The 65,092-nt window shown below is 45.6% G+C and overlaps 5 protein-coding genes across 10 annotated transcripts in view; 3 read left to right on the top strand and 2 right to left on the bottom strand.

Annotated features, from left to right (window-relative positions):
- The window catches only part of Lyg1 (lysozyme g1), a 6,570-nt gene extending 794 nt beyond the window's left edge, over positions 1 to 5,776 (top strand). The window contains exons 2-5 of the mRNA XM_021636009.2: positions 1,342 to 1,446; positions 2,142 to 2,326; positions 5,269 to 5,401; positions 5,567 to 5,776. Of these exons, the coding sequence (XP_021491684.2) occupies positions 1,342 to 1,446; positions 2,142 to 2,326; positions 5,269 to 5,401; positions 5,567 to 5,685 (542 nt within the window). The 3' untranslated portion in view covers positions 5,686 to 5,776. The remainder of the gene's footprint in view (positions 1 to 1,341; positions 1,447 to 2,141; positions 2,327 to 5,268; positions 5,402 to 5,566) is intronic.
- A 15,266-nt stretch (positions 5,777 to 21,042) lies between these two features.
- On the top strand, positions 21,043 to 30,789 carry Lyg2 (lysozyme g2). Its single transcript, XM_021636025.2, has 7 exons — positions 21,043 to 21,102; positions 21,862 to 21,922; positions 22,228 to 22,305; positions 25,246 to 25,386; positions 26,392 to 26,588; positions 27,507 to 27,645; positions 28,756 to 30,789. Exons 1-7 carry the CDS (start codon positions 21,043 to 21,045, stop codon positions 28,872 to 28,874), a joined length of 795 nt encoding a protein of 264 aa, XP_021491700.2. The 3' UTR covers positions 28,875 to 30,789.
- A 2,649-nt stretch (positions 30,790 to 33,438) lies between these two features.
- Positions 33,439 to 45,103, bottom strand: Mrpl30 (mitochondrial ribosomal protein L30). The gene is made up of 5 exons (XM_021636023.2): positions 44,965 to 45,103; positions 38,167 to 38,243; positions 36,486 to 36,566; positions 34,304 to 34,450; positions 33,439 to 34,096 (listed from the first exon to the last, which is right to left on the bottom strand). The coding sequence occupies exons 2-5, from the start codon at positions 38,215 to 38,217 to the stop codon at positions 33,896 to 33,898; spliced, it is 480 nt and encodes a 159-aa protein (XP_021491698.1). The 5' UTR covers positions 38,218 to 38,243; positions 44,965 to 45,103; the 3' UTR covers positions 33,439 to 33,895.
- Positions 45,104 to 45,133: 30 nt separating this feature from the next.
- Positions 45,134 to 53,982, top strand: Mitd1 (microtubule interacting and trafficking domain containing 1). 3 transcript variants are annotated; one of them, XM_021636021.2, is made up of 7 exons: positions 45,137 to 45,391; positions 48,013 to 48,114; positions 50,059 to 50,195; positions 50,988 to 51,074; positions 51,688 to 51,803; positions 53,292 to 53,352; positions 53,513 to 53,982. In XM_021636021.2, the coding sequence occupies exons 1-7, from the start codon at positions 45,241 to 45,243 to the stop codon at positions 53,606 to 53,608; spliced, it is 750 nt and encodes a 249-aa protein (XP_021491696.1). In that variant the 5' UTR covers positions 45,137 to 45,240; the 3' UTR covers positions 53,609 to 53,982. The 3 variants fall into 3 exon arrangements, with proteins under 3 accessions (XP_021491697.1, XP_060225872.1, XP_021491696.1); XM_021636022.2 differs by lacking the exon at positions 48,013 to 48,114 and having other exon boundaries at positions 45,134 to 45,391; XM_060369889.1 differs by lacking the exon at positions 50,988 to 51,074 and having other exon boundaries at positions 45,134 to 45,391.
- Positions 53,981 to 61,787, bottom strand: Lipt1 (lipoyltransferase 1). Of its 4 annotated transcripts, none has more exons than XM_021636019.2 (2): positions 61,676 to 61,787; positions 53,981 to 57,516 (listed from the first exon to the last, which is right to left on the bottom strand). In XM_021636019.2, the coding sequence occupies exon 2, from the start codon at positions 57,513 to 57,515 to the stop codon at positions 56,394 to 56,396; it is 1,122 nt and encodes a 373-aa protein (XP_021491694.1). In that variant the 5' UTR covers position 57,516; positions 61,676 to 61,787; the 3' UTR covers positions 53,981 to 56,393. The 4 variants fall into 4 exon arrangements, with proteins under 4 accessions (XP_021491694.1, XP_021491695.1, XP_060225870.1 ...); XM_021636020.2 differs by having other exon boundaries at positions 61,625 to 61,682; XM_060369887.1 differs by lacking the exon at positions 61,676 to 61,787 and adding an exon at positions 61,535 to 61,639.
- Between the last annotated feature and the right edge of the window lie 3,305 nt (positions 61,788 to 65,092).

The raw sequence follows: 65,092 nt of genomic DNA, 5'->3' as shown, positions 1-65,092 counted from the left end.
CACACCACACACACATACACACACACACCACACACACACCACACACACATCACACACACCACACACACACACACACCATACACACACCACATACCACATACACACACACACACACACACACACACACACACACACGGATTTGCTTCTATGGTGACTGTAAATCTCCATCAACATGACAACAGAGATCAACCACCAAACGCCATAACACTGGATTTATTTAGAGATTCTATATTTCCATAGAGAGCTTGAGAAGGTTCCTACGTGACTGACGTAATTCTAGTGACAAAGTAGCACTAAGAGCCCAGATGTGGGCTGGTGGGCACTTAGTCCCAATCATCAGATGCCAGCTTTGGCTCTAATGTTGGCTGTAGCTAGGGCAATCAGTGGAAAGACTTGGTTTTTATTTGAAATATGTATTTATTTAGTATTTACTACATATGCCCTAATTCATTCAACTAGCATCTTAAAGCTCCTACAAGGTGCCAAGCATTGGGTATATGAGGAACTGTGACGGGTGTGGTGTGCTTAGGGAGCGGGCAAGGACACGATCAACTGCCACACCAAAGGCACTTGTCAGCAGTCACGAGGACAGAAGTGCACCGCGGAGGCGTTCAAGGACAGGAGGGCCCCCAGGCTTTGCCCCTCACTGCACACATCCCAGTACTTGGGGAGGTGGGCCAGGAAAACCAGGAGTTCAAGATAATCCTTGACTACATAGTTGCCAACCTGGGCTGCATGAAGACTGTCTCAAAAGCATTAATTAATTAGTCAAGTAATTAATGAACGCAATGCCTCCGCTTCAGGGATGACTAGAACCACAGCGCGGCTGTCTTGGGAGGTAAGTGTAAGGCAGAAGAGAAAGGCACAGGTAGAACTTCTACAGAGACCTGATCCGAAGGCTTGTCTGCGCACTCTCTTCAACCTCTGCCCCCGGCTCAGAATGCTCTGGGAGAAGCTAAATCCAACCCACGTCCCCGTTTACAGACCATGCCTGTACTTGGGGCCTGGGTGGAGATGCCAAGGAGACTCTGGCTTTAACATACATGGTTCTCCAGAGGAACCACGACTAGTGCATCAGACCAATGAACTATGAGACAGGCCTTGAGCTTTGCAGAGAAGGAAGTGCTCCAGCAGTCCCTCGGGCCTGCAGAAAAGGAGGCTTAACATCAAAGCAGAGCTGTGATACTTCGCTGGAGCACTGCTAGCTTAGTTTCAAAAGAGATTCAAGAGTAGAGAAGCGCAGAGCCATAGCTCTCGCTGATCTGAGCGCGTTGTTTGCTGATGTAATTCACGCACAGCACTCTAGCTCAGTACCTCAGGCTGTGCTTTTCTCTTCGGCAGGCTGCTCTGAAGGCGGCAGCTGGGGATGCTATGGAAACATTCGCACCCTGCAAACCCCAGGAGCGTCTTGTGGGTTTGGAAGACGTTACGGCCTGACTTACTGCGGTAGTAACAATCTCTGTGTCCACTCTTTTCTCTTGACTCTTACTGTTTCTCACGCTCCTCCGCTAAGGAGCAGAAGGAAAGAGGCACTAAGGTGGATTCCAGAGCCACTGTGCAAGCCATGGCTCTACTTAAACAATCATGTACTTTTCCAAGGCTCTCCTGAAGCTGGGTTAGCTGACAAACCCTGTGTCATGGGGACAGAGTGCTGCTTGGGCAACTAGAACTGAGGAAACCTGTGGAAATCAGGATCATTTTTCATTCTTATTAATAGTTTAAATTTATAATAGTTAAAGTACTATTTCTTGACATTATGTAGGGGTTGAAAATTGCAGTTGTGAGCACAAATGTCCACTCACTCACCAAGAACTTACTGAGGGTTCAGGGAGCTTTCTCCTTCACACGGTGAACGGTTGTGCTGGCACCATGCATCTTATTGGGAAACCGTCTCTGAGGGTCTCAGGATTGGACCAGTGGTGCTTGTGCCCACAGAATTGACATGGATAGGACAGGGCCTAGCTCATGACCACTGTGGCCCCAGAGACCTCCGACCTCAGGAGATGCATTTGGTGTTGACTCCGATTCACAGAAAAAGTCTTAATCTGGGATCGGGGGTTAAATTGGGGGTTTTCAGTCACAGATCTAAATGTAAGGCCAAATCCCCCTCAGCCACACACCTTCTTCTGTGTCTGCTCTAGGGGTCCGTGCTTCTGAAAGGCTGGCTGAAATAGACAGACCCTACCTTCTGAGATACAAACCCACGATGAGAGTGATCGCCAAAAAGTACTGCGTGGATCCTGCCGTGATCGCTGGTGTCCTGTCCAGGGAGTCTCAGGGTGGCAATTTTGTGGTGGATATGGGCGACGTGGGCAGCGCAGTCGGGGTGGTACAGGTAATGCTCTAGCTATCAGGGTGACTGGAGGCCAGGAGATGCCTACTGGAGGCCGGGGAGATGCCTGCTGGAGGCCGGGGAGATGCCTGCTGGAGGCCGGGGAGATGCCTACTGGAGGCCGGGGAGATGCCTAGCCGGCAAAGCTCCTCCTGGGAATGCAAGAGGACCTGAGTTCTGATCTCCAACACACATGTGAAAAAGCCAGCCATGGTGCTGTGTGCCTGTCATCTCAATGCTGAGAAAGTGGAATCAGGTGGATTCCTAGAGCCCCCTGGGCAGCCAGACAAGTCAGGGTGCTCCAGACTGAACAAAAGATTGAAGAATATACTACATGGTGGTCTAGGTACTCTGTGTGTGTGTGTGTGTGTGTGTGTGTGTGTGTGTGTGAGAGAGAGAGAGAGAGAGAGAGAGAGAGAGAGAGAGAAAACATGTGGCCTCTCTGACTTGTGATACAACTCCGAGGGAACACAATTCTGTTTTCATTGTAGATGTCAGGGTGACACAGAACACGGGGTGAATGTGTCACCTAGAGTTTGTGAGAGCTGCATCAATTCTGGCACCATTTCGATGCACTAAGAGCCACAGTTTCTTTGCAGACTGAATACTGCTGCATTGCCAAGGCACAGCACCCAGGATGCACTATTCTCAGTTCCCAGTGAGGCACTAGTTTAGGGGGGAGGTCACAGATTGCATCCTTGCTCTGTAGTTTCCGTGTGTGACCCTGAATGGGCCATTGTACTTCACTTTGTTTTTAGCAGTGTTGGGAGCCACACTTTGCTCATGCTAAGCCCGTGCCCTACCATTGGCCTCTACTCCAGCCCCTAACTGCCATTCCAACAGAATTATTAAAAAGAGTCAATGGGATAATGTTTAAAAAAAAAAAAAAGTAGTTGTGGGGCTGGAGAGATGCCTCAGTGATTAAGAGCACTGACTGCTCTTCCAGAGGTCCTGAGTTCAATTCCCAGCACCCACATGGTGGCTCACAAAAAGTAGCTATGTTTGGTAGGTTCTCAATGACATTAAATTCCTCTCTCCTTGTCTTTTCTCTGTTCGGCTCTTACTTCTGACGGTTGATTTTAATTGTGCACTGATTAGACCCAATATCACTCACCGGGGTCTTCTGGGGCTGAGCCAGTGTCAGGGCAAGGGTGAAGATGAGGATGGAGTTTCCTGTTGCCTCTCACACTGTCGATGAGAAAGCTGTGTGCACTATGTCATTTTCAAGCTTTTCAGGAAACTTATTACCTCATGATCTTGAGTTGCCTTCTCTTGGCTTCTCGTATGAACTTCAATTTCAAAGTAACTTCTGGCCCCTTGTCTCATTTTGATTTGGAGACACATTCAATAATTTGATAAGGGGGGGGCAGTGAGTCACCAGTGCTGAGATGGGGTTCACAAAGGCATCACTGTTGGCACGTTAACACTGGCAAAGCAAGAACTGGGACCAAGGACACCTGTGCTGTTAGGACTAGAGTCATCTACTTAACCCTTTTTCTTTTTCTCTTTCTTTCTTTCTTTCTTTCTTTCTTTCTTTCTTTCTTTCTTTCTTTCTTTCTTTCTTTCTTTCTTCCTTCCTTCCTTCCTTCCTTCCTTCCTTCCTTCCTTCCTTCCTTTCTTTCTTTCTTTCTTTCTTTCTTTCTTTCTTTCTGTCTTCCTTTCTTCCTTTCTTCCTTTCCTCTTGTGAAATCTATACCTTGTGGGAAGAATCAGTCTATCTCCCATGTGATGAAGTCAGAATCTCCTAAATTCAGCCCTTTCTCCTCAATCCCATGATCCCTCTGTGGAAGTGGTGACTGTGGCATTCAAGAAGGCTTAGACTCACCTTCAGACATTCTGACCACCTGCAAGGAGGCCGGAAGCACAGGCAGATCCCTTCCTGGCTCATTTCAGAATTAGGTCTGCAGCACTAAGGAAAGGGCTCACGACACCCTCTACCTGCATTAGCCATCTTGGCCTCTGGCTTGACCTCTCTGTGTTCCACTGAGGCAACAGAGAGACGACCTCTGTTAGCCTGGACCCTGTAGCCCACTTTCTGTGTAAAGTGAGATCTGGCCTCTTAACAGGTTTCAATTCCAATGCCATCCTGGGTCACACAGTACTGGTAATTACAGGAACAACATTGTACCTCAGATTTTCTAGAAAAGCTTTACTGTAAAACTGGAAGTCTGGACATATTAACCTGCAACTCCACACCTGCCGCCGCCCATCACCCCTATTCTGTTCTTCCCATCCGTAAATCTGATTTTTGTTGTCCGTGTGTGTGTGTGTGTGTGTGTGAGAGAGAGAGAGAGAGAGAGAGAGAGAGAGAGAGAGAGAGAGAGAGAGACTGGCTTATTTCACTCAGCATAATATCCTCTGCCCATCACAATATAACTGTCTACCTATTTGAGGCTGAATACTATTATATGGGTGTGTATAGCTCATTTTCTCTGTCCATTTGTCAAGGACATTTAAGTCATTTTTGCCTCTTGGATATTGTGAGCAGGACTGAAATAAGCAGGCAAGTGTGTGTATCTCTGTGAGATCCTCCCCGCTCCCTGTGTGTGTGTCTCCCTCTTGCTCTCTCACCCTCCCCTCTCAGGGTGAGTCAATTCGTTTGGAGGAACACCCAGAACTGGCAGTGCTAGGTTGTACAGCATCTGTAATGTTAACTTTTGCAAGAAGAGACCCCTGTATTGCTGTCCACGGTCCCGACACCATGTTGAGTTCCCATCAACACTGCACAGGATTCTGATTCTTCCATGTCCTCGACAACCCTCGTCTTAGAGTCTTAGATGTTTTGGACAGTAATTCTCCCCGTAGGTGCAAACAGCTTCACCACTTGGTCTCCATGGAGATGGAGAGTGGAAGGAGAACAGAAGGGAGGTGGAAGAGTAGCGCCGTCAGTGAGGATGCTGTGTCACCAGGCTCTTCCTCTGCCTTCTTCCCACCAGGACCCAAAATTCTACCCTCCTACATCCTGGAAGAGTGAGTCCTGGGTTTCCCAGAAAACCGAGACTCTGACTTCTAGAATCAAAGAGGTCAAGACTAGGTTTCCAAGCTGGACCCCCGACCAGTACCTGAGAGGTAGGTGTTCCACAGCCTGGCATTGAGAGACAAATGTGACAATAAACGTGGCACCAGGTGCTCCAGGCCACGGCTTCCCGCTGAGCGGCACCTGGGAAAGGGAATCTGAGCTTTTGCTGAGTGTCCTGGTGCCAGGTGAGGGTTAACCTGTTGCATGAATTTCAGGCGGACTCTGTGCCTACAGTAATGGCCCTAGCTTTGTCCGAAGCAACCAGGACCTGAACTGTGACTTCTGCAATGACGTCCTTGCTCGAGCCAAATACTTCAAGGACCACGGCTTCTAGGACCTCGGAGGAAGCTCAAGTTCATCATCATGCACAAGGGCTCACCTGTTCACCAAACCGCAAAATCTGATTTGGATTTGAAGGCTGTCAAAACATCATGAATTATATTAAAGGAAAAGTCATTGCCTGTGTTATAGACTGCGTGTTTTTAAACCATTTCTTCAGAGGTTAGCTCTAATGTGGATTTCTGTGAGGTGCCTCCTAAGCCTCCAAGAATCCAGCTGCCAAGTTAAGCAAATAAAAACTCAGGGAGCTCAGGTTACCTGCCAGTTCCACTTAAGCATTGAGTTTGGGCAGTGTTGGGACTTGAACCCAGAACCTTACGTGTATTGAGCAACGTGCTCTACCACTGAGCTATCTCTACTTGAGTCACAATGATAAATAACATATTTTTGTTAGGATCCAAAATTGACTGAAGGAAAGACCCAGACTCAAGTAGAATGTAAAAGCAAAGAGCATTTAATTCTGAAAAAGTCTAGCATGCTGGGGTCCACCTTTACAACATGGTGGAAACCCCAAGGGGAGCTTGAAGACCCCTTTCAAAGCCAGAAAGGGGGCCTCCTACTGTGGCTTCATGATTACAGTTAAAATTGCCCAGTGCCTATGGAAGCTATGTGGCTCTGGTCGGGACTCTGGTGCTTTTCAAACCTGTAGTTAGGCAACCTTATCTTCCCCAGGCCAGATGTCTTGGCTGTTTCTGATTGGTTGCTCCTTTTCTGTGGTTTTTCCTGTAACTCTTAGGAGGCCTGTTCTGTCTAGCAAGAAAACGAAGCATGTCATGGAGTTGGTCAGGCTTATTTAGTTGGTCAGGCTCCCTCATTTTTCATTTTTAAAGATTTTCATTTTTTTTTCTTTATATGTGTGGCTGTTTTGCCTACATGTATGTCTGTGAACAACATGCATGCAATGCCTGTGGAGGCCAGGAAAGGGCATTGAATCCTCTGGAACTGAAGTTATAGATGGTTGTGAACCACTTTGTCGGTGCTGGGGAATTGAACCTGGGTCCTCTGAAAGAGCACCCAGTGCTCTTAACCACTGAGCCATCATTCTAGCCCCAATAAATGATACTTCTAGTGTAAGTTTCATGCTATATTTGGAACAAAATTTACACTAAGAATATATTCAGTGTCTAAAGTTTCAGTTTAACTGTGCTTCTTACATTTTACTTGGCATCTCTGTCATTACTTCCTGAGTCTGAGAGGGCCTGGTTAAATATTCATTTTCTTGCTAGACAGGACAGGCCTAAGAGTTGCAAGAAAAAAAAAATCACAGAAAAAGGGAAACCAACCGAAAACTGCCAAGACATCTGACCTGGGTTAGATCAGGTTGCTTAACTACAGGTTTGAAAAGCACCTGAGTCCTGACCAGAGTCACGCAGCCTCCCTGGGCACCAGCCAATCCCAATCGAGGTCACGCAGCCACGGAAGGAATTCCCCTCTCTGACTTTAAAAGGGACCTTCAGCTCCCCTCTGTTGTGGTGGCATGTGGTAGCCCCAGCATGCCCGTCTTCTGCAGAGTAAACACCTTTTGATGTTTGCATACTAGTCCTGTCAGCATCTTCCGAACCCTGACAAGACAAAGTTTAACTGAGATGGCAGTGATTAAATGGAGTGCTGACAGTAGCAGTTGGTTTGAACGGGAAACTGATACAATTACTCTCAATGAGGTTTATTAGAGTCAGAGGACCTTGAGGCTGTGATTGGGCCTAGGGTGGAAGGGGCATATTAAACAAAAACAAAACCATATATGGAAGATCCTAACGCACTGCGGCCTTAAAGTGAAGGAGAGGCTTTCTGCACAGCCTGGAGAGGGGCTTCATGACAAGTGAGACTAAGCGAGATGGAGTGAGCAGCCCTACCGGAGGCCTCCCTAGAGTCCACTCCGAGGAAGCCCAGAAGACAACTCTCCGGACAAGACCCTCCGCAGGAAGCACTGGGCTGACGTCTATAGCCTCATAGGGGTGGCAGGAAGCTTCACTTCACTCAGTTTACTTCAGCACAGTCACGTGACAAAGAGGAGCCAGCAACCCTACCCTCCTAGTCTTCAGTGGCAGCACAGATGGCTTCTTACCTGTCTCAGAGGAAGTTCCAAGGAGGAAGCCTGATCTGGGCTGCAGGATCTAGCCTAAAGGTGCAGGCCCATGTTCTGACAGGGGCCAGTCATGGTCACTGGGTAAAAAAAAAATATTTGGGGACAGTCAGCAAGCATGCGCACCAGCTTCTTCATTCCAAAGCTATCTCGCCGTCCTCTAAGTGCTAGGGCTCAGACTCAGGGCAGGGCTAACTGAGGCGCCTATTTAACATGTCCAAGAGGGCAATGCCTCCAGGCTCTGAGCATCCCAAGGGCCGGTTAGGAGTCTTCCTGGCTGGCAGGCCCCGCCCCCACCCTCCACCTCTCCAGCTCTGAGCTTCACTTTCCTTCCCCAGCTTCTCTTCCCTATATAACTCAGACCCTTGACTGCAAGCGCTCTTTGGTGCTCTTGTCTCCTGGCTCACTCTTAGCTTCATAGCACGCTCTCACTCTCCCTGCCCTCCTTGTTCATAGCCTGGTGCAGTCTTCTGGCAATGTTCAGTCTGGACCTTTCCAGATGCCCCTGGCTGTTCTCTCCCTCCTATCTACAGTAAACCTTGCCCTCAACCGTCCTTGGAATATCATGTCCTCATATTTTCACTCACTAAGATTCCCTCTCCCTTTCTCTGCTTCCTTTATTCTAGCCAAATGTTTCTTAATTTTCCACACTTCCCTTGGGCTTAGTCCTCAGTAGCGCTACTGAGGTGGTATTGGATGATGAGAATATAGCATCATAAACTGGTTAATTTATTGATGAGTTCACACTGAATGGGCTCAGTAACTGGTGAAGGAAGTAGGTGACTGGAGAGGTGTCTCTGAGGAGTCTCATTCTCTCCCTCCCTCCCTCCTTCCATCTACCCTCCATCTACCCATCCATCCCTTTCCCTCCTACTCTCCCTTCCACTCTCCCTCCCTCTCCCTCTTTCTTTCCTTGTTTTTTCCAGAATTTCCGTTTTTTTCCACTATGATGTTTCAGCCTTGCCATAGGTGTAAAACAAGGAAACCAACCAACTTTAGCCCAAATGCTCTGAAACCATGAATCAGAGATAAAGCTTTCCTCCATTGTGTTATGTGCCCCAGGTGTTTTATCAGAGACAAAGACTAATTAACACAGAGTCAGGCTGTGGAAGAGTCCCTCAAGGGCACTGACTGTAGGGGAAAGTTCTGGCATCTTTAAAATTTCAGTTATGTTATGTGGGACTGATTCAGATGGTCCACAGCAGCAGACTATTTGCCTCATGCGGGCCCTGAGAGGGGCTCTTTCCCAGCTGCAGAGAGTTTAATTCTGAGGACTCTGAGAAGGAGTAAAGGCCAGAGCCCAGAGAGTGCTGGGGGGGGGGGGGGCGGGGGGGCTCCAAGTAAGAAAAGTGCTGCTGGTGCTTTCCCTGTTGCTCCTGGTTGCTGTTGATGCCGTTTGAGGAGAAGTTGGAGATCTCCTGAAGCAAAGATTGGACTTGCCCCAAGGAGCCCAACAACCCTACCCAGCAGGAAGTAGGTAAAGAGAACTATATCCCCTCTCCCTTCTTTCTCTCCCACCTAGGGTTGGGGGGTTGGAGAGGCATTAGAAACATAAATAAAATAGTTTTTAAAAGTAGGCTAACAACTGGCCATGTCCTTATTGTTAAAGTGGCAAGTGGGAGGACAGTAACAGTAACTCTCATGCCACCTGTCAACCGTATCAGCAGTCAGTGTCATTCTGTAACGGTCGCCATCACCTCAGGCACATCTGGCCTGCCCCTAAGCAACTTCTGAAGCAATCCCTGAGTGTTAGGTAAAGCACCAAGCACCACACTGGTGCCTCTTACCCTCTCTTTAGAGTCGGCAGCGCAGGCCAAAGAAAAGAAGGCCAGAACACCTGTGTGGAGGGCTTGCGCTTGGTGAGTGTGCAGAGCTGATGTGTGGTAGCAGCCCCGTTGTCCCCCTCATAATCTCTGGGACCCTTGACACCCTCCAACCCTGGCTTTCTTTTCTGTCGCCTCACTCCCTGTTAAAAGTCCTGCATTCAAAGTTTGAATCTAGCTAAGTGCTAAGAACACACTGGAGAAGCCCAAACGAATGCACCTTCCCTTTGGAGATGGACATTTCACAGGTGCAAGGAGAGGAGAACGTGAGGTTCTGGCTGTGAGTTTGCAGGGGAAACACTGGGGAGAAAAACACTCTCCGAGAGCCGCGCGATGGCTCCCTCCGAGGATGCGTGTGCCTGTGTACATGTAGGCAGCATTTCTCCTCCAAGGAAAGCGCACCCGAGGCGTCATGCCGCTGATGGGGAGCACTGGGGAGGGCGCGATGGAGTCCAGGCCATTTGAAAAGCGAGTATTGATCACACAGGGATCAGCAAATGCTGTTGAACGTGTGAAACGAGGACAAAAGGCCACTGTCCTTCCCTGCCATTTTCATTTTCTTGATGGCGAAAGATATTGAATAACTGTTCCAGTGTTTGCTGACCATTGTCTGTGTTTCTTTCTCTGATAACTGCCTCTTCAGTTCATCAACCCATTTATCAATTAGATGATTTGGGAGTTCTTCATGTCTAGTGTTCAGGTGTTTGTTTTTATAGATTCTAAATATTAATCCTCTGGTGTATAGTTGTCAAATGTTTTCTCTCATTCTGTATGCTGCCTCTTTATTGCTAACAGTTTGTTTTGCTCTGCAGAAGCTTTTATTGTTTCATGAAATACCATCTGGTAGGTATTGTTTTAAATAGATACATATTTCTTTTAATTATTTCTTTATATATGTTTTTTTGTGTGTGTGAGATAAGGCATGCACCGGCCACCCTGTGTGTGCATGTATGTATGTGTAGTGTGTGTGTGTGTATGTGTGTGTGTTGGTCACAGGACACCCTGCAGGAGTCAATTCTCTCCTTCTACCGTGTGGCCGGAGAATGTGATCCAGTTTAGAGAGTAGTTTTGGTTTATTGGTGTTGCCCATGGCACCTTCTCAGTTTTCTGCTTCACCCCGTGCTCTGTCTTCTGTTTGGTTCATCTATTGGTGATGGTCTCTATTGTGTTTTTATTTTATTCTTTGTTGGACTTCTCTTCCACATCACTGACTTTGTCATTTGTATGGATGACTTCCTGACCCACTTTTCTAATTTTCTCTTCTGTCTTGTCTTTCCTCCCCAACTCCTGGACCAGTTAATTTGCTTTATTCACATGCAACTTTGAGGTTGTTGATTACCTTTATAACTAAAATTTAAAATTCTTTGTCTGGCCTTTTCCCCATGTCAGTATCTTTGGACTCAGTAGTTGAGGAGTTACAATCCTTTGGAAAGATGATGGAGCCTTTGATTCTCGTGTTTATGTGTCATGATTTGCATACATCTTGGGTTGAATATCTCTTCTGGCTGTATTTGGGGAGTCTTTGTATGGAGCAGCCTACTCTTGAGAGCTCAGTCTCCAGGAGCATTCACAGAGTAGAAAATAAAATTACTGAAATCATAGCAACACCTAATCAAATAAGATTCAGAAATACACTTAGCACTGAGTATTGCTGAGTAATACATGACTAATGACCACAGGCAAAATAATGCAGAGTGTGCTATGAAGTTAAGGTTTACCTAAGAGTCAGATTCATGCCTGTCATCTCAGCATTCAGGAGAGTGAGGCATGAGAATTAGGAGTTCAAAGCCAGGCTTAGCTGTATGGCAGGTTCAAATCTAATCTGGGTTATACAAAACTCCATTTCAAAATAAAAATATTTATCTATAATAGATATAAAAATAGTGAGATAAAGGAAGAGAGCAGGGGCAGAGTGAATAGGAGAGAAGAAAGAGTAATTAAAGGAAATTGAAGAAGAGAAATAGAGAAGAATGTTATGATAGGAAAAGAAAAAAACAAGTATTATAAAAATTACAACAAAGCAAAAGATAAAAGCAAGAAAAGATTCGCCAATAATGAGAACATTTAGAGACAAAATTAGATAGATTTTAAAAAGAAATAAAAGCACTCACTGTAGACGTGGATTGGTTGTTCAGAGCACTTGATGCTGTTGCCAAGAACTGGAGTCTGTATCCCAACATCCACACTGAGAGGCTCACAATCTTCAAGAGATCTGATGCCCTCTTCCGGCTTCTGTGGGCACCTGCATATGTGCACACGTGTACACACACACACAAATATTTTACAGAGATAAAAATAAAGATTTTTTTTTAATCAGTAAGTTAAAATCAAAATATTCCTTAAAGTAGAAAGAAAAAAGGAGGGCAAGGAAACAAAACAAAACAAAAAGAAGAAAAAAGAAAGAAAAGAAAAAGAAAGCTTAAACAAACAAAAGAAAGAGTATTGCCCAATGAGAAAATAAATGTGTGGACAAATTAGTTAAATATAGAAAGGGGAATAAAGGCAGGAAAACATAAAACTTTTAAAAAATACAATAAAATATAAATGTTACTAAAAAAGAATTGTAAAAACAAACAAACAAACAAAAAAAAAACCCACACACACAAGAGGGCAGAGCAAAGGGAAAGATGGCAGCCAGTTGGACGGGCTTCTCTCCAGGTCCCTGTGAGCCGGAGCTGGCCAAGTGTAGGCAAGGGCTAAGCTGGAGCTCTTCCTCTGACTTGTGCTGGTGCCGGGCCTGTTCTGGAAGTCTGATTTCCTGAAGCGCTTAGCTTCTTTAGATTTCCTTTGTATCCAGGGGCCTCTGCTGGACACCCGGGGCTTTGCAGTGTTCCAAATCCTAAGTGTGACTCTCCGGGAGGAGGAAAGGGACTAAAGAGTGGCTGCAAAGGCTGGTTGACTTCAGCCTCGGGACTAGCAAACGCAAGAGGGCGGCCGTCTTTCCTTGTACACATTATGGCCTGGACCCGGCTCCTGCATCAGGCCCTCCTGCTCTCCATAGTTGCTTCCAAGGACAATCTCCCACCCCGGAGTAGGGTTGGGTTGACTTTGGGCTGCCTGACAGGGTTATTCCCTGTTCTCCAGAGTAGGTTGAATTCTAAATGCTTATCTCCCACAAGCCTCTGGGCTGAGGAAACTCTTTCTTCATTGCTGGCCTGTCCTGTGAGACCCACACTGGACTTGAGGCTTGCGACAGCTGTGGGCTTGCCCTGTGTATTGTATTGCTGGTCTCCTCTTTGGTGGGTCTTGCATACTCTTTGGATGAACCTTCTGCCTCCCTGCTCTCCTGCAGAGCAGCTGCATAGTAAGGGCCTTGTTTAAGGCCCCTGTCACTCCTTTTGTGAATCTCCACAGCTTTTCTAGTATTTCTGGGTTTTTGTTTGTTTTTGTTTTTCAAGATAGGATTTCTCTGTGTAGCCCTGGCTGTCCTGGACTTGCTTTATAGACCAAGCTGGCCTCACATTCACAGTGATCCACCTGCCTCTGCCTTTGGATTGCAGTGTTTTTCTTGAGTCTTGGCCGTTTTTGTGTAAGGATTTATGGGTCATCAGGCGTTAGGGTCCAAATGTCTATGTAAGACATAAAAGGTCCAGCCCCAAATGTTTGAGGCTGAAGAAAGCATAGGAATTTTGCTTTGACTTTTAGCATTTTGTCTCTGAATTTCCTCAGCAAGGTCAAATCGATTATAAGGGAAGACAAATCTGTGTTTTGAAGCTACTTTGGGCTAAGAAGGCAAGAGCACCAGAGGCTCTAATTGGCAGTGCTAGTCTGCTATAGGCTGTGGAACCCTAAGACTTAAGTTTGAGGCCAGAGAGTAGCTGTTGCAAGAGGTCAGAAAGGTCAGACCATGACATCATTTAGAGATAGCTGTTGGTGTTGATGGTAGTGGTTGAGATCTCTAAGATAATTCCATCTGTAGCTCAAGGGCAGGCCATCTGAAAGATACCAACCAGGCCAGAAGGTTACCTAAGCAAGGGCTGAAACCACAAGCCACAATTAAAACAAGAAGGGAGCTGAAGCCCATCTGGAGACGTTACCCAGGAGTTGTCCAACCAGAGTGTCTGTTGAATTCTGGAAAGAACAAACCTGATCAGCCACTGAAGGAGGCAGGAACTAAATAAAGGTACAGCAAAGAATAAGAGACATTACTAAATGGATAAGAGGGACAGGCCATCACTATGTCTCTCCAGTGACAGAAAGCCAGCCAAGCAACCAACCAACCAACCAAACAAACAAACAAACCACCTGGCCATGGAGACAAAGCATAGACTAGCATAGACTAGCATAGAAATACAAGAGGTTGTATTTCTTGGTGAAGAGTGCAGGGAGGCCAGAGCCCGTGGCACCGTGGAGGGAGAGGGTTTGCCTCAGATGCCCATGTAAGGTAGATGATAGTGACACTGGAGGCTAGGGGGATGGGGCACACCTTCATGCTGATGGCAGAGCGAGGAGGGGAGGAGTCCTCGTGATGGCCCAGCAAACACATCCAGCCGTCTCTCCAGGTCCCTTATTCAATTTTTGAGAGCTGTGCTGGAATTATTAAAGCATTCTCCCACTGCTGTTTTGTTTTTTCATTTGTTTGTTTGTTTTTGAGTTGTTTCCAGTTTGGGGCTGTTACGAGTAAAGCTCTTACAAACACTCTTTCGTTAGCCTTTCTGGAGACCTCTCTTTTTCATCCTTCTTGGATAAATAGCTAAAAGTGGAATTCCTGCATTCCAGGCATGAACTGAAATTCCCAGGAAAAAGTCACACTTAAAGTTAAACCTTCTCCAAGGCTGTGATCATTTGCAGTTATTAATACACTCTCATGTATGTAACTGTCACATGCTGTTTGAACTCACTGGGAAGTTGGCTTTGCAAGCAAGTTGTCCTCCACCTCAGACCCAAACATGTTAGAGTGTCCTCTAAAATCCCTTTTCTGGCTCGCCCCCTCCTTCCCCTCCCTCCTACCGCCTCACCCCTCCATGGTGGAATCTATTACTTAGGGCAACCTGCACCTGTGTTCTCACTCCACACTCAATTTGGTTCCGAATACGCTCGTCTACCTTTTGAAATGAGAGCTGTGGACCCGGTCTCGCCAGGTAGAACGGTCGTTTCAGTGCTGGGGAAACAGCCTGTGTTGCTGTTCGCGACTCCAGAGCAGAGGGGTTGGTGAGGATTGTGGGACTGTGGGATTGTGGGAGGCTGGAATGTCGAGCGCCCATACTACCTTGGCAGAATTTAGTCCCGCAGCAGCTAGTACTGCTTACTATCTCCATCTGACCTGGTGCCCTTTCCATCACTAACAGACTCTGAGAGTGTGTTAATGCGGAGGACCGCTGGCTTCCACCAAGACCGAGGATAAGAACGCCCCAGCATGGGGGACCAGTAGCAGTTTCCCTGCCAGCCGGCCTGCCTGCCCCGAGAACGTATTTGAGAAAGTCACTGATTTATAATCAGCTTTTGTTCTGTGACCATAGAAGATGTGTAATCACTTCTATAGCAGAGACGCGCTGTTCAGGGAAAGGAATCTGTGTTCCTGGGTCACGATCACTTATATTTAGTTCAGAGTGCTACCTCCCCCCACTCTGTCTCTCTACCTTCCTCCCTCTCTCTTTGAGGAGAAACCTGTGTTTGGCATTGTCCTTTTTACCTTCATAAGAAACAGCTAAGCAGTTCTCCAAAGAAGCCAGACCCTCATACATTTTCCACAAGTGAATGAAAGGTTTTTAAAAATATTTTTGCCAATATGTGAGATAACTAGTCATTTTTGTGTGTCTATGCTGCATGTGTGTGTGATGTGTACACACACACACATCACTTTTCCCACAAGCTGTTTTGGACCTTTGTTATTTTCTTTTCTGAAATGTTGGTTCAGCATTTGACTGCTAGATGACTAAAGCCACCATGTAAAGCCACATCTCTAGATGATACTGCAACTCACCTTTTGTGTAAAGCGTAATTTACCTGAGTCACGCGTGTTTCAAAAGCAACCAGCTGTTTAAAACTGAAATTTCCAGGGTTTGGACGGAGTTTTCTAGTGAGACTTTCATGAAAGAAGCTCCCCTTCTGTCTCGCCTCTGGCCTTGGACACCGAAATGCCTTTTGTCGTGTGTCTTGGATAGCACACTTCTGTGCGTGCCTAACTGAGCCACAGGTGCCTGCAGCAGGTGCCCATGCTTGGTCACCTGTGTGGTGACTTCTCCTGCTGTCCTTCCTCCAGCCCCGCCAGGAGAGCTGCAGAGACCCAGCAATTTGCCCTGCTCACTTCCCTTCGGCACTAAAGGAAGACTTTGCCTCCCACTTCCTGCCCTAGAAACCAACCCTTAATTTTTTTTTTCCTGAGCCCGTGGATAAATCAACAAACATATGAATAAATCAACAAGAAGCTAAGCCTGAGAACAACTCATCACGATAATAACCAGCATGTGTGGGGGCACCGTGGGTTATAACATGTTTCCACGTGTATAATTTATTTTTATCTTCAAAACAAAGTTGTGAGGCACCATTATCATCTGCATTTTACAGAGGAAGAAAATTAAGGGTCAGGGAGGTTTGGGGAGCTGCTCATGGCTGTCATCGCTGGCTGTCCCTTCTGAGAAAGGAGGGCTGTGGCTGGCATTCACAGATGGACGACGACGCGGCACAAACGGCAGTGTTGATGAAGGATACTGGACCATGGGAGCCTGGATTCTTCACTCCTTTACAAGCCTGAAGGGGAACAACCCGGGCTAGCTCAGGACACAATGGCAGCTTTTCCAGTGTGCCCCCCTCAGGCCCGGATTGTGACTCTGCCTCCTCCATTGCTCATCAGCTTCCAGTTGGGACACGCTTTTATGTCTGATTGGGTTGTTTCTGAAGCAGGGTCTAACGGAGCTCAGCCTGGCCTCAGACTTCCTTTGTAGCCAAAGATGTTCCTGAATTTCGGATCCTCCTACCTTTGCTTCTTAGAGGTCAGAGTTAAAGGCATGTGCCACGATGCTGGGCACAAAATCAATTGTATAAATCCTCCCAAACAGCTCTCCCTCCTCTTCCAAGTTCATGACCTTTTTTATATTGTTGTCACATCCATATTTACATATATAATCCTAAATATAACCTGCTCAGTCTGAATGATGTTACTTGCATGTGTGTTTTCAGGGCTGACCATTCGGTGCTGGATAACCAGCTGGCGTGCTCTTCCCTGGAGAAGACTATCTTTCCGGCACTTTCCGGCACTCAGCATTCCTTTGTTGCCTTTTGTTCTTTGTGTAGGGTGGGGCCTCACAGTCTTTCTCTAGTCCACTTTAGCACATCCTTGTTTAGCTCCTGTGTATGCAGTCATCTTGGTGAGACTTTATGGGCATAGCTTCTGGCATTACTTGGAGACACAATCTCACAGTAAGCTCCCTCATCCTCAGGCTCTTACAATCTTTCCACCTACTCTTTCACAGTGTTCCCCAAGCCTCAGGCGTGGAAGTGTTTTGTAGATGTGTCCACTGGGACTGGGCTCCACAGCTCTGCATTGCCTGTGGTTTTCTGCAATGGTCTTTGTAAAGGGAAGTTTTCTTGATGAGGGTAGAGACAAATATTTAGAGAGTCATGAGAGATTATGCTAGTTTAGTGAAGTGATGGTCATAGCTTCTCCTTCAAGACTCATGCCCTCGCTAGCCTGGAGTGGCCGTCCTTCTTAGTCTTTACTTTAGTTCTGTGATCACAGGATGTTGGACGTGCTGAGGGGTTCTGGCCATAGACTCTAAATGTTTCCAGTGCAGCTCTCCAATGGCGGAGGCTTGTAAGGGCCACTCTGGGGCACTAGGATGAAGCCTGAAGGCAAAGCTGGAAGAGATGCTAGTTTTCATCTTAAACATTCCCACAGACTCCACATTCTCCTCCATCACGAAGGGGTGGCTTTTCCAGATGCTCGCATTTCATTAGGAAGGCAGTGGCTTCGGCAGGGATGTGTGCCACGTTCACTCTCCAGTGAATGAGCCCAGCAGAGTGGGCTCATTCCCCACCCGGAAAAACAAGGCCTTGCATATCCTGGTTATAAAACCTCAACTGTACCTTAAAGTGCTATCACTTCAAGTCTTTATTGCCCATTAGTGATACGGTACCACGTGACTAACCTTGGGGCTAGGAAGCCAGAGGGGCGAGAGAAGAGAAGGCAACAATTCTGTAGACTTTCTGGATGCAGCTGACCGTTACCTGAGCACCACAGCAAGGGATCCTTGGTGCTGCAGTGACCCACCTCAGGGTGAGGCTGCTCCCTCCCAGCTTCAGACTGTGAGCAGTAGCAACCAGCCTGACGGTTCTTACAAAAAATGTGTTGCCTTCCAACTCGATGCCTTTGCTAGTGTTTCCATTGTTGTGGAAAATCCCCAAGCTTGACACCTGCGAGGCTAACTGCTCTCGGAAGCAGGGCTTCTGTCTGCCGTGGCCTGGTTTAAGGCTGAGACCAACATCAGGCTGCCAAGTAGCACTGTATTCCAGTGGTTGTCAACTTCCTAACGCTGCGGCCCTTTAGTATACACAGTTCCTCATGCCGCGGTGACCCCCACCCACGAAACTGTTTTCATCACTACTTCATAACTGTGATTTTACTACAGTTATGAATCGAAATGTAAATACCTGATATTTGGTCTTAGGCGACCTCTGTGAAAGGACCACAAGTTATAAAAAAGTTCCACTGTTGGTTAATTGCAAGACAGAGAGGGGAAAATTCACTTTGAAAGTCACCTCAAAACACTGTGACTTAGCTGTCACGATGGTTAGGGTGAAACTTAAAATGTAGCCCATGACTCAGTCCCATAGGGGCTTTCAGAGACTGAGACATCAACCAAGGAACACGCATGGTCTGGACCTAGGCCCCTGCACATACAGGGCCGATGGGCTGCTTGGTCTGCGTATCGGGTGCCTGGCGGGTGGAGGGTTGGCTAGTTCTAATGTGGACTCTATTGCCTGCTTTTGGGTAACTCTCCCCTGGCAGGGCTGCCTTGCCTGGCTTCAGGGGATGAAGATATGCTCAGTCCTGATGTGACATGATGTGCTGGGGAGGGTTGATGGGGGGAAGGGAAAAGGAAGAGGGAAGGGGAAACTGGGAGGAGAGGGGAGGAGGGGGCACCCTTGGAATGTAAAATAAATTAAAATGAATAAATAAAAGAAATATCTATATCATTAAAAAAAATGTAGCCTGTGTTTCCATGAACAATGACAAAAGCTGAACCACAGACATAATCTCTATCCAAACCGCTGGGCGACATATCCTTGCTTGGATTCCCTTCTTTGGCAGGCAGAGTGGGTTTGACCTGCGGCGTTTTTCTTGTAGTGTACCTGCTCCTGTCCAGCCTTTTCTCTCTAGACACAGAAGAAAATGATGCCTGGACCAGTTCCTTGGCTGGTGTGCGGCACGGCTGAGCTGTGTGGACGGGCTTCCTTTGCCATACCCCTGCCTCGGATGAGAGTGGCCAAAGACTCAGGGCTTGGAAACTGCATGTATCTTCCTCAGGCTACATCTGAGACCGGCTGGATACTGGGACTAGTGGAATCCCCATCGCTAAGAGCATCTCACGACTCCTCAGAGGCTGCCAGAGATTGCTACAGTTTTGTGTGGCAAGAGTGTTGCTTGTGTATTTTCTGTTTCTCTTTGGGAGAGCCTGAAGAGCTGGTGGAGACTGTCAGGGGCCAAGGTCCCCTCAAGCCCCTCCTAGGAGTGGTCATGCTTGCCATCCTCGGAACATGACGGAAAATCATTCAGTGGATTTTTTTTGTCTATAATGTCGTGATGTCATGACGATCCTCACGTGTTAGGAGTTGGCCTCCTCTGGGTCAGGAGGGCGGAGGCATCAAAGTCACCGAGGACAGCCGCCCCTGCCGTCTGTCCTTTGCAAGCATTCTGCTCAAGCTCATGTATTAACCGAATCGTTACAGAGAAAACACAGCAACATGAATGGATTCGGTCCGTTCGCATTAATCTGTGCCTTAGAACTCGCACACCATCCATGGAGGCACTGCTGTGATTCTCTAAGGTGACTGTTGCCCCATCCACCGAGGTACCGGCTGCTGTTATTTATTCAGAATGCAGGTGAGGCTTCGTGTGCAGACGGCTTGGGAGCTGCTGTGACAGCTGCTCTGCTGGCTTGTTAGTTTGGAGACAGATTCCTCTGCTGTTGTGGAAAAAATGAGGGACCCGAGTTCCAGTCCTGACTCTGCCCGCAGTTAGCGTGCCATTTTTGATAAGCCTTTTCTGAGTCCCGGCTTCCTTATCTCTGAAGTAGTAATACCTGCCCCCAGGGCTACCGAGGGACAGAATACTCTAAGTATAGAGGACTCTGGCATTTGACTGCTATCAAATAAGCCCCCCACCCCACCCTCCACAGTTAGAGCAAAGCAGAATGATTCACAGCTGAAAACGACAGTTGAGAGAGGGAGCGAAGGGAGCAGCCGTCGTGAGCCTCGGCACAGCATCGCTTCTGGAGCTGGGGAGAACCTGGGTTTAACTGTTTAACAGTATTCCAGGGATGCTGGTGATTTCTAGGGGCACCTAGGGGCCGCACGAGCCTCCCCCTGGTTTCAGCTTTAAATTCTTGCTCCATCTCCTCTTCTGCCTTTCCTGAACTTTCTCGTTCTGTTTGTCCAGGAAGCCTCATATCAGCTGCAGAGCACATCCCTGGCCAGCACTTGGGTAGGCCACGAACACAGTGCCTCAGTGTGACCTGTGCAGTGGCATTGTTGGCATTGCTGCCGGTGATAACTCCACGTTTCTGGAGGCCGCCTCGGGGCAGCTAGCCTTGTGCAAACCCATCATTAATGAGCAGCCCGACTGCAGTGTTGGCCATGGACAGAGAGCAGGCCCTCCGTGAGTCACCGCCCTGAGACCCGTGGCAGGGATCAGGGATCACCCGTCAGCTCAGAGCATCCCAGCCTCGCCTTCCTGGATGCACTGTTTGCAGGAAAGTGCACAGGACAGAAGTCGGAGTCCTGAGATACAGAGATGAGTCCCTGTATCTCAGTGTACAAGAGTGTAGGCAACTTCTCCTGGGCGCTGCTGTTTTCCTGGGAAACTGGGATGTCACTAAGCTCGGTCCATTTTTCATCCATATCCTGTTGGATGGAAGAATCGTGTGGGGTCTCAAAAACATCTCTGATGTACCAAGGGATCTAGGCTGACTTCTTCCTCCACTCTGGTGGGATGTGTTTTACTTAGCACGAGGACGAGGATGCTCTTTCCTTTCCTGGGTTTTCATCTCTTATAAGTGCAAGAGGAAAAAAAAAAAGATACTGTCGCCTTGATGATATATTTACTCCCAGCAAAACTCTTTTCTCCTACTTCCTTAGAAAGTTTGGGGCATGACAGAGCTAAAGAGAGGGCTCAACCAGCAATGTGCCGAGCATGCAAAGAATGGTTCCTGAGTTCAGAGTCCCAGCACTCGTGTAAGACGCTGGGCACAGTGGCGTGCATTTGCTCTCCTCATGTTTAGGAGGCCGGATGCTAATTAGTGAACTTCAGGTTCAGCAAGAGACCCTGCCTCAGAAAACAATGCAGAAGGTAAAAAAAGAAGATGCAATGATATTGACCTATGGCCTCTACACATACACACACACGCACGCATGCACACAGAAAATAATGGGGGCAGTGAGCACTCAGATTGCTAGTGCCAACTTTGTAGCAAGTAGCTACCCTGTTAGAGGTGAACTTGGAGCCAGGAGCCAAGTTCACTTATCCCAGTCAGATGACTTACTGGCGTAAGATTGTGTGATATCTTTGTACGGGAATCCTGTGATACTAAAAAGTAGAAATCAGCATTTCAGGTGAATTATCCGTTCAGAAGTGAGCTAGTGTATCCTGTTTAATCAGCATCTTATTCTCAAATTCAGAAGACATGTGCCTAATATCATTTTAGGTATCCCGAAATGATCCATCAAATAGGCTCCTCCAGTGCCGCCTGGGGGATTATTAGATTCGTTAATTCACTGTGGTCAACAAACACTTTGAAGTCATTTTATTAAAGGGGCCACCTAAATCCAAAGTACTACTCCAATCAGGTCTAATGAGGTCGGCAGTTTAAAGACGGGCCTTGAAATCGTATATAAAGCTCCTCTACCAATCACTGCTACAGGACGAAAGCAGACGAGGCAGGTGAGTCTGGGCGCCGGCGGTTAAAGGCTTCCTTCTCAGTGGTGGAGCCTCACTGAGGTTTGCTCAGCTGGGTGAAGCCGGAGGCACGGAGCCTCTCTGCCTGATGGAGTCCCCAGCTGCCACACCCATGTGACAGCCATCATCACCGTGTGAAATCTTAATCTGCAGGTTGCTGCCACTAAGGGCTTCTTCAGCGACGGGAAGATTTCCCTGGGAGCGAGTGAGGGAGGTAAGCGGCAGCTCTCTCGCGTCTTGTGAAAACATAGAGGATGCTTAGGAATGAGACAGGAAGAACCCATTTGGGAAGAGACAGCATACAACCACGCTCTGCTCTGCTAACTGCATGTGGTTAGCATGTGTAAGTTGTAACACTATAGTGCGTCCTAAAGACACGCATGCCTATGGTTGCAGGAATGCTGGGGCCGGGAAACAGAGCTTAGCTGGAAATGATTCTAAACTTTTCAATTTATTGTTTAAGTGACAGGAACTTCCTGTTAAGAAACCCGTTTTGAAATTAATCTGTCTCTATTTCAGACCAGAACAGGTTTCGAAGCGTCAGAGTCACAGCCATGGTACCCTTGGTGGTGTTCTGGGGACTTGCTGCCCTCATTGGTAAGTCGTTGGCGGACATTTTTCCTTACTCTCAGGGTGTCTGTTTTCTAGCATCATCAGAAGAACGATTACATGCTGCTGAAGAGGGGGCTCTCCTGTCCTGCTCGCCTATCAACCAGTCGCCTATTGCTTTGCTTTGTGTGTGTCCATGTATGTGTGTACGTGTGTACCAGTATGCGTGTGTGTGCCTGCACTCGAACACACACACAGGGAGAGGTCAGAACTGACATCAAGTGTCCTCCTCCATCACCTTCCACCTTATTTTAATGAGTGAGGGTCTCTCACTGAAGCTGAGGTTCTGATTTGGCTAGGCTGTCTGTCGAGCTAGCCCGATAAACACAGAGCTGAGCCACCGTCCTATCCCGGACCATTGGCTTTGTGTTTTGTTTTGCTCTTCGAGACAGAGTTTCTCTGTGTGGCCCTGGATGCCCCGGAACTTGCCCAGTAGACCAGGTTGGCCTCCACCTGAGTGCTGGGACTAAAGGTGTGTACCACCCCTGCCTGGCCCGGCTGCTTTTGCTCTTTCCCTTTTAAGAGCGCCTTCTGCTTGCTAAGCACACAAAGGAGGTATTAGTGGGGATCTCAAATGATTAACTCCTAATTGGTCTGCCTACTTTCTGACAATGTGCTCGTCTGGCTGGGCTTCTTATAAAGAGGGCTGTGGAACCACTCGAGAGTCACGACGGGCGGAGAGAGCTCTCGACGCCAGGCGGTGCATAGCAGTTACTAAATGAGAGTATGTAGGGAAAAAGCCACTCAAGTGGGAAGTTAGGAGGAGTTCACATCTTTCTGGGAAGTTCAGACCTGAAGGGCTTGGGGGAAATGAGTGATGGACGGTGATTTGATCTGACAAGGGAGCCTGCCAGAAGGTGTGACTTAGTAAAAGCACTCTGGTGAATGCCGGAGCAGTGATTGGGAGAGCGCGAGCTAGTCAGTGAGGCCAGAACGAAAGGCTCTTTTCAATTTTTGAACGATTATTTTATCTGATGTGCATGGCGTTTTGCCTGCAGGTGTACATCTGTGTACCTCATGGGGGGGGCAGGGGAGAAGAAGAGACCATTGGACATCCTAAAACTGCAATAGCAATAGCAGATGTTTGAGAACCACTGTGTGGGTGCTGGGAATTGAACTCTGGTACTGGAGGCGGATAGTGGGACAGTAAGGGACTGTGACCAAGAAGCGAGGAAACCCGGTGTGGTGGCTCACACCTGAATCTCAACACTCAGCAGGGTGATGCACAGAATTAGCACAAGTCTGAAATTAGCCTGGGCTCCATAGTGAATCCCAGCTAGCCTGGGCTACAGAGTGATAATCTTTCTTAAAGAGAGAGAGACACAGATAGAAGAATAAGGAGAGAAAAGGGAACAGTAGACTCAGAAGACAGTAGCCCTTTGTAAGCGGTTGTCATGGAGATTGAAAAGAAAGCACTGCAGAAGTCTTCACTTCCAAATTCGGGGATGGCAGCCCAACCCAAGAACAATAATTTGCAGTTACTTATGACCAAAAACAGAACAACATGTTTTAAACTTTATACTCCTAATTGGCAGTTGGGAGCAGAGCCGCACTAATTCTGAGCCGCTCTACTATCTGTGTACAAGTGAAGGATGGACAGCCTCTTAAAAGCCTGTGTGCTGCTCATGTGAGCACAAGGAGTGGGTCCTTGAAAGCAGGGGTCCTCAAGTGTGCGTGAAAGCCAACTGAGGATGCTTCGAACGCACAGCCATTTGGCCCTGGGGCTAATGGTTCTGACTCAGTACTCCTGGCATGAGGAGCCCACGGGCAAGCATTTTTAATAAGTATCCCGGGGTGCTTTGATATCGTGAGGTGAGGTTACAGAGTGAGCGTGGCATATTCTGCCTCTCTGTGAAAGGACAGTGTGCCTGTCAATATATTTACAGTCATGTAAGGTTATGGGGGCCAGGGAATGAAGTGTGAAGGTGATTCTTTTTAATACAGGTGCATGAAAAACGCTCTCTGACAAAGCAACATTTTTTTGTGTGTGTTGAGGACTAAACATGTTGAAACTTCATTCCTCTTTTCCTGTGATAACCCCACTCCCTTTGATAAAGTAACTTTTGAAAAATATTAATATTAAAATGCAATCTAAGTTAATGAGCCTTGAAACAATTTTTTTTTTCAAAAAAGCTCACAACAGTATGGAAATAATGTCATATTTCTTTTAGCAGAGGGACATGAACAGAACTAAGTATGTTACAATGGCACAGTAGAAAACAGACATGGATTTGACATAAGTTGTTACGGTAACTTAACTCATTTATTTCTAATGTTTTTAAATGGATCCAGAGCCTTACCTTATACCAAGGAGACAATGAATGAGAGTCTACATAACTACCCATATCACCTTTCTTGATTTTCTAAACAGAGGCAAATTTTTCACTTAGCTGTTTACATCCCCAGAGATGTTTATGTCAGAAGCTGATTTGATGCTCTAAATCTTGTGCTGGGCAGGGCCACAGCTCAGTGCTAGAGAGCGCGCTCCATGTGTGAAAGGCCCTGGGTCTGATCCCAGCGCCAGGGAGAAAAAGCCTATGCCACTTTCATTCTGATGGGGACTGCAAAAACATATATATTTATGTATATATATATATATATGTATATATATAAAACACGTATATACATATATATTGGAAACATATATGTGCCTATTCACACACATTTCCACGATGCTCTGATAAAGTCCAGAAGTTAAAACGAAAATTAAAACAAAGTCTGCAATCAAATATGAAAGCATCACTTTTGCTTTGTCTGATGAATTCTTGGTAGAAAAAGGAGCAGGATAAGTTATGATCTGTATCCTGTTGCACAGCTTGTGTGTGTGTGTGTGTGTGTGAGAGAGAGAGAGAGAGAGAGAGAGAGAGAGAGACCAGGTCAAGCAACATTTTCTCACAGGTTTACGTAAATTATCACTCTGCCTCCCAGGCACTTCCAGGGGCTCATACCCATTCACTCACTCCATGAACCCTCACCTACATCATCGCCTGTACCATGGCTGCTATGGAGACATCATGACCATGGAGACTTTTGGGGCCCCCTGTGACATAAACAACCTCATCAACTGTGGTAAGTCCATACCAGAGCAGGGCCCTGGCCCCATCCCCATTAGCATTTGCAGAGTTTTTCTCAGGAGGTAGTTTTGGAAAGGTGCCAGCGCTGCAATGACAATCATGAATCAAGATTAAAAGTGAAAAACCAGGCTGGGTGTGGTGGGGCACACCTCAGTCCCAGCTCTCCTGAGGCAGAGGGAAGTAGACCTCAGGCGGCTATCAATCAGTCGTTCTCAACCTGTGGGGCGTGACCCATTTGGGGGGTTGAAGGACTCGCATATCAGATATTTGTAACAATTCCCAGCAGTAGCAGAACTACAGTTACAAAGTGGCAATGAAAACAGGTTTATTCCTCACGGCATGAGGAAGTGTACCGAAGGGTGGCAGCCTTCAGAAGGTTGGGAACCACTGCTCTGGATTTTGAGTTCTAGACAACCAGGGCTATACACTGAGACCCTGTCTCAAACAAACAGAAAGTTAAAAACATAAATAAGTAAAATCCTAGCCAACCTTACAAACCACTTTTCTTTTTCCTACTGATCCTTTTCAAATCGTGTCTAGCGAAAGCATTCCATGGATAAAAGGTTCAGCTCTGGTTTTCTTGTGCTCAGTGTGAGTAATGCAGCATGAGTACCCTAAGCGAGCACTTGGCGCTTTCCTCCTTTGCAATCCCACGTCTTCTTCAAGGTCATCCACAAGCCCATGTTCTCAGTGCACAGACCACGGACTCAGCAGGAGTCTCGTCCTCTGGGACAGAGAGCTGGCTGCAGAGCCGACCTAAAATGCGGACGCCTGGTCCTTCCAGCACACCATCACTCACAGCAGGAAGGAGAGGGAGAGACAGCCCCAGCAGCTCCTGCAGCGTGGGCGGCCCTGCTGGATTCTGCAGTTAGCGCTCCCACGGACTGGTAGAATGGTTGTGCTAAGCTGTGGGGATGCTCAGGAGCCGAGGCTGAACTGGAAGAACGGGAACTGGTCCCCTTCTGCAGTAGAGGAAAGAGTTTCTTTTCTTTCGGCATAGGGGTCCACGGTTCGGAAATGTTTGCTGAGATGGACCTGAAAGCCGTAAGAGTTTACCGGACCCTCATCAAAGAAGTAGGACAGAGGCACTGCATTGACCCAGCCATCATCGCAGCCATCATCTCCAGGGAAAGCCACGGTGGAGCTGGCCTGCAGAACGGCTGGGACCACACGGGACAGAGATTCGGCTTGATGCAGGTAGGGAGCTGCAGACTTTCCATCAACCTGACTTCACATCTTGCGTAAGCTCCCAAACCGAAGTCCATGGTAGAAACGAACACCCAAGTGTCTGGCCATAGGGGATGACATATGTAGTAGCCAGAACCCTTTGCTCTCCGACAGTGACACATCGTGGTGTTTCATTCGAGGCAGCCATTTGGGCACTTCCTTAACATGTTTCCTGTGTATCATAACTACCACATATCAACCTATATCTTCATATACTACATATACCTACATCTAACATGAACATGAACTATAGACTTCAATTGGGAAAATTTTATAAAGGTTATTATTAACTTTCATAAACAGTAGCGATAACCATTGTCCTCTTGGGGCTCCTGAATGAGTAAAGTTCATGAAGGTGAGTTGAGGTGCTGTAATTAACCCCCGCTTTAACCACCTTTGCTCATTTGGATTTACTGGGCGGAGGGGAGCCTAACTACTTGGGTGTTTGTTCCCAGGCCTTTATTTGTTTTGAGGCAGCATCTCAAACTGTAACTCTGGCCAACCCAATGCTTGCTTTGTAGGCCGAGTAGGCCTGGCGCTTGAGGTGGTCCTCCTGCCTCTGCCCGCTAGTGCCACGCCCGGCTAGAAGCTGCACTATATCTGAATTAGCTGCATAGTTCTCATTGCGGCTGTCGTTTGGACACTAATTATTTGTTTTGGAACATTTTTCCTTCTGCCCCTTCTCCCCTTTCCTCTCTTTCCAGATCGGAAAGCACCTAGTGAGCTTCTCCCAAACTGGTCTTTCCCTGACTCTCTTGTCTATGATGGACTTTTATGGATCAAAAGAAAGACGCTGAAGCCAGTGTCTGAACTTGCACACAACAGGGAGACTTAGAATAGCAAGCGCCGTCTTGCCCAGATACTGACAGGACTGTTTGCATTTTCTAGCTCGATAAGCGAATGTACCATCCCATTGGTGCCTGGGACAGCAAAGAGCACCTTCTACAGTCTGCTGGGATTCTAGCGGAAAGGATTAAAGCAATCCAGAGGAAATTTCCCACCTGGAATGCGGTTCAGCACCTCAAAGGTAAGCCTAGTGCTATCTGAGTGAGCAGTGAGTAACTGTGCCCAGGCCCCCTGGAAGCAACCCCACTGGGCGGGCTAGGGGGGATCCGGTCTAAAGAATGTCAGCCTCCTGTGAGTTGGCTGGACTTCACATCCTTTGCCCTCCTGAAGGTGATGGCTTTTAATTGTAACTCTGGTCAACCATTAAGCCATTGAATGACACCTTAAGCATCAATACAATAGTTAAACAGTATTTACATTCTCATAGTCTTTTTTTTCTCTCCTGAGCTAATACTACTATTTTTCAAATTGTTTGAATAAACTTTTACTCAGAGAAATTTCAGAGCTTCAGTTCACTCTGAAAAGGCTAAGTGAAAATTTTGGTTTGGCTGAACTCAGAGGAACCCCTCAAGTTACGTGGCTCCCAGATTCTAACTCACTACCCCACCACTTCTTCCCTTTTCTTTTCTTCTATTTATTTATTTGTTTGTTTATTTATTTGTTTTCTGTCTTTGGAGACACTGATACAGCCAGACACCACGGGCAGAAAAACAGAATTTTTCTTCTTGGACTCACTTCCTTTTTCTTTCTATCCGTCCAACCACATCAATTCCTGTCTCTCAGCATTTATGTATTTACACGTATTCTCGCTTTCCATTCTCTAATGGAGTGAACTCTGAGTGAAGAGTTTTCTGTTTCCATCTCAAGGTCTTCAAAGGCAGGAACGAGGACACCAGCATAGAACACGCATTTTTTAACTATGTCATTAATGACTGGAGCTGGACTTCTGGGGCAGAATAGTGTGTGTGTGCACACAAGCCCTCGTGAGAAATCATGAGAGGTCTCAGGTACTTTGCACACAGTGAGGAACCTTTTCTGGCACATAGTGGGTGCTTTAGAAACATGTTGGATGAATAAATGAGTGAATGAACTTGTGAGTGAATTGTTGAGTAGATGAGAAAATGTTACAAGCTTGCATTAGCTCTGTCAGATCTGGGCCATGTAAGGAGAAAACAGAAACCTTATACTGCTTCGGAATCTTGGCCTGGAGGGTGAGCTGTGTCTGGGGTGCTCACTTCTTGTTTCTGCTGACAGCTGATGCTGGAATCTAAACCCGTGTGTTTCATTTCAGGTGGTCTGACTGCCTTCAGGTCGGGCATGGAGACCATGGTCACTCCTGCAGACATAGATGCTGACTTAGTCGATGATGTTATTGCCCGAGCTAAATTCTACAAAAGACACGGCTTCTAGGTTGAGCGAGTCATGTTGGTGAGGCACTCGGTTGGGCCCTCTTTCAAAGTGTAAGATTAGCAGCTCATTGCACCAGTACGAGCAAAGAAATGGTTATAATTATGAAAGAAAGTTCATCTCCAAAATTTTTAATAAAAGCAAGCAAAAAGAAAGGAAGGAAAGAAGAGAGGCGAGGACATAGTTCAGTTGGCTGAGCTCTTGCCTAGCATGTGCAAGGCCCAGGTTCCATCTTTATCACAAGAAAAGGGAAAAAAACCCAACTTCACATACGGATCCTAGGAAACATACATAGACATGCATGTGATTTCTCAGTGGTCAGTATGCATATCATGCATGGCACATGGCACGTAGATGCTCCAGCCAGGCTTCAGTTTAGCCCATGGTTTTAATGATGCTCTGCCTTTTGGATTTCTATCACACGTGAGCCTTTGTCCCCTTCCCAGTCTCTACCCCAGTTGCTCATGAATGTGACTGTGTCAGACCAGATCTGGGGCAACAGGTGGGGAGGAGACTGTTCTCTAGGAGATGGTGCTGGTGGTGGCTTTTGGTTGCCTCCTCAGGAGAGGTCGCGGTAGTGTGCTGGCCTGTGACGCTTTCAGCAGCCATGCCAAGTGACTCCTCTCTATTACTGTCATTGTTCTTCTTCGGGTATTTGGTGGGCCTTTCCTGCCTGTTACTTCTCTGAGATGGAACCAAAATTTTACCATCCTTCCTTTATTCACTTTGGAAAGAGGCAGGCAAACTGTTCTCTGCCCAAGGACCACTCAACTCAGCCTGAAGGGGCCAGATCAGAGCTAGGAATCACTGTTTTTGAGAAAAGGTCTCTATATCCCAAGCTGTCCTCAAACTCATAGAAATCCCCCTGCCTCAGCTTCTGGTATTATAAGTGGGCCACCATGCCTGCAACCATCTCTTAGGACTTGACAAGGCGCAAGCTCTACCAGCTTTTGAACCACTGCTCTGGTCCCTGCATGTGTCCATCTGAGATGTTCCTCAGATGGCTGTGCAGTTCAGGGATGATCTCTTTTGGCCTTTACCCCGGCAGCATTAATTTCACCCAGCACCAGCCCCTTTGATGCCACCATTGCCAAGATAGCTAACATGTAGGCCAGATAATCTTCAAGTAAAATGGGAAGTGGTTCACTGGCTTACTCCCTGAACCTATTTCCCCAGGGTTGTCGCTCTGACTGACACAAAGATGTCTGATGGGAGGCCACGTAGTAAAGGTGTCTTGGTTTATTTCCCTCAGAACCAGATCTGTGACAATAATGTGGGTGCAAGTAGTTTACGTGGAGGGGGGCCACAGAAAACACTGTTAGAAAGTGGCGCGTGATGCGGAATGAATGAACAGTGGAGGCCGCCATCCTAGTGCGCAAGGGGACTCACCCTTGCAGAAGGGCAGTGGGCAGCTGTGCAGAGCACTCGCTGCAGGACGCAGGCATGGGACTGGAGACCACGCACCTCCGGAAGCCATTAGTTGAGGTACCTGCCTGAGGGTGAGAGTCCAGTTTCTTGCTAGTCCAATCTGCTGAACAATAGAACCCTTGTCTGAACCTCCAGGAGAAGCTGTAGGCACAAACAGGAAGACCAAGTGAGAATTCTGAGAGGCTCAGGGACAGGAAAGGCACCGACACTGTCTGTGTCATAAGGTGGGGAACATCGCTTCAGCGCTTCTTGTTTCCATGTGACTGAATAACATGTTAGAAATAATCTGGCAAGACAGCACAAGTCTGTTGTGACCCCTGGTTCCTGTGCCAGGCTTCTTCAGAATCTATGAGACACACTAGAACTATCTCCGTCTCCGTCTCCATCCTCCTCCCGCCTGGCGCCCAGCAGCCAATCCCCAGCAATTTACTGAGAACAATGCCTAAGATGGTAACCCCACATACAGCACCATTAAACTGTCCTGTGTCTTCAGCCATCTCAATTTTCTTTATATTTGTGGCCTGTGTTTCCTGTAGAGATATTGATTATGGGTCAGGTTTCTCACTGTAAAGTTTCCTTTTCACTTTTCACTTCAGAACCGCTACAGCTTGGTTCTAGAGTTGCCCCCTGAAAGACGAGATGGTAAGCCCTTGGTCCCAACTTGGCGACAAGAGGAGGAGGCGGTGGAAGCTTTGAGAGATGGGGCTTTAAGAGAGGTCTTCTAGCTGAGGAGGACACAGCCTGGAAGCCTGTCAGGTCCCAGCCCCTCCCTCTTCTACCATTCAATCCCAAATGGGTGTGATTTGCATAGGATCATGTATGATAGTGTGTGCCTGTAATCCTAGCACTGGGGAGGTTGAGGCCAGCTTGGGCTGCATAGCAAGAACATAAAAACAAACAAACAAACAAACAAAACCACACTTATTCAGGTGGTATATAAAAGAAGTATACAAATGAGGCTTTATCAGTGTAAAGTGCCCAGGTCGGGAAGGTATGAAAGAGCAGAGCTGCAGGCCTCTTGGCTGTTGGGAATGAAATGATTAAAACAGTTTTAAACATGGTTTCTTAGGCGCAAACCCAGGTCCCAGAGCAAGCCCTTTACTGAGCTGTATCTGTTGCCCCAATTTTCTTTTCTTTTTTGTTTCGGTTTTGGTTTTTCAAGACAGGTTTTCTCTGTCCTGGACTCACTTTATAAATCAAGCTGACCTTGAACTCACAGAGATCCACCTGCCTCTGCCTCCCAGAGTGCTGGGATCACAGGCATGTACCGCCACACCTGTCTCACTTGTTACTTTAAATAGCAAGCTCAACTATTGACATCAAGGATCATTATAAATTCTAACACTACATTTGGGAGCTTAGAACAGAATGGCCTGTTGAGAAGCTGCTAAAGCCCTTCAGGCTTACCCTTGCTCCAGCAGGAAAAACTCACACAGAAGTGAATGTTTTATCTAGACGGAGTGCGATAATACAGTTCCGGCTAAATCATACCTGTAATTCAAAAACACGCACCCCTGTTCCTGTCACGGGTGTAAGGCAGAGGGTGGTGCTGGAGCTGCACCCCGAGTTTCATGCGGCTGGATGCATCTTGCTCTCTTGCCTGGCTTTGGAATTCCCTGACAGCAGCGTTCACTCAAATATCCTGCTCTGGCTTAAGAATGGTTTGCCCCCCAAATGCCTGTGTGATGAACAGAGCTTCAACAGCGCAGGATGCTCATGAAGCTGGCTCAGTGGAAGGTGACTAATCCTGGGGGCACCGTACTCAGGAGGGATTAATGCCTCCTCCCTTCACTCTCCTTGCTCAACCTTTAGTTAAAATATGACATCACTTCCCCGACCCGCTCTAAGCCCTCTCATGTCTCCCCCTCAGATTGACAGCCCTTTTCCTTATTATTGTTACACACATACACAGGGAAATAAGGGCATACATGTTTACATATAACCTGCTGAGTGTTTGGTGTTGCTTGTACATTGATGATTTTAGGGCTGACCACTATGTATTAGATAACCAAATAGGGGCGACTTTTGGTGGGGGGAGTTAATCTCCAACTAAGCCATTCATTGCTGTAGTTGTGCAGAGGTGGGCACCTGCCCCACCCAGGAGACTTCCCCTTCCACGTCGGCCTGACTCCTGGTATTATTGTCCAGGTATTGTTTGGACAGCCACACATTGCGTAGGTATTGTGGGGGTAGCTTATCCATCATTTCTTTCTTTTAAAAGATTTATTTATTATTTTTACAGTATTCTGCCTGCATGTGTGCCTGAGCACCAGATCTCAGTATAGATGGTTATGAATCACCATGTGGTTGCTGGGAATTGAACTCAGGACCTCTGGAAGAACAGCCAGTGCTCTTAACCTCTGAGCCATCTCTCCAGCCATTTCCTATCATTTCTAAGAGACAAAATCTCACAGCAAACTTTTTCGTCCTCTGGCTCTCACAAGCTTTCTGCCCCCACTTCCAGAATGTCATCCGAGCCTCGTGTGCAGGAGTTGTGTTGTGGACTTACTCCCACAGTTATCTCCTCACTGGAGAATCATGCCTGGTACTACCTAAGCAGCTGCCCATGGTGAGGGCCTAGGTCTCGGAGGACCTTCTCCTGCCACATTACTTGAGCACTGTAATTCCTAACTGCATTCAAACCCTTATCCCTACCCATAGGGAAGTGTAGCAATCACAGTCAAAGAAGCTTCTCTCTGTAGCAAATGGAGACCCTTACAGGGGCCAGAACCGCTCTCTCGGGTTTGGTTTGAGACAGGGTCTCACTACAGAGTCTTGGCGGCCTAGAACTCAGTATGTAGACCAGGCTGCCTTCAACTCCTAGGAGATCCATCTGCTTCTGCCTCCCAAGTGCCAGGGTTAAAGGTGTGTGCACCACACCTGGTGCTTGTTTCCTACCTGGCTTGTGATCACTTCTACCACTGACATAAAAACTGTGTGATGTCACCTATCATGCTACGATCCTGCAGGAGGTCCTGATGAGATACCTACCTAGCTGGACTTTCCAGTGCTTTGAACCAAAATAAACTCCCTTTCCCTATAAGCTGCCCAGCCTTGGGCACTCTGTTACAGCAACACAGGACTGACTACCACACAGCCTTTCACATTTGTAGAATTCAGTAAGAAAGTAGTTCCTATCTTTCTTTCAAGATTTATTTATTATGTATACAGTGTTCTGCCTGCATGTGTGCCTGCAGGCCAGAAGAGGGCACCGGATCTCATTGTATGATGTTTGGGAGCCACCATGTGGTTGCTGGAAATTGAACTCAGAACCTTTGGAAGAACAGCCAGCACTTTTAACCTCTGAGTCATCTCTCTAGTCCCCAAGAAAGCAGTTTCTCACAAAAAAAAAAAAAAAAAAAAAAAAAGATAATGACAATTGTTAAAGTGCTAGGGCCTAAAGTCAGATGTTCAAACAATGCTACTCTTGACCACGATGGAGTAAAATTCTTAAGGGACAAAGGGAGAGAATTTAACCACGTAATAACATCAGAACTCGTAAGGTCCGCATGGACAGGAAGGAGATGACAGGATCGGCACACTCTTTAAGGGGACCGGTTTCCTCAGTACCCGCTCTTTCTCTCCAGTGTGTGGCCTCAGGACCTGGTCTGTTCCACAGGCATCAGGCGCCAGTGCATGACCAGCTCCCCAGTGCTCTTGAGGCAGGTGCTCGACATGTTCTCTTCTGTGGGGAGTCCCTGCGGCAGCTTCAGGGGCTGGATCCGAATCAAGTGTTTAACCACCTTCAGCTTTGCGTTCACTGAGGGGATGTTCTTGTGAATCTGAGGGCTGTGCGCCTGTGAACAAGAGGAGCAGCGTCACAGACCAGGCAGCGGCGCCATTTCAGGAAAACACTGAACTGAAGGGGCACCCTCTCTCAGCTAACTCATAACTAGGCCACTTTAAGTAACACACTGAAACAGAAGAAGCAACAACACACAGTGTGTGGCCTGAGACTGCAGCAGCTGGGACTCGGCATGACTGTCAGAACCGCCACTATATACCTTCTGTAACCCGAGCATCTTGATCGTGTCTTTCTCCCAGTATGGACGTCTTTTCGTACTTTTTATTCTCGTAACAATATGCAGTTTATGAGGGTTCTGGGGATCCCCTCCATATTTTTCATGATCCTCAGGGCTAGGCTGAAACACCTAGAAAGGGAAAATTAGAAATGGTAACTCCTCCAACTTACAGTTTTTATATATTGCCTATTTTCTTTTCTTTAAAAAAATGGACACACACAAACATACAAAATCACATAGTGATCTCCTTCCTAATCTGTATGTAGTCCTCAACCTCAGACTGAATAGTTCAGACAGTCTAAGAATTACAGACTTTAAGAAGAAATAGGTGAAGGTTTTGTTTGTTTAGCTTTTGAAAAGAGCAGGAACAACTAGATGACATGAAGGATTTAGACAGCAGGAGAATGCAGAGCATTGCAGACTCCGGGTTTTCAGAATGGGACTCAGCAAGCACAGTTCCCATAAACAAATCTCCCCAGAACTGAAGAATGTAAAACCTGAAGTTGAGGGTTAGGCAGAAATTTTATTCTATATATTTTATCACATAAAGGAGTGCTGGAGAGAGGTGGCTCTGCACCATCTCTTAGGAGTGACTGCTGCTGTGTAGAGGACCTGGGTTCAGTTCCTTGCACCCACATGGTGCTCACGCTGGCTCTGGGTGGCTCACCAGGGTGTGCTGCTGTCTTCTGCCCTCCACAGGCACCAGGCCCTCACATGACACACGTACATAGAGGCAGCCAAAGCAGTTATATGTATAAAATAAAATGTAAAGATCGAAACACAAAATAAAAATACAGTAGGAGGAAACATATGCAAGAAACATCCCCCTCCAACCAACCAACTTCTCCAGCAGGCCTGATAAGGTTAAACGCTCTTTACTATGCAACTGTGCTCCCAAATAGCTCCACAGCACACCAAAACCCGACAGCCATACCAAGTACATAGTTCTTGTATAGCTTATTATTACTTTATTATTACTGTTGCTTTTGCCCCAAACTGGAAGCAAGCAGGATGTCCTTCAGTAGTGAACACATAAACCATATAAACCCTTAGGGTGGACTGCTACTCAGCCATAAGAATAAACAAATGATTCAGCCATGAAAAGTTTTGGAAGAACCTTATGTACAGTCTGTATGATTCTAACTATGGGAGATTCTGGGAAAGGTAAAACTAGAAAGTGGGTAAAAAGTCACAGGTCGATGGGGTTTAGAAGTTACGGGTGAGGATTAACAGGAGGGACGTGTGACATTTAGGGCAGTGCGAGGCTTCTATGTGACACTGCAATAGTGACCACGTGGAGTCCGCAGGGAGATACAGCATGAAGATCAGCTCAGGTGTAAACAGTGGCTGCAGTTCACGTCTGTGCTGTGTCTATTTTAACAGTTGCTCTGTATCAGTCAAAATGTCAAGTATCAGGGGAAATAGAGTGTTGGAGAGAGGAGGCCTCCATGCTTTCTGATCATTTTCTTTTGTATAATAAAACTGTTTAACAGAATAAATTTTAATTAATTAAAAAGCAAGTAAAACCCAAACAAAATGAAAACAACACAAAACAACAAAAAAAATCAATGGCGATCATAGTCCATTGTTATCTAAAATTAAAAATAAATCAACAAACAACAAATAAAACAAAACTCAGAGATTGAAGCACCAACAGTTGACACAGGAAGTGAAAATGAAGTCACACACTGATGGCCTCAAAAGGAGGCTTCACTGTTTTCTCAGGACAATAAAAACCACAACATATACAGGGAAAGCCATAGCGGGGACACACAGACCCAGAAGTATAAAAGCCCATTCCTCTGAAAGCTGGTGGGACGAGGAGCAGAACAGCCCCCATCCTGCAGTGTGTCAAAGTCTATGCTGCATCTGTGTGCCCATGCAACCCAGCAGAAAACTTGCACTAGCAGGCTGTGAGCCAGCACTGGGGTGTGTGTGCTTGCTGCCGTGTCTGACTGGAGCTCCATTCTCCAGGAGCCACATGATGTTAGGAGAGCTGACTCCACAGAATTGTCTTTTAGACCTCCCCACACAAAACCTGGGCATCTGCATACACGTGTGCACAAGGAAACAGACACAATGTAACACATACACACACTGCAAGGAATTTGCAAATAATTTGCAATTTGTACAATTGGTATCTTTAGAAAGAAATAGGTCTTACTTTATCTGGGATTCTTGATCTGGTAAATTTGTGACGAATCCAATCTGTACCAATGAGAGATTCCATACCTTTTTTCACAGTCTGAAGCAGAAAACATTTGTTATTTAGAACTCTTTCTAGTGTGAAAATCTGTACCTATCAGACATCAGAGGACAAATGTCTGCTCTGACGTAATCTACGACAGCCCATGTTTAACTCGGCTTCCTCACTGAATAGATACATCTCATTTATGCACTAATAGATGGCAAAGCAAAAAGCACACACACGTAGACTTCCAGGCCAGTGGTTGACAACTTCCTTCTCGAAGTGACCAGAGGCAAATATTTCCACCTCTGGAGCTACTCAGTCTCTACTGCCAAGACTCGCCTCTGCCAACACAGGATGACCATAGTAGCAGGTGCTATGCAAACAAATGGGAGTGGCTGTTTCAAAAAATTTATTTATAAGGTAAGTCATGACCCCTGAATCTGCCCTCAAGGCCGTGGTTTAGCAATTTTTATACGGGGCGGCATGCGATAATTTACATTCAACAAAATTCTACAAAAGAAATCTGAAACGAGGCAGGGGCGGTGGCTCACACCTATAATCCCAGCACTTGAGAGGCTGAGGTAAGAAGAGTGCTTCAAGTTTGGGACCGGCCTACAGGGTACGACACTCTCTCAAAAGCATCAAACACTCAAAGCCACAGCGAGCTCTTCCTAACAGTCCATCAGGCACAGCTTACACCTTGTCTTCACTCTTGCTGTTGGAAATAGGGACTCACCACAGCCTTTCTCTTCTAGCATTCCCTGAACTGACCCCAACAGCTAGAGTGAGTCTGGATGGTGTAAGAGAAGGAGCCTGGCCTTTCATATGCCAGAGATCCTGGGCTTCAAAACTGACTTCTGTGGCTTAGAAACACACATCCTCCCAGGGGATAAGTTCCCAAAGTACCAAAAAGGAAATCCTACTGAATTCATAAGCTAACTAGAAGTAGCTGACAGTTCCAGCCGCTACAGCCAGGAGCTGGTCCGTACCGGTAACCAGTCTATGTCTGGGTCTGTGCCCAGTCTGGTCTCCTCATGTACATTACTTATCCCACTGTACTCTCTAAACGCTAGGAGGAAAATGCTAACATAGTTCTTATCTTCAGGAGATGGCTTAGCTTCTGCTTTTTCTATGTTTACCTGACCTCCTGTGATTGAAGATGTACTCTTTTCATAATTGAAGGGTTTCCCATAAAACTGTAACATTAGAAGAAACTAAGGGACTCAGCATTAGCTTTTTAATCAGCCTGACCTACAGGAAGAGATGGCTGGTGGTAGAAAATCCTCAGAGAAATTAGCACATAATACAGAAATAAACAAGGGCTGGGGTGTAGCTCAAGCAGAATGTGTGGCCTGTGTTTGCAAGGCTCTGAGCTCTAGCACAAGACAAACAGAACAAACATAAACCAATTAACTTATATTAACTTACTTTTGTGTTTTGTAATCAAAATGAGAGGAACAACAACAACAACAAAAAACAACCTCCTGGGCTAAGGATGTAGCTCAGCTGGCACAGTGCTTGCCTGGCATGCGTGAAGCCCTGAGTTCCCAGCATGAAACTGGGCACTGGGGATGTGGAGGCAGGTTCAAGGTTACCCTCAGCTACACAGTGAGTTTGAGGTCAGCCCTAGCTATATGAGAAACAAAAAACTTACCTGTAATCTGTCTGGAGGCCTCTGAAATACCGAGCGCAAAACCCCAGCCATAGTGTAGCAATTCTTCTCTTCAGAGGCTGAGAAGTAGGAAACAGATTGCTGGTCAAATACATTACAAACGGGCAGATTCCCCCCTCTAGTGGTAAGACCATAGGCAGTCATTATACATTAAGCAATCCTGTTTTTATCTAGTGAGCTTAGAGTCTACGTTCATTCCACAAAACTGAGGAATGGGGGTTTCTATCACCAAGACTTGTCAAGAGTATAAAAAATATTTGGGCCATTTTTCTTTGACAGAGAAATCACAAAAAAATGTGAAACTAGACAGGACTGAAGAAATTCCACCTCTCAGAATCAGAACCAAATACCCTTTTATTTCACACCTAAGGAAAATGACTTCCAGAGCCATCATTTACCCCAGATATCCAGCCATTAAGAGACTATGCACAGATGGGCACTGGTGACACATGCCCGTAATTCTACAGCTGGAGAGCTGGGGCAGGAAGACCGAGTTCCAGGCCATCCTGGATTACACAGTGCAAACCAGAAAAAAAAAAAAAAAGTACATGTACTCCAACCCAGTTCTCCTAGCTAGCAGTCCAATGCATTTTTGATAGATCATTAACATTTTTTCTTTTCTTTTCTTTTCTTTTTTTTTTTTTTACAAAAAGAGATGAGCATTTGGGGCTGAAGAAATGGCTCGGTTGCTAAGGTACTTTTGTGCAAGCATGGGAACAGGGTTCAAACAGCCAGGACCTACAGAAAAGCCAGGAATGGTGGCCTGAGTCTATAGCCCCAACACTGGAGTGGAAGGGCAGGTTCATGGAGCATGCTGGACAGACAGCCTACCTAAATTGAAAAGCTCCAGGTTGTGAGACCCGTCTCAAAAATAAGATGGAGGATGCCTAAGGAAGGTATCTCTGGCTTCCACATACATGTGCACACATATGCACACACACCACTATGCATAACGCACACACAAACATAGGTCACTTTTTTACCTATTTGTATTTTTAAAAATGATTCTTCTGTAACCTCAAAAAAGTTATATTTATTCAGATAGGCGTGAAATAGGGATAGCCTAATGCACAATGAGAGCAGACAGATGAGGTTCATGAACAGAACATGCACTTTGGACAGACACTCACGTGAACCATTCTCCTCCTAAAGACAACAGTACCTATCTTACAAGTAAGCTATTTTATATAACGTCAGAAATATTGGCTCCACACCCCTAGAAAGGGTAAGTGCTATACTTCATCCTGACCAGATTCTAGCTCACAAGGTCTATAACCCCCCCCCCTTTTTTTTTGTGATATCAATGAAGTAACAGTTGAAAGAATCATCCAGGATGTCACCTGAGAAGAGCTGAACCTCGGAAAAACTGCCAAGCAGCTAAATTAATTAAATGCCAAGCTACTTTCTCACACTTTTCCCAAGTTAAGCAATATTTGTAAATCCAACTCATTCAGTGTAGATTCAACAAAGTCCCTGCTTTCTACTCCTGCTCTGTTTTTGTTGTTGTCACTTGTTTGTTTTGTCTGTCACAGAAGAAAGTCATCTCCCTGCTTAAAATCTTTGAAAAGGCCAGATTATTGCTGAAGAGGAAAGTTACTCTTCAAAAAAGAAAAAGGCAGGCAGGCTGGTCTAGTCCCAGTATAACGCATTAAAGCTGGCTGTGTTTAGCTTCCCACAGCCACCGATGCACACAGATATATTAGAGACGTGGCACAGCTATACCCACTGTAAACAGTGAATGTCATGAAGCCACCATAGCTGTTTGACACAGTCCCAGCAAAGCTGAGCCTTCAAATGCTGTGATCGTTGTCACTGTCTCTCACTTTTAGGTTTTGGTCTCTGCGTGTTGCATTCTTGGGGACTTTCTGCATTATGGCTCATTTTATGTCTTTTCCTGAGAAAATTATGTCTGAGTCTTTTTATGACAGTCCTAAACTTGCTATCCCTTCTGGGTTTTGGGAAATAAACTTTACCTGGACCTGTCTGGAAGTCTTCGTTGTGCCTTGGAGACTCTGATAAGCACTAAGTTAGGAATTTCTAAATGAGGCCATGACTCCAGAAACCCTCTTGGGAGACCAACCCCTACGCAAACTCAAACAGTGCAGTTGGAACAGGGTAAAGGTAGAGACAGTTGACACACTCTGACTGGCCAGAAGAATTGACAACAGATTAAGGCCTTTTTTTTTTTTTTAACAATACATTTAAAATTCTGAAAAATGTAGTTTAAAGATAGAGGACTGTACAAGGTATGCCTCTGGAGGAATAGAACTCAGCAAGTAATATAGATTGACTAAAATAACTTTCCCTACTTAACAGCATAGATAATGAAAGGATATAAATAAAAGGAGCTAAGTATTAATATTTGCTATTCATTAAAAAAAAAAAAAAGACCAGTTCAAATGTTTTCTATTTGTCTGGAATGCTATAAAACTGCAAATACTGCCAGCCTAAAAGCAGGCTATCACATAGTAAATGTGTTTGCTTTGGTGGAAACATTCTTTAGATTCTTTGAATTGGAGCTATAGGGCTATAAGAAAAATAAAATCTGTTCTATTTGTTCATTGTTTTTGTTTTCAAGACAGGGTCTCTCTGTGTAGCTTTGGCTGTGCTGGAACTCAACTCTGTTGACTATACTGGCCTTGGACTCACAGAGATCTGCCTCCCTGAGTGCTGGGATTATAGGAGTGTGACACCATGTCTGGCTGTCACTTTTATTTTTGTGACTGTGCCTGAACTTGTAACTCTGGACATGTAATGAAAAATCAAACGTATGTCTGAAGACAAAATGATATAATCTGTACTTTTTGAACAATCATTAGTCCGTCTTCGCTCTGTGAAACCTGAATCAAAAGAAGCACCTGACTGATAGCCCATCAGAGCTGTAAGATTCCCCTGCCTCATTCCCCTCGACGACTTCTTACCCAGTCAACTGCCAGGGCTACCCCCATGCCTACCCCTGCATGTATGTGTACACGGGCTCACTCGGCTGAAAGGAACTAAATCACTTACACCCAGCAGCAACAAACTCACCCTGTGCTCAGATAGAGGCTATGAATAGCACTCTCTTCAAAGGAACCATGAGGGCTCCTTTGTAGTAGAAGTTGCGGTGTCTTTAAAACTCAGTTACGATTGTTAAACATGTTTTTGTTTTAGTCTCAGGTATGGGATATGGGGCTACTTCAGAGTGTCCATAGCAGCAGACCATTTGCCTCATGCGGGCTCTGAGAGGAGCGCTTTGCAGGCTGCTGATAGTTTAATTCTGAGAATTCTGGAGAGGAAATAAATGCCAGGAAAAGACAGAGTTGGGGGCTTGAAAGAAAGCTGCTGCTGCACCCCCCTGCTGCTCCTGGGTGCTGTTGATGCAGTTTGATGAGAAGTAGTCAGAGATATCCTGAAATGAAGACTGGACACACCCCAAGGAACCCAATGACCCTAACCAGCCAAAAGTAGCCAAAGAGAGCTACTCCCTCTCTCCCCACTAACCTTTCTCTTCCACCTGGTGTTGGGGTGTTGGAGGGGTTGGGGTGGAGAAAGGAGGTAAAGGCATAAGAAACTCAAATAAAATATAGATATAAAAAGTATGGCTACATTCCTTTAAGAAACAGCTGACAGTCTGTTGCAACCTGAAGAATCCTAAAGGAACTATAATAAAGGGACATAGACACAACTGAAAGAACTCCCAATTGCCAAACCAGAGCAATTCCAACAAATACATGACAAAGTATCAGCTTATAATTGTAACCAAACAACAAGTATGGGAAAGTCCACACTTACATACATAAGTAAATGAACTGGAAAGAGAAATAAAGCTCCCTGTAGAATTCTATTCTTTTACAGGGCTACCTGCTTCCCCGCAGGGAGGCAGAGAAAAGTATTCATCACTTCCGTGTGAGCTACAATGAATGACTGCTCCCCAGGAGTGCAGTACAGAAAAGGGGAGAATCACCTTTACAGAGAATAAACTGACAAACACTACGTCCACCAGGTGATCAACGGTGATAAAAGCGGACAGCATTCCAGCCAGAGCTACATAGTAGGAACCCATCACAAAATAAAACATGTTGATAGCACTTATACTTGAACAGTAACATGTAATTAGCTGCCTTCCACCTCAAAGCCTAGCCATACATAAAGCATGTAAGAGGAAAACCACCCCTTATTGAGGGTCACGGTGCGTGCTGGCTAATTTCATGTCAACTTGCCCTAAGCCCTGCTGAGTTTCTGTCCTGGCTCCTTCGGTGTACAAGTTTATGTGCCACATGAACCCTTTCCTCCCCAACTTGCTTTCTTTTGGTCACAGTGTTCCATCGTAGCAATATTAACCCTAACCAAGACAGTGTGGAAAACACTTCATTAGTCCATGTCAAATACCTCACTTCTCAAAACTGTTAAGGTCATCACAGACTATAAGCCTGAGACACTGGCCCGGAGGAACCCAAGAACTATGATCATCATGCCTAATTTACACCACACTGGTGTCTGATTAGGATATAAAAGGACACTAGGACACCAGGCAGAACTAAAGAAATCTGTCTGAATATGGCAAAGGAAGTTAAGGTTGTATGAATTTGGTTTGGCAGTTGCAACGAGCACCCTACACTAACTGATTTAAAAGGGGAACCTGAGCATGGATGGTATAGGAACCCCACACTAAGCTTCACCACTTCTCTTCAAACCTAAAACTGGCCAAAAGTAAAGTTCATTAAAAAAAAAAAAAAATATTAAAGCCAGGGCTAGGAAGGTTCCGGGGTAGAACGTCTGCCTGGTCTGCCTGGGTTCAACATGCAGCACCATCTTCAGTGTCTCTCCAGTTAACCAAGTTACAAATCAGACTCCTTAACCCTCACCTGCCAAGCCATTGCACCTCACTGCCAACCTTCTCCGCCCCATCCCCATCTCCTGCTGCCTTCCTGCTTCTTCACAGAGTAGCCCGCCATCCGGCAGGGCCTGCAACCAGCCATGCTGGAGAGCTTCTTCCCTCTGACTGGCTGGAATGACCCTGGCATGGCTTCCGTTTTTCAATTTTTGTCTCAAACCTTACTGTATCAACAAGCTCTTCCTCAAGCTGTTTCAGTTTCAGCATTATCAGAAGAATAAGGTCTACCCCCCACCAAACTGCTTGACATTTTCGGTCACACTTCTGCTAGCACTCCCAGCCCCTTACCGCACCTGAATACTGTGTTCTATTGTAATTTGCTACTTTACCATTTAGAGGCCATCTCCACTCTAAACTTTCTATTTTTGGGGACTTTCTATTTTGTTTTGGATCTGTTCAGAGACGCGCCTCTCAAAGCAGCTTCTGCACTCTAAACTTCTGCCTAAGTTTAATTTTCAGATATAAGCAGATGTCACCATCAAAACTAACTGCTCTTTGTTTTTGTTTTTTGTTTGTTTTTGGTGGGAGAGGAGGGTAGTAAGTACTGGGGATTGACCCTAGAGCTTCACATGCAGAACATAAATGCTCTGAACTGCAGCTCCAGCTTCAAAAATTTATGTTTCAATAAAGCAGATAAATGTTTTTGGACCTGGAAGCAATTATACTGCCATTTACTGTACAACAGCTTTCCTCTGTACTGTGACAACAAACAAAACAAACAAAAAAACGGAGCTGGAGACATGGCTCAGCAGTTAAGAGCACTGGCTGCTCTTCCAGAGGACCTACATTTGATTCCCTGTGACCACAGAGCAGTCCACAAATATTTGTAACTCCAGTTCCAGGGCACCTGACAACCTTCTGGCCTCCTTGGACATTGCATGCACATGGTGCACAAATATGACAGGCAAAACATCCCCCAACACACACATAAAACAAACTGAAAAGTACCATTTGCTACTTATCAAGAGATAACCTATTTCCATTTTCTAACATGTTAATATATGTGTATACACAGAAAAATTTGAAGGTTGTCAAAACCATTTTTCTTCCCCCTCAACCCCAACATTTTGTTCTTAATTTTTGTTTTGGAGTTTGTTTGGTTTGCTTTGTACAATATGATTGGAACTTTACCCCCAAACTATAATACCAGCTCTTAAGTGGCTCTTTAATTTCTTTCTCTTTCTAAAGAGACAAGGTATATATCTCTAGCGGGGAGTGGACATTCCTGAAAATGCAGAACACAGAATTTACCGTGCAATCAACCGAGATCTCTGAAATTAACAAATGTCTCTCGTCTCTGAATTCCCAGAGCCTAAAAGTAGTTGGCAGCCGTCATAAAGGCCTCTTAGCCACAAAAGCAGCAGCTTGGATTGGCGAGGATCAAAGTAGCCTGCAAAATCATGGTCTTTAGTAAACAGCAACTCCAAGACACCGTATTCTTAAAATTAAGTAAGTTTTGCCTTCTTTAAAACAAAATAAAGCGCTGAAGCTGGATACGGTGGCGCACGCCTGTAACTCTGGGAGGCTGAGGAAGGTGGATTTTTGTGAGTTCAAGGCCAGCTTGGTCTACAAAGTGCGTTCAGGACAGCCAAGGCTATACGGAGAAACCCTGTCTCACATAAAACAAAAGAAAAGTACATTTCAGTGACGCTCAATGGGCATCCCAGAGTTACAATCCAGAAGCACCGAAAAGCTAGACACTGCCAAGCGAATGGCCTTGGACGGCTAGATCTACAAAAGTTAACACTCTCAGAAGACGCAGCAACCCGCGAATAAAGCGACAACCCCGCTGCTTTGGATCGCGGGGACCTCCAACTCGGCATGGAAAAGGAAATCGGTCAGCATCTGCAGAGGGAGTCCACGTGAAAAACGCACAACGCCTCAGCGCCCGCGGGCGCACTCACCAGGGACCGCCGTATCCAGTCGGAACGTCCTGCAGCCGGAAGGAGCGGAACGGAGGCGGGAGGACTCAGTGCGGCACTCAAAGCCCGCCGTTGCCGTCACAGGGCGTACAGTTCTTTGGTTCCTGGAGAGGGCTAGTGTTCGCTCCGGCTCAGTGGCTCCCATTCACAAAGCGCCGTAGAGGATGGCGCAGGCGCAGTGGTGTCACATGGACGCTTCCTGGACGCGCACGGGGGCAGCTCCTGGGAGAGGCTGCGGAGCCCGGAGTTGTGGCAGCGATGGCCAAGTCCAGCCTGGGGCCGGATTCCGACAGCACCGCCGCGGTGGCGGTGCTAAAGCGGGCCGTGGAGCTGGATGCAGAGTCCCGGTACCAGCAGGCTCTGGTGTGTTACCAGGAGGGGATTGACATGCTCCTGCAGGTTCTGAAAGGTGAGCTGGTTTCGGTTTCCTTGAGAAAACGAAACTTTTTAACTACCAGGAAGCATTCCAAATCAGAAGGTGTATTCTCATATTCTGCAGGACAGCAGAGGTGGCGGCCTTTACAACAGACTGATAGTATCACGAAGGCGCATAAGTCACTATTCTAAAACGTAAAGGGCATAACCAAATAAAAGATACAAGCCTTGATAGGTCTTGCGTTTGAATGAATTTTGTTTTTTGTTTTTCTCAGTTTGCGACATGATTTTCCTCCTCCATCTGTCTCTCCTTCCTGCCCTCACCTCAACTATGTCCCAGTGAGGTTCATTGGGTGGAAGTTTGTTTACAGGAACATGTGCATTTTACCAGTAACTGCACCACTGAAGAAACTGTCTCTCCCTTTCCCATCAACGATCATATATGTATATATATGTGTGTGTGTGTGTGTGTGTGTGTATAAAATCACTGTTCTAAAGGCATAAACATACTGATGTAGAAGGCAGTTTGATAGATACATCATGTTGATTTATTAAAACAATAAAACAACAGCAGACTGACATTATTCTGAGCTCCTCAGTCGAAATGCAGAAGGATGGGGAGAAGGCAACTGGTCTGGGGATAGAGCTCAGTTGGCTGCAGCTTTTCTAGCTATCCAGGAGCTTAGATTTGATTCTCAGGAATCAAAGTGAATCTATATAAAACTTGGCATGGTGTGGTGTTGCATATCTATGATCGCAGCACTTGGGAGGTGAGGCAGGAAGATCAGAAGTTCAAGGTCATTCTTGGATGCTAGTCTAATCTGAAGCCTCTCTGGGATCCATGAGATTCTTTCTCAAGGGAAGAAAAAATAGGAAGAAAGAGGGAAAATACATCTCCACTAATGCAAGTACTGTGTGCTAGTTGGTAAATTTGTTTCTCACTCTGGTATGGGGTAGGAATCCTGACATTTCCTTCTGTGTACCCTACAATTAAGTGAAGAAAATATTTTTACGTAGTCAAGGAAGTTAAAGGTAAGGAAAGGGAGAAGGCTGGAATGGACTTTACCAGGTCAAAGTTATCGTCATAACTTAGGTTTTAAAGTGCACATGCAGTCAGGTAGAAACAACAAAAAAATGCCTTTAAAAGTATGCATGTTAGCAAACCTACATGAGCTTCTAGCTGGACTGGCTGAGAGAGCCTAGAAGTTAGGGTAGGACGGTCCCCAAACTGCTGTTCTATAAAAAGAAACAGGTTTCTGAAAAATGCATCAAAAGTAAGGAAGTGTGCCAGGCCCAGCCCAGTGGTGCAGTCTATAATCCCAGTACCAGGGCAGCTGAAGTAAGGAGATCACAGGTTTGAGGATAGCATAGGCTATGTAGTTCCAGTCCAGTCTGTGATACATAGGGTGATCCTGTCTGAAAACAACTACCTTGCAAAAGCTAAGAGTAAGGAAGAATTCAAAAGTGCTCAGACAATGTTGACAGCACCAAAGGTCCAACATGAAACACATCAGAGCCAAAGCTGATAAAATACAATGGTGTTGGATTTCGTACCACAGGGTAACAGAAATACCCACAAGCCAATACTGATCAGTAAATAAGTGAGTATATGTCTAGATTAAAAAAAAACAAATGATGGTGGGGAAAATGCTGCTTTGTAAGCATGAATTGCTTGTTGCCAGCAAGGAGAATCAACAGATACTAAAGTGAGAGGTGAAAGGGTGTTTGTTTGTTTGTTTGTTTGTTTTAACTGTGAAGGAGTATAATGATGGCTAGAAAAAAATCCAAACTAGTCCTTGGCCAGATAATAAAAATTGATGTGATAATCAGTAACAAGACACACAAGCATGAACCCACCAAAAAGGGCATTTTGTGTCTCTGATATTTTTGCCCCAAATGCAGAAATTTACTTTACTCATGAGAATACAGCAGACAACTCAAAATAATAGACAACTAAGGTTTGTGGAAGGGTCACAGTATAGTTTGCCAGTTTAATTTTCCAGCTCTACTAATGCCATCTTGGATATGAGTGAATTCAGGGGCCTGGGGATCTTGCTCAGTGATCTCTCATGTGCTTAGCATCTGTTAGGCTCTCGGTTCAGTTCCCAACACCACACGTGCACATATACACATGAGGTGTTTAAAAATGAAATTTAAAAATAATTAGGAAACTACGGTTAATGTCAAAGGAAGGAGAGAGCCAGATGTGGTTTGTGGGTTAGGGTAGGGTGAGCTTTATTGATAAAATATTATGAAAAATGACTTACTGGGGTTTTTGGTTTTTTTTGTTTTTTTGTTTGTTTGGTTTTTTTTTTTTTGGTAGCTGGGGAAATAATTGAGCATTAACTATAATGTGGAGGCCTAAAAGAAAAGCTGATAATTGGTAAGTGGTGTTTTATCTTTTAATTACGTTACTGTTTCCAACCTACGGGTAATTAGGAAGAGGTACATGGTATTGAAGCTGTGATCCTAACCTGAGCTGTTTGGGGTGCTTGGGATGAAAATGATTGTCCTCTAGCATTTGAGTATGCTGAATTTGAGTATGTTGTAAGGTAGGGGATTTGTGGAAAACTTGAAAAATTGCTGGACTAAATAGAAAAGCCAATTTGAAACTTGAGAAAATTCCCTGTTTTGTTTTGTTGTTTTCATTCATAGGCACCAAAGATTCCACTAAAAGATGTACTCTCAGAACAAAAATCTCTGGCTACATGGATAGAGCAGAAAATATAAAGAAATACTTAGATCAAGAAAAAGAAGGTAAAAGGCTTCTTTTTCCTGGTGATGGTTTGTTGATTTTTGTTTTGTTTTGTTTTGACCGTGACTCATGGTGAGGCTTAGAATCTGGCACTCTTTGAGGCCCTGGATTCAAAACTCTTGCTTGTTGATGTGTGATCTGTGCCGCTTGTACCTGAGAGCTTAATGGATTTGCTCTGTGTTTTCTTCTCTCTCATACAGAAGTTACTCTTAACAGTGTCTGGTTTTCAGCTTGGAACATGGGGATTCAGACATCCTTTGAGCATCTGTGGAAAGCTTGGCCATTTTTACAGTTATTTGTAGATCACTGTAAAGTATATGTGTGGACCTCAGTTTAAGAATATTGTAGTAGAATATTGAATGGGGATCCTGGGTCTGTGTTTCCTTAAAAGATGAAAGTGATTAGAATAGCTAAGAAAATGCCAGTGGCTTTTCAGATGTTGTGAATCAGAGCTTTTCAGAAGTCATCTGTTCCAATGATTTTAGGTAAGGTAGGTGTTCCTCTGGATGAGTTCCCAGCTCATGAGCACATGGTAGATGGGCGTAGCCACCTTCTGACTTTCCACTTACACTTTCGCTCATTCAGTGATAGTTGGCTCCTTGATGGCAAAAGCCCACTTGCTTCTGGCAGAAACACAGGCCACACAGGCACACGTGGAACTCTGCTGACATGGGTTTTTTGTTTTGTTTTGATTTGATTTTGTACAATCGTATAAGAACTTTGGTTCTCATAGCATGAGGTGTTTTAAGTCTGCTTAAAATACTGTGCAGCATGCTTAGCATGTGCAAGGCCCTGGATTCAAGCCCCAGCACCAGAAGAAACAGGCAAACAAGCAAGCAAATGAAAAGCCTTAGAACCAAAAAACAATAAATAAATTAAATTAAATAAAAAAAAAATAAAAGTTCAGCCGAGCTGTGGTGGTGCACACCTGTAGTCTCAGCACTAGGGAGTTTGAAGCAAAAGGATAAGGAATTGAAGCTCGGTAAGGAGTTTGTGGCCAGCCTGGGCTACATTTAAGGAAACACTCTTAAAGTGCTAAGAACTGCTTCTAAAGGCCATTGTACTGTTTTGGTTCAACCCCCACTTTAGCCATGGAAGTATAAGCTATTGGAAATTGCAAGCCTAGAAGAGAAAGCAGAGGCAACTGAGTACGGCTTGTCTGCCCGCTCTGACAGGGTCTTAGCCACACCTTCGTACCATCAGTCCTCTCCTGAAGAAACCTTTTCCAAGTAACCTTTCATGGGCTGGAGTGCTTGCGCAGCAGAGCACTGGCTGCTCTTGCAGAGGACCCCACGTTCTGTTCCCAGCACCCACACGGCAGCTCACAACCATTTTTAATCCTGGTTCTGGGGAATCGAAGGCTCCCTTGTGACCTCTGAGAACGAACGCTGCATATATGTGGTACAAATGCGTAAGTGCAGGCAAGATAGTCATACATATTATAAAATACAATTTTTTAATGAAAAAAAGAAACATCTGGGTGGTCCCTTTGCCTAGCCTCTGTGAAGGCAGGGATCTCCTTTGGAATGGTATTTTGTCTTCTTTCCCTGTGTGTAGGAGACGTATTGCCTGATATAGACGTATTACTCTATATCAGGAGAACATGATATAGAGTAGGTGTGCCATAGCTATTGCACAAATAAGTTTAAAAGATTGTAGCTCATCCTGATTAATCACTGTGAGCAGTGTATCACCTGTGTTCACAGGTGCTGGTGAGAGGGTCCGGTGGGTAGAAGCAGCTGCCAGCAAATGTAAAGAGCTGAGTTGAGTCCCAGCATGGCAGAAGGAGAGAACCAGCTCCCACAATTTGTGATCCGACACCCTCCCCCCACCTCACATATACTCTGTGGCACGCTTACACCCGCATGCCTGCTCACGCACAAAAGAATGAAGGTGCCATTTTTAAAGCGGTTACTCGTCACACAGCTGTGGCTTGTGTTTTATAGACGGGAAGTACCACAAGCAAATTAAAATCGAAGAGAATGCAACTGGTTTCAGTTACGAGTCCCTTTTTAAAGAATACCTACATGAGACAGTTACGGAGGTTTGGATAGAAGACCCGTACATCAGACAAACTCATCAGGTGAGTGGAACGCGCTAGAATGTAGAGAAATGTAACTTGAAATGCAGAGTCAGCTGTCTGTGTTTATAGGTCTCTGTGGATTTGGTCAAAAATGCTGTTAAAAATCTCATCTGTGCCGCGAACACACAAACATGATGGTGTAATGACAACGTGGGCGCTTACATTGTATTAGGTAGCATTGCTAGTCTAGAGATGATTTGAAGCACCCAGGAGGGTGTGTGTGAGTTTGGGCTGATAGTGCATCACTTTAAATGAGGGACCCTGGCGTCTGTGGGCTTTAGTGTGTGGCTGGGGAAGGGTCCCCTAAAATCGGGTCTTTGAAATAGTTTTATTAGGCCTAGCTTCTTCCATTTAGGACGCGGAGCTTATAGAGTGCGGCGTCTTATCTCCTCCTTGTGCACAGTGCCCAGTAACATATTGTAGCAGCTTCAATGTAAAACTTCTGTGTAACTCGATATACTGGGGTTCTTCAGATGTTTTCCTGTGGAACACTGTTGAACTGACTTAATCCATCCCTTCAGTGGTGAGTCCTGAAGAAGCTCCACTGGACGTGGAGCCTGCCCCACCTGGGGGCTCCCCCACCCCACCCGGCATTCCTCCGGTGTCCCGCAGACACTCTGGTACAGCTTGGTAATGATGGGCTGTGGACTTTGTCCAGCTCTTTCTGCTGGTGTTCAGGTTCTTCCTTCTCCGAAGTCCACTTCTCCTCCAGCCAGCTCATGCGAATGGGCTCTTGCCAGACACTGAGAGGAAACTGTGGCGCTAGCACTAATCCATCCTAATCCCTTTCAGCTATATAACTTCCTCCGTTTTTGTGAGATGCTCATTAAGAAGCCGTGTAAAGTAAGAACTATTCACCTCCTCACCTCCGGGGATGAAGTACGTATCTGAAGAACCTCACCCTTACCTAATCTAGCACATTCAGTTACCAGTTTCCTGCCCCAGCCCTTCAGCCAGATGTGCTTCCTTGAGAGTAACTCACTGTGTAGTACCAAGCATAGCATTTTCATAAGCATTTGATTTGAGAGTGTTGACCTCATATTCAGCCAGTTTGAGTAGTTTGTCAGTGATGGTGTAGTCTGCGTAGGGACAGTTCTGTCCCTCACTGCATGTGTCAGGATTAGATTAAGGAGAAGTGCATCTGAGTAATTATAATTTCCGAGACTAGTCTAAGCAGTAGGCAGTCCCATGTGGATGACTGAGTGTCACTACTAAAATTTAAGGAAGCTGAGCATGGTGCCTCGAGGCCGGTGCCCTGAGGAGTGGGAGGGTGAGGGAAGAGGGATGTGTGTGATGTTCACGTTAGGAAAACAACTGTTTGTATAAAAACAAAGGAATTATCCATCCCTCAGTTGTTCCTTTGAGACAGTAATATTGAAATGAATATAGAATCTTTTCTGTTTAATATCTCTGTAGCATTTATTGTATAGCTCATGGATTATTTAAGTTATTAATACTAGTGTCAGTAAATTATATTTCATGTCACCAATAGGGTTTTGGGAACACACAGCAAAGTAGTGGCCTAGAAGAAATAAAACAGTCCCTCAGAAGTCATGGAGTGCTGTTGCAAGTGAGCTATTCTTCGTCAATACATGACCGAGAAATAAGGTTAGTGTATGATATCTTTCTCATAGCTGAGATATATCTTAAAAACTCTAATGTACTATAATTATATACACATATTTAAATATTTAAACTTCAAGTCAAGCTCAAATTTAGTACTTCGCATTTTAGACAAGAAACCTTGGCTTACTTTGTAGAGTGAATTAATTCTCTCTCTCTCTTTTTCTGATTTATTTATTGTTTATACAGTATTGTGCCTGCATGTATACCTGCAGGGCAGAAGGGGGCACCAGATCTCACTATAGATGGTTGTGAGCCACCATGTAATTGCTGGGAATTGAACTCAGGACCTTTGGAAGAACAGCCATTGTTCTTAACCTCTGAGCCATCTCTCCAGCCCTAAGTTAGTTAATTCTTAATCAAATAATATTTAGGATTTGTGTGTGATGTGGGAAGTTCTTTTGTGTAGACCATAGCCAGGAGGTAATTCCTTTCCTATTGAAATTGCTATTTACCTGGTGTGGCTTTGGTGGTATGTTCTGGCAGTGTGCTGTCAGGATATTCAGCTTTTCAGTGACCCCTTCCTTCCCTTTAGCATAATCATTTTCATATGTTACCGCACAGAGGCCTATTTCTAACAAAGGTTAGTTAGCAGCTAACTATGCAAAACAGATGGCAGGGCTGCTGCTGCCGAAGCGGAGGTGAGGGTCTGGGCTGCCCATGGGGTCCTGGCCCCTGTCTCTGCACAGGGGCACTGTGTTGGTCAGGGCAGCAAATCTGTATAAAGGGGATTTGTTAGAATGGCTTACAGGCTGGGGTCCAGCCAATCCAACAATGGCTGTTCACCAATGCAAGGTCCAAGAACCACGAGTTGTTTAGTCCATGAGGCTGATGTCTCAGCTGGGCTTCACTATCCACTGGAATCCCGAAGGAGTGGGCTCTAATGGCAGTGAAGGAATGGACATGCTAGCAGGGGGAGAGCAAGCAGAGAGAGAGAGCAAGCTTCCTTCTTCCATGACCTTTATATCCTGCCAGCAGAAGGTGTGGCCTAGATTAAAGGTGCATGTTCCCACCTCAAAGGATCTGGGTAAGAAGTGGGTCTCCCCACTTCAAATAGTTTAATTAAAGAAAAAAATCTCTTAAAGGTGTGCACAGCCATTTGAGTTTTAGTTAATTCCAGATGTGGTTAAGTTGACAACCAGAATAGCCATCACAGGCACCTTTGAAATATTACCACATTCTTCGTGATACTTTGCAAACCACTTATTAGTGGAGAAGAGCTTGAGCAAGCTGAAATTCAAAAGTAGCTTTCCATTTAATGGTTAAGTTCTTTCTCACCTAAATCAGGTTAGCTGATGGCATTTGATGCTCTTTTTCTTTTCCTTAGACTCAGCTCTGGAATAGCCCCAGTTTGACTCAACTCATGCGTCTCTTGGTTTAGGGGGAAATCTTGTTGATTCTTAACCAACTCTGGCTTTGAAAACTTTCTGACTCAAATGTCTTGAATATAATACTGTGCACTCATTTCAATAGGTTCAACAATGGATGGATGATTAAAATCGGAAGGGGACTTGATTATTTTAAGAAACCACAGGTAGGATATGATCTTAGTATCAAGTGTGAGCACTGTTCCCTTGTTTGTTTTGATGAACGCCGGGGCCCTCACCCTCCAGAGTAGCTGGCACTATAGACGAAATGTCATGCTTACCTTTTTGTGGGTGTTGTTTTTAACAGTACTCTTCTTTTCTTCATAGGGTCGTTTTTCTCTTGGATATTGTGATTTAGACCTGAGGCCGTGTCATGAAACAACAGTGGACATTTTCCATAACAAGCACACAAAAAAAATATGACGTGTAATAACCTAAGTGAACATTTCTGCTTTAGCCCATTTTCGTTGCTATAACTGAATACCACACACTGGGTAATGTATAAAGAACAGAGCTGTAGGCCTTGGCATCCGGGGAGGAGCCTCCTTTGGCATTCCACATGGCAACAAGATGGAGCAGGCTTCTATATAACAAAGCCTGTGAGGCAGAACCAGCCGCCTCAGAGGTCTATCCCTCTCAGCAGGGATGTACTAGGGACCAAGATTCTCACTCATGAACTGTTTGGGGACACATTCAAACCACAGCAAGAAAGCACTGGCTTTGTTCCTTCTTTTTATTTACTTTGAGCGTATTTTTATAATGTATGAATTTAACAATAAATGTTTATATTTCTATGATTTCTGGATCTGCTCATCTGTAAGTGTGCTGTTCAGTTGATTCACAATGTTCCTATTTAAGTTGTGGAGTTAACTGAGAGATTTCACCAGCTTCTGGTTGCTGGAGGGTAGCTCAGCAAGTCTTGTCCAGTTGTTATGAGGACAACAGGATGTTAGTCTTGCTCTTGGAATTCCAGAAGGAGAATCAGTCTACAGTGCCTGTAAGAGACAGGAGGGCTGTGGGCCTAACAGCGAGAGGGAAAATGTGTGACTGAAGATGGAGCTCAGAGGACAGCACTGTATCTAGCCTGGGCCAGGTCCTGGCTACTGTCTCTGGCACCACAAGCAAGCACTTAAGATAGTTGTCAATTCTGACAACTACCAAGATAGTTCTGCCGATTCAGACAACCTGCCCGGCCCAAGAGACCAGTCCTAGTCAGAGGAGCTAACAGCACATCCCCAGCAAGCTGCTGCCCTGCTTTCTGTTTTCCATGAACAAAACTTCTTAGGGTTGCTTTTGCATTTCCTCACCACCTGTTCATGCTTCTACTCACTTCCCACTTAGCTGCTGCGCAGGGCACTGCAGGGAGGCCATTAAGGTCGGAAGTAACCATTAGACCACCTAACTCCGTGGACACGTGGTAGGTGAGCCTGGGTTTCACTCTGCAGTAAGGGCTGGTTTCAGAATGGTAGTTTCCTACTTCAGCCCCCTAATGCTGAGGTTCAGGTGTGTGCTATCACACCAGCACTTTTTAAAGTGCTGTTTATCGACATCCACTAGTGATACAGAATGGGCTCCGTGACCTTTTCATGATGGTCATGATCATATCCACTTCTCCATTCTCTCATCCTTCCTTAATCCCCATCCTCTTCTAATGGCCTCTTTCGAAATGTAATAGCTGGCCTGTCGGGAGTATTTCATGCAGCTGGCCACTCCTTTCTTGAAATCGTTTTCCTCAAGCACACTTCTCCATCTTGCCTTCTAAATACAAGAGTTGGGAGCAGCTGGCTAGTGCATGGCTTGGTGTCCCTGGGAGTCTGGTTCAGGCCTCAAAACAAAACAAGCTTAGTGCTCAGTATTCTCCTAAACTTCAGCCTATACTCGGTTTCCTGATGCTCCCAGTAAAGAGCATCAGAAACTGCTGTTACCTGAGGTAACAGTAGTGGTTCATTCTAGGTGGGCAGCAGACTACCATGAGCTACAGACTGACAGGTGGAAGCCTTCCATGAAAAGGCGCAGCTTTGAACTAAATGAATGTATGCTCCACGTTAAAAAAAAAAAAAAAAAAAGCATTTTTACTCTAATTCTACCCTGTTATATTAAAACACCGATTTACTCAATCTGTCAATTCACAAACAGTATGTGCTCAATGAATACCCGGTACTGTAGGAAGGGATCGATTAGATGTAGTTAAGAAGCCACCAACAGTGACGGAAGTCTCTGAAAAAGTTTGGAGTATGAGAAAGTTGGAAAAGTAAAGATATGAAGAAAAGCATCTTAGCAGGGAAGTTTGGGAAGTGCAAATTCACTCTGGTTAAGGACCCAATAGAAGACCAAATGCAAGATAATAAATTTATGAATCACTCATCATGGGGGCGCACATCTTTAATCCCAACACTCAGGAGGAAGAGGCAGATCTCCGAGTTCAAGGCCAACCTGATCCACATAGCAAGTCCTAGGCTGGCTAGGGCTGCATGCTGAGACATGGTACTTACTAGTTTACTTGACACAAGGTACAGCCATTTTGGGAAGAAGGAACCTCAAGCTGAGAAAAATGCACCTACCACACTGGCCTGTGTGCAAGTCTGTGGGGTTTTCTTTTGGTTGATGTAGAAGGGTCCAGCTCAGGACGGGCAGTGCTGCCCCTGGGCTGGTGGTCCTGGGGGCTGTAAGAGAGCAGGCTGAGAAGCCAGTAAATACCCCCCCGCCATGGCCTCTGCCCCAGTTTTACCTTGAATTTCTCTAACTTTCAGTGATGGACTGTGATGTGGAACTGTAAGATGAAATAAACCCTTTCCTCCCCACGTTGTTTTGGTCATGGTGTTTTATCACAGCAATAGAAACCCTAACTAACACTCTTTGCTTTAAAAAAAATTCAATGGTACAAGCCAAAACACAAGCAGGAAAGGACACAATCCAGGTAGGAGGTTAGCTTTGAAGAAATGGACACAGTTTCTTCCTTGAAGTTTAATGAAAAGAGAATTGCTGAGGAAGATGGGGGCCAGAAAGGCTCATGTCTGAAGGCCTCAACTCTTAACAAATCATCAGTCAAAGTCTGTGACAAAAGCTGAGGAGCAGAAACTAGTAACCTGCCATCTCAGGCCAGACAAGCCGAATCTGGCACCCCTATTTCTTTAACAGACACTAAATAAATTCCATATGTTTATAATTTTCTTACTGAAATTGTCACTAGAGAGTGAGTCCCTTAGGGTCACATTATCCCCCGGATTCTCTCACACAGAATATTCCATCGACTGTGCAAGTGATGGTCGTCTGGGCATGTCCTCAGTAGCATGTTTGTTAGCAGGCTGGTTTCAATGGGGCAGAATTTGCTGCCAATAAGGCTTGTGTTTAATTTGTCACCTATTTCCAGTGGCAGCCAGTGACCAGGTGCCTTAATGTCACAGGTTTCAATTCGTCCATTCTTTACGTCTATGAACACTTGAATCTCCAAATGCGCCTGCTCATACGGCACATGGAATGTGGTGTTCACACTAAACCTGGGAGTCCGGCCGAATACCCACTCCCAACTTTGCAGTTCTTTGATTCTGCTGTTTATTCCGGGAAATGCCGTCTCGTCTTCGGGGTTTATTAGGTTAACATGATTGTCAATCTGATGATAGTCGGCGTACTCTGCAGCAACAGCACTCATCAGAACGTCACAGGTCAGCGTGGGGTCTTTTTCCCTGAGGTTTTTGACCGCGGCAGGGATGCTGGCAGTGGCGTTGCTCTTTATCCCGTGGTACGGGCTCTTCAGCAGAGACGACAAGGCCGCCCTGTCAGTACTGCACAACAAGGTGCAGTGGTGGTACGCGGCGGCCCGGCCGATCTTCGAAGCGGTCCCTGAGAGTTTAAACTGCCCGTCCAGCAACAGGTCAAACTTCTTCGTAGGCTGCACGTCCAGCTGCGGCTGGACAGCATTTAGAGCTCTGACGATTAACTTCAGATTCTCCATTCTGTCATACTTGGCTTTGGTGGTAAAGAAGGTGAGATTGATGTTACCCAAATCGTGGTACACAGTTCCGCCTCCACTCTTCCTCCGAGCCAGCTTTATTCCGCCCTGTCTCAGCAAATGGAGGTTACACTCCTGCCATGGATTCTGGTGCCTACCAATGACAACAGAGGGAGAGTTTCTCCACAGGAAAAGAATTGGCTTGCCTTCCAGATTTATGTGGTCTTGGATCCAGTCTTCTATAGCCAGATTTTGATACACATCATGAGAGAGTGACTGTAAAATGAGCCCACGTGTGGCTGGGATTTTAAAGCCAGCTGTTGGGACCTTATGGTGGCAAAGTAACCGGAAGCAGTTCTTCATTGAAAATGGAATTAGCATGCTTTTAAAAGCAAGACAAAAGAAGACAAATTAGTTAAATGGAAAAAAATTAAATTCTGTCCTTTAGCTATTTGTAAATTATCCAAAACTTATCAAAGGGTCCAGACCTTCCTTGCCTTTCAGCTTTGCCCTTAGTCTTTAGCAGCTCTGTAATACAGTGCCCAAAGGAAATCAATGAAGATAAAGTTTAATTTCAACTAAAATGAAATAAGTGAGCAGTTTTCATACAATATGAAATAAATATTCAGTAACACTACTGAATATTTGTACAACAAAGCCAGATTATCTTGAATTCACAATACTTTTTTTTTTTTTTTGCTTTTATTTTTTTAAATTAAATTCAGAATCTCACTAGGTAGCCCTGGCTGTCCTGGAACTCACTAAATGAAGACTGGGCTAGCGTCAAATTCAGCCTGCCTTCTCTTCCTGAGGGCTAGCCTGCTTTGCATTCTGACCGGTGCCGTCTAGTGAATGGCAGGTCTGAGCAAACAGTTACGGCGTTTCTCGGGAGACCATGCTCACTAACTACAACGGCGAGAAAGAGGGCAGCGATGCTGAGCTTTCCGCTGTGACGTCTTGTTGCCTTCATTATCTTCACCTGATAATAAAATTCCTGATGGCACAGTGTAGTGTTTTTCTTTTGTTGACGAGAGAGCATTACAGTAATCAAAAGTTTCCCACAGAACCTTCACAACTCCCAAGGAAAAGCGACAGACCACAGAGCTTTGTTGGTGACTGGGGTACTGGGAGCCGGTGTTGCCCTCCCTTCATTTTAGCTGTTATTTGTTTGTGTAACCGTGAAAGAATACCGAGCCTGCTCTCTATACAGAGATAGCCTGGCTCATCCCTAACAGACAGTTTGTTAGGGGAACCGAGGACTGGAGGCATGGCACAACTCCAGGTGCTCTGCAGTAATTGGGAAATTTCACCTGTAGTCTTACTATCTGGAAACTTAGCATTTATCAGGATACGGAGCCAATTTTGGATGATCCTGAGTCCAGTATGTATTAGAATGGTTTAGATCTTCATCTGACTAAAATCTGAGAGGTTGTAGACTAGCAGAACAGTGATAACCTTTCCATCTTGGATGGTGCAGAAGCCCTCTAATGGGAGGCAGGAGGCTCGGATCTTGCTCTGCTCTGAGTTGTACGGGTGAAGCTGAAGCACTTTCCCTGTACGGAGTCCCGAAGCCAGGCCCTTTTGAAATGAGAAGCTGGGTGCCTGATCTGTGTTGTAGTTCTCATTTGGCAATTGTCTTTGCCAGAATGTCCAAACCCAGAAGACTCTTGGCTAGCTCACTGTCCCAGCTTTTGGGGAGCAGAGGTTTTCCTCTCAGGGTTTTTACATTCTGCCAAAAACCCTTACAACCCAAGCCTTAAAGGTCTCAAAATAACCTAGTGCCAGGGATTTCAGGCCACTAGACCTGTGCGCATGCACGCAGTGCTGTTTAGAACCCAGGTGGCAGTGGGGTCACGGTCCTTCCCTTCGCCAAGAGACTGGCCACATACATTTTCATGGAGAAAAATAATAGTAAAAAGGAGAAAATGAAAGAATCCAGAATCCTACCATCTGGAGATAATCAACTAACAGTATAAACAACCTGTTTTATTTCTGTTCATGGGTATACACCTTCACACATGCACATTCTCCCTGAAACTGTAACGGTATTATTTCAGTCACTTCCCCCTGAGACATCACTGTGTTGCTCATCTGACCTTGAACCCCTGAGCTCAAATAGTCCTCTTGCCCTAGCTTCAATGAGAAAATAGAAATACACTGCCATTCCTGCTTTCACCTATATTAAATTTACTTTGATATCATTTTGGGGGGGGTCTGTGTATGCCCATGCAAGCGCGCTCTCATACACACAGGTCAGAGGTCAATGTTAGGGGTCTTCTTCTATCACTCTCCATTACATTCCTGGAGACAGGGTCTCTCACCGAACCTGAAGCTCAGTGACTATCTAGGCTCACTGGCCAAAGATCCTCTGCACGGTGATCCATGACGAACACTAATAAACCAGAATGTGTCCACAGAAGTTGGGATTTGAAAAAGACCTTGGGACAGCCTTTCCTAGGGTTAAGATTGCCACTCTTGGTAACATACTCTTGGTAACATACAGAGGTTAAGGCGAAATAGTTGCTTTTCCATTTTAATGCTGACTTTGTAACTTAATAATTGAATAGCTTTAGGCAAATAGTTTAGTCTCTATCTGATTCAATTGCCTTCAATTGATCAATTCAGGAGCACATAGGACGACTGAACTAAATGTATTATGCACAAATCATTCATATCAGACCAAGATGGGATGGACTGAAACAACTGATTACAGGGTCTCCCCCTCTGACTCCCCCCTTTTTGCTCATTTAGCACAAATTCTTTTTTTTTTAAGATTGATTTATTTATTATGTATACAGAGTTCTGCCTGCATGTACACCTGCATGACAGAAGAGGGCACCAGATCTCATTATGGATGGTTGTGAACCACCACCATGTGGTTGCTGGGAATTGAACTCAGGACCTTTGGAAGAGCAGTCAGTGCTCTTAACCTCTGAGCCATCTCTCCCGCCCCAACACAAATTCTTTTAAGTGTACAAGTTTTCCTAAAAGATATGTTAAACTGGAATTTACCTTGATAAATTAACTACAGCCCACAATGAAGCAGCCCAAACTGGGATCTCAATAAAAGCTCTGGAACGGACCTACCTCCTCAGTTAGAGCAGTGCACAGGTTGTGTATTTGTTTAATTCATGCATTTTAATAGCTCCTGAAAAATCTCCACCCAGGCATACACTGTGAATTAAATATAACAAAGGTAAATAATTTAACTGATTCTCCATTTACTACAAGCCATGCTTTGTTTTTGGCAGTTGGGATTCATCAGCTAGCTACATAAAGGTGATAAATGTCATGGGGAAAAGAAAAAGCAGGGCCAGAATAGGGAGCACTGGAAATCTGTATGTGAGGCAAGTTTAAACAGGACTGTTAATCTAGGCCTCATTCAAATGGTTAAGTGTGTGTTGAGATTAAGAAGTTAGAAAGAGGGGCTGGAGAGATGGCTCAGAGGTTAAGAGGTCTGTCTGTTCTTCATAAAGGTCCTGAGTTCCAGCAACCACATGGTGGTTCACAACCATCTGTAATGAGATCTGATGCCCCCTTCTGGGCACACACAGGCAGAATATTTAATAAATAAATTAAAAAAGAAAGAAGTTATAAAGATTTTATGTACCACAAACTATTTTAGTTATCAGACTAAATGAAACTGTCTAGCCTTTGAAAGCCTAGAATTTTGCTTCTACAAAGTCACTTTGCATGTCTCCTTACACTCACATATTTTTAGTTAAAATTTTTCTCATACAATATATTTTGATCATGTTCCTTCCCCTCCCCCTTTTCCAGATCCCATCTCCCAAATTTGTTTTCTTTCTTTAAAAAACAAATAAAACTCACAAAAACTAAAGTAAAAATAAGCAAAAGATCAAAGAGACAAAAAAAAAAAAAAGCTCAGAAAATTCACACACACACACACACACACAAAGCCTGTGGAGTTTGTTCCCGGGCATGGTGCCTGCGCTGGAGTGTGGCTGCTATAGCCATGTACAGTCGTAGTTTAAAAGCTTTAGCTGTGCACTGGAAGGAACTCAGGAACTTGCTCAATCTAGGTTTGAGCTGTACCGCCGAGCAACCCCCAGCCCTCCGCTTTCATCTTCATTGTTAGTGCTACAGTTTTGTTCTCAGGGTCACCTACTTCCAGGTTCTGGGACACTTCTACACCACCGAACATGGTTCTCCGTGACAGAAGAGCGACGCCAGGCCAAACCACAAGCCCACCTTTCTCACAAGGCCTTACCGAACTGTTACCCTGCTCCCTCCCTGAGGATACGACCCAAGCCCGGAACGTGGGCACGGACTTAAGCCAGTTTTACTCTTCCTGTGCAGGCACGCGACTAGCATTCATATTGCTTAGTGACCCTCCCTCCGCCCTATTAGGAATCATCGGTCCCTAGTGGTGAAATTACAGCGTAGGGAAAACCGCGGGAAATGTGCAGAGGCCTCGGTCCCGCCCAGAGGGGCCCAAGTGACGCTCGCGTGGTCCCCGTAACACCCACTCAGGATCAGCTTGGGCCGCGAAGCCAGCATCTGCTTCCGGCTTCACCCACCTGCCACTTCCGGTCTTCCCGCAGCCGATTTTTGGCAAACTGAAGCGCGGCCAGCACACTAGGGACCCGGGGCACACTGCACGTGAGACGCAGTTCCAGCCCCGCCCCCGGAGCCCCGCCCCCACAGGCCCCGCCCCCGGGAACCCCTCCCCCGGGACTTAGAAGGGGCGTGGTCAAGCCTGAAGGAGGCGCTCTCCTTTCTTTCCAGTCCCGGCTGGGCTTTTAAGGGTGTTTTCTAGCAGGTCGATGAATTTAAAACTAGATTCATGGAAGGGGCACAGGCCACATTCAAAGAACTAGCAAAGATGTAAAGAGGGGGTTACTCCCCGAGTGACAGTAGGGGTGAGGGCTGTAAGGGGCGAAGGGAAGGGAGGAGCGTTTCTTGGAGCGAGTTTTGAAGAGGTCCCCGGGAATCCAGAGCAGGCACCTCACCCACCACGCATTACTGCCAGCTATTACTCTACTAACATGTAGGCACTGCCCTGGGTCTTTACATAGCTCCTCTTCATAGTAAATGTGAAGAAATTCAAGACCGGTTTTGAAAGACGAAGTGCATTTGAAGGAATAATTGTTACCTGCAATACAAACCCTAATAAACTGGAGTGATGATGTTTGCCTTTGGCGTACTCCAAATTGCTGCTGGCTAGAAAACCCCTGCAGAACAAACACATAGGAAATGCCTGCAGCCAGGGTCCCAATGCAGTATTTTCTGCTAGCTATTGCATGGTAGCAAGCTGTCTCAAACCTGACTTACCAATGACAAGGGCCGATGATTCCTCTGCTGGTTTCCGTCAGCGAGAGTTGGCTAAATTGTGCGGTCCAAAATAGTCTCTATTCATCCTCAGGCAGGTTCTATTTAGCCGCCGGGTCAGTTCGATTCAAAGTGGCTGGAAATAGCACTTTACATTCTTACAGCCGTGGGAACAGCAAGGCCAGACTGGCTATAGAGTTAAGGAGCAGGGTAATGGATCACTTCCTGATGAGCGGAGTGCAAACAATCTGTGGTCGTCTCTCAATTGTCCACAGAAACCAGTCTCTCCTCAAGCCTTGCCTCTTGGAGTAAGAAGCATCCTGTGTTTGGTTTGGAACTGTTAATACTGTAAATGACCAGAGCTATTCCAGGGTATGTAAACTTATAGCACAGACAAGACCCCTATTTGTTATTTCGGTTTTGGTGAGGTTACTTCTTGGCTGGTAAGAGGGTGGAAAGGGATACTGTCCATTTATCACCATAGGAATTTCTTCTTGCTATGGAAATAGCCCCACATACCCTCTGCTTCTAAAGTGTATTTTTTGAAGTCTGAGATGGCAGTTTTGTTTTTATTTCCTCCAAGTGATATTTCTTCATAGTTCCCCACTCTGCTCTGTCTGTTCTTTGACTAGGTGCCCTCTTTTCTTCAGCTTCTCCGCTGGAATTTCCAATGGCACTCAAACGTGCTTCATAGTCCTCTGGTGAACGCACTGCTCCTTCTCTCTGCCTTTTAGTTTGTCTGCTCTTTTTGTTTTGTTATTTTTGAGACAGGGCTTCTCTGTGTAGCCCTGGCTGTCCTGGAACTCACTTTGTAGACCAGGCTGGCCTTGAACTTACAGAGATCTCTGCTTCAGGGAGTGCTGAGTTAAAGGTGTGTGCCTGTCATGCCTGGCTCTGTCTGCTTTTTCTAAAAGTTTTTGTGTGTGAAATAGGTCTCTCTCATACACCAGGCTTGCCTGAAACTCATTAGATAGACCAAGCTGGCCTTACAGAGATCTTCCTGCCTCTTCCACGCACTGGGATAAACGGCATTTGCCATGGTGCTCAGCCTGGGTTCATTTGATTATTAATTACTATACTAATTCTGAGATCACACAGAAAATCAATCAATCTATACATAGGAATATATGTAGGTTATAGAATGATTATGAAAGGTTAAAGAAACAAGTTTTAAGTAGCTTCAAAGAGGCTTGAGAGGCCAACGCTGGGAAACTGACAGAAATGCAAAAGGAGTCTATTGTCAGATACCAAACCAACTGTAAGGTTTTGGAAAGGGGTGTGGCCACTGCTATAGAGTCAGGCTATGGGGTCAGAGTTGAAATGTAGTTGAGTCCAGCTTCAGGAGTGAAAGCGCTGGATCTGATCGACAAGAACAAATGGATAGACAGATAGACGCAGGTCCAGACAGGCAGATGGCAATTTGAGTAGCCTGTGTCAACTGCCAGGACAGAGCAGAGCTAGCCCCTGGGAGCGCTGGGTTTCGCAGACATACACTGGATGTCAGATGACAGGTTAGTGGAGCCATCACGATTACAGTCAGAGGTCTCTGCCCTTTGTGAGGTCCTAGCGAGAGTCCCTCTATCTCCATGGCCTGTGTAGCTAATATGTCCTCAGGCACAGTTTTCCCGGCGTTGCATTCTGTTTTTATTATTTATGTGCACATGCTCTGGAGGACAGAGGACAACAGGCAGGAGCTGGCTCTCTTCTTCCACCAAATGAGTTCTTGGGATCAGACTCAAGTTGCCGGGCTTGGTGGCATATGCCTTATCCACAAAGCCCATCCCAACAGCCATCTGATAGAATTTTAATACAGCCATGTGCTCTATAGCACTAGTTCACCTTGATACATTTATAGCGTGGCTGCATGTATACTCCCAGAAATAAAGTCATTTATTAGCCTGTGCTCCCTGGGGGTGCAAGACAGATGGTGACAGGCATATGTTCACATACCTGCAGAGTCATCTTACAAAATGGAGTCTCTCAGGACAAATCAGTCTTGGAGAAAACCCAACGACACAGTTTTACACAATGTGGTGTCATGAACAGCAGGGCATACAAGCATCCAAATTAAAACGTTAGCTCCATCCCATTGTTCCATACCTTGAAAACTTGATCTATCCAAAATCTGCAATCTCGAGTTCCCTCATTCCTCCATGAAACCTCATTGTGCATGCAAGTGAGTGCACGCACACACACACACACACACTCACACCCCCTCCTTTTCTGGGTCATGTCTCACATCAATCCATCACTATATCCTGCTACACTTCACCTAACTACCACTGTCACCATCTATTTGGATAACCACTTAACTGCAAGTTATGTCACCATCAGAGAAGCCTTCCTAGCTGTTACAATCAAAGTCAAGTTTATGTTACAGCTCTCTGAATGCTTTGCTATTTTCCACAGCATATGTATACAAGCATACAGCTTGTATCTTATGTAATTGCTGTATTATGTTGTGTCTCCTCTGGCACTAGTATGAAATGGAATTAGTGGTATTTTGCTGTATCCCCCGCATCAAGAATGACTATAAATTAGGTGAATGTTACTTTACTTGTTGCTTTGACAAAATATCAAAGTATCTGACAGCAACCTAATTCAGAAGAAACAGTTTATTGGGGATCACAGTGTGAGGGTATTAGTATGAGGCAGCTGGTCCCATT

Source organism: Meriones unguiculatus, chromosome 16 (genome assembly GCF_030254825.1).
Source record: "Meriones unguiculatus strain TT.TT164.6M chromosome 16, Bangor_MerUng_6.1, whole genome shotgun sequence".
Classification (NCBI taxonomy): domain Eukaryota; kingdom Metazoa; phylum Chordata; class Mammalia; order Rodentia; family Muridae; genus Meriones; species Meriones unguiculatus.
This window is presented reverse-complemented; position numbering and strand designations above follow the sequence as displayed.

Bases quoted from the DNA above. Each gene is read 5' to 3' on its own strand.
- Lyg2 (XM_021636025.2), top strand. From the start codon at position 21,043: ATGCTAATTAGTGAACTTCAGGTTCAGCAAGAGACCCTGCCTCAGAAA. The intron at 21,103-21,861 runs GTAAAAAAAGAA...CTTAATCTGCAG, and splicing joins CTCAGAAAACAATGCAGAAG to GTTGCTGCCACTAAGGGCTT. The intron at 22,306-25,245 runs GTAAGTCGTTGG...TCTGCCTCCCAG, and splicing joins GGGACTTGCTGCCCTCATTG to GCACTTCCAGGGGCTCATAC.
- Mrpl30 (XM_021636023.2), bottom strand. From the start codon at position 38,217: ATGGCTGGGGTTTTGCGCTCGGTATTTCAGAGGCCTCCAGACAGATTA. The intron at 36,567-38,166 runs GTAAGTTTTTTG...TTTCTGCTTCAG, and splicing joins GGCCTCCAGACAGATTACAG to ACTGTGAAAAAAGGTATGGA. The intron at 34,097-34,303 runs GTATATAGTGGC...TCTTGTTCACAG, and splicing joins AGATGCTCGGGTTACAGAAG to GCGCACAGCCCTCAGATTCA.
- Mitd1 (XM_021636021.2), top strand. From the start codon at position 45,241: ATGGCCAAGTCCAGCCTGGGGCCGGATTCCGACAGCACCGCCGCGGTG. The intron at 45,392-48,012 runs GTGAGCTGGTTT...TTTCATTCATAG, and splicing joins GCTCCTGCAGGTTCTGAAAG to GCACCAAAGATTCCACTAAA. The intron at 51,075-51,687 runs GTACGTATCTGA...TGTCACCAATAG, and splicing joins TCCTCACCTCCGGGGATGAA to GGTTTTGGGAACACACAGCA.
- Lipt1 (XM_021636019.2), bottom strand. From the start codon at position 57,515: ATGCTAATTCCATTTTCAATGAAGAACTGCTTCCGGTTACTTTGCCAC.